Source organism: Antechinus flavipes, chromosome 2 (genome assembly GCF_016432865.1).
Source record: "Antechinus flavipes isolate AdamAnt ecotype Samford, QLD, Australia chromosome 2, AdamAnt_v2, whole genome shotgun sequence".
NCBI classification, from domain to species: Eukaryota; Metazoa; Chordata; class Mammalia; order Dasyuromorphia; family Dasyuridae; genus Antechinus; species Antechinus flavipes.
In genome coordinates, this window is record NC_067399.1 from 508,604,862 (window position 1) to 508,659,524 (window position 54,663).

At 36.6% G+C, this 54,663-nt stretch overlaps 3 protein-coding genes, 1 long non-coding RNA gene and 2 other non-coding genes across 11 annotated transcripts; 5 read left to right on the forward strand and 1 right to left on the reverse strand.

Annotated features, from left to right (window-relative positions):
* The first annotated feature begins 5,430 nt into the window (after positions 1-5,430).
* On the forward strand, positions 5,431-18,045 carry PPP1R26 (protein phosphatase 1 regulatory subunit 26). Of its 2 annotated transcripts, none has more exons than XM_051980306.1 (2): positions 5,431-5,711; positions 11,720-18,045. In XM_051980306.1, the coding sequence occupies exon 2, from the start codon at positions 11,786-11,788 to the stop codon at positions 15,578-15,580; it is 3,795 nt and encodes a 1,264-aa protein (XP_051836266.1). In that variant the 5' UTR covers positions 5,431-5,711; positions 11,720-11,785; the 3' UTR covers positions 15,581-18,045. The 2 variants fall into 2 exon arrangements, with proteins under 2 accessions (XP_051836266.1, XP_051836265.1); XM_051980305.1 differs by lacking the exon at positions 5,431-5,711 and adding an exon at positions 6,396-6,699.
* A 5,723-nt stretch (positions 18,046-23,768) lies between these two features.
* Positions 23,769-26,588, reverse strand: PIERCE1 (piercer of microtubule wall 1). Its single transcript, XM_051980309.1, has 3 exons — positions 26,347-26,588; positions 25,403-25,481; positions 23,769-24,131 (listed from the first exon to the last, which is right to left on the reverse strand). The coding sequence occupies exons 1-3, from the start codon at positions 26,490-26,492 to the stop codon at positions 23,943-23,945; spliced, it is 414 nt and encodes a 137-aa protein (XP_051836269.1). The 5' UTR covers positions 26,493-26,588; the 3' UTR covers positions 23,769-23,942.
* A 7,482-nt stretch (positions 26,589-34,070) lies between these two features.
* Positions 34,071-38,045, forward strand: MRPS2 (mitochondrial ribosomal protein S2). The gene is made up of 4 exons (XM_051980308.1): positions 34,071-34,186; positions 34,728-34,853; positions 36,055-36,184; positions 37,351-38,045. Exons 1-4 carry the CDS (start codon positions 34,147-34,149, stop codon positions 37,943-37,945), a joined length of 891 nt encoding a protein of 296 aa, XP_051836268.1. The 5' UTR covers positions 34,071-34,146; the 3' UTR covers positions 37,946-38,045.
* Positions 38,046-47,077: 9,032 nt separating this feature from the next.
* Positions 47,078-53,857, forward strand: LOC127550973 (uncharacterized). 5 transcript variants are annotated; one of them, XR_007950987.1, is made up of 6 exons: positions 47,078-47,140; positions 48,273-48,325; positions 49,147-49,240; positions 50,324-50,413; positions 52,440-52,521; positions 53,605-53,857. It is a non-coding gene; the product is annotated as an uncharacterized LOC127550973 (long non-coding RNA). The 5 variants fall into 5 exon arrangements; XR_007950983.1 differs by having other exon boundaries at positions 47,079-47,140; positions 50,319-50,413; XR_007950984.1 differs by having other exon boundaries at positions 47,086-47,140; positions 48,276-48,325; positions 50,319-50,413.
* LOC127552671 (small nucleolar RNA SNORA17) lies at positions 48,926-49,058 on the forward strand. The gene has a single exon (XR_007951526.1). It is a non-coding gene; the product is annotated as a small nucleolar RNA SNORA17 (small nucleolar RNA).
* Positions 49,414-49,567, forward strand: LOC127552669 (small nucleolar RNA SNORA43). Its single transcript, XR_007951524.1, has one exon. It is a non-coding gene; the product is annotated as a small nucleolar RNA SNORA43 (small nucleolar RNA).
* Positions 53,858-54,663: the final 806 nt, after the last annotated feature.

Sequence of the window (54,663 nt, forward strand, 5' to 3'; positions counted from 1 at the left end):
CTTCCTCCTCTGATTGAGCAGGCATAGGTGGAGCTGTTTGAAATCATCTTATCATCCTTCTGTTACTTCCCACCAGAATCTCAGAGCAAAGAGGCAGAATAAATCATCTAGAAATCAGAAGAGGTTCAACCCTGCTAGTGTACATCTTCCCATATAGCTGAAGGTAAGCAATCGAATTCTTCTACTTTCCCCGTCCCAGACTCTTCCAAAGTCAAATTCAAAGAGATTCATTAATTCTAAGATAGCATCTGCTATGATCGAAACACCCAGGTTCAAATCCCAATTCTGCCATTTAATGTCTGGTTCTCCTCAATGAAGAGGGTTGGATTTGGTAACCTAAGATTTTTTCCAGCTTTGAATTATTTTATCCTATGAATAGAAATATTCATCACTATTGCTTATGGCAATTTTTCTTGATACATTTTGCCAGCAGGGGGGAGTAGAGTAACAATAATTGTGAAGACTCAGAGCTCCTATTTGAAACAATGGCTTATCCATCAAGAGTGAATTGAGTAATGGAGTAATACAATAATAATAATATAATTACATATAGACATAAATGCCTATAACTAGAATTTTCAAAGATAACTCACTGTTATATGTTACCTCATTTGAGCTTCACGAAAACTTCAACTTTTAAAAAAAGAATTATAACGTTTATCCAATTTTATACATGAGGAATCAAGATAAGAGAAGGCAAGTATCACTTAACAGCTAACGTCAGAGGCAACATTTGACTTGGGTCTCTGTCGACTTCCAGTTATGTGCTCTTACCACTACATTACAATTAGAAATGAAGATAACATAGAGCAAACAGAACTTTGCCCTAGGGCACCAACATCCCAAGGGTGGGGACCTACTTCTCTATGGCCGTTGGCATTCCCACCTTATTTCCAGATCCTCTGCTAGCCCAAGCAGGTGGAACTACCATTGTGCTACCACACCCAGAGTTCCATCACCATGGTACTCTTCTAAGGTCTCACCTTTCCTCTTACCCTATACTGGGGCAAGAGTCAGACCAGTTCTTCTCCTGGCACCATTGTTGGTATGATTATATCCCCTACTCTACTACCAACTTTACCTTCACCCAAGGCTAAAAAATTCGTAGGTATGACTGAGTACACAGACTCCCTTTCCAAAAAATGAAAAAAAAAATTAGTCTATTACCTCAAGGAGATTGCAATCTAATGGAAATTAAGAAAGTATAGTCTTCATAAACACATTATTTTCTTTGCATCAAAATTATTTGAAGATATCTCTGCTCTATACATGTTGAATCCCACAATAGAATGTAAACTCGTTGAGGACAAAAATGTTTCTATCTTTTTTAGCCCTAGTACCTTATGCAAATTGCCTTGAATATAAGAGGCCCTCTACACATATTTATTGAGTTAAATTGGATTAGCTCCTTGTTTCATTTAAGATAAAATGCAAACTTCTCAGCCTGGCTTTCAACAATAAAAATCTGACTTTTCAACTTTGCTGTACATTGCCTCCCATCACGAACTCTTCATTCCTCCCAAACTGGGCTACCACCTATTTCTCAAACTCAATATTCCATGTCCTTCCTTTGTGCCTTCATATTAACTGACCTCCACATCTGGAACTCAGGAAAATTTTGTTATCTATTCATACAAGTATTTTATAATGTGGATACCTTGGAAGACTGATCAGAACAGGCATTATTTGGAGATCAGTCCTATGGCAGATCAACTCAAGAGTTTTGTTCCTGAGCTCTCTGGACTTGAACAGCTGCCTGATTTGATTGGAAACAGCTAACTAGCCTCTCTTAAGGTCAGTCATTAAGGTGTCACCAAGATTCTACTAGGGACTACCTACCATCTCAAGTTCTACCATATCAAGAAGATATTGGACTAAGAAAATAAAACTAGAAGCAATAGATAGGAATTGCAGAGAAAGAGATTTAAATTAGAATAGCATAGAAATTTTCTTTAGAATGAGAGTTGTACAAAAATGGCATAGCCCGCTTTTGAAAAACACCAAAGGAAATAGGAAGTCAAATCAGATTAGCGGGTTTCTGAAGGGGCTCACTTGAAACAGGTACACATAAATCCATGAATATGGGCCAGAAATTTGAAATAGATATACATGGTATACGTAAATCCATCAATATGGGAGGCATTATACATAATTTACATAAGCACATAGCAATATAACACAGGCTAGTAGTAATGTAACAAATAACATGAATCATCCTGAAAATTTACACATGTCTATAAGTCCTAGAAATAGTCCATAAGGAATCCATTGTCCATTAGTTCATGTGCCAGGAATCTAATAATTCCTGTAAGCTCTGAAGTACTGCAAAAAGTCTCATCAACAATTTTTCATCTCAGAGAATCCAATGATTCTTGCTGAATTGTTGGGGATTCTTGATTACATGGAAGTTCAGAAATAATGGCCTTTGAACCATTCCCCAATTGATAAATGATCAAAAAATGTGAAATATACCCAAAGGACTATAAAATCATGCATATCCTTTGACAGAACAATACCACTGCTAAGCATAAATCCCCAAAAAAGATTTTTTTAAAGGAAAAGGACCTATATGTACAAAAATACTTATATCAGCTCTTTGTTAAGCCAAAAATTGAAAACTGAGGAGATGCCCATCAATTGAGGAATAGATGGATAAATTGTGGCATGTGATTATGATAAAATGTTATTGTTCTTTGGGAAATGATAAGCAGGATGCTCTCAGAAAAACCTGGAAAGTCCACCATGAACTCAAGCAAGATGAAATGTACCGTATATAAAGTAATGTCAAAGTTTTAGGATGATCAGCTATGAATGACTGCTATTCTCAGCAATACAACTGATCCATGACTTCAAAATAAAAAGAAGAAACAGAAGAAGAAAAAGAAACAGAATGAGAAGAAGAAGGAGAAGAAACAGTAAAAGAAGAAGAAGAACAGAAGAAGAAAAAACAAAGAAACAAAGGCCTTTGAAGTATCTTCCATAAAGATTATGCAGGAGAGTAGTTCTACCTACACATGATTACAGATAGCCCACAACACTAAAGAAGGTCAAGGTAAGTGCAACATTCTCCAATTCCCTAGTTTAGAATAATTGAAAGAAGAATGAAGGGGATTGATCCAGATTCCCTTGATTGTCTTCCTTAACCTTTCCAGGTGACCAATTTTCTATGGATGTTTTTGATTTCAGCACTGTTTCTGTGGGTGCTGTGGCTAGGTCTCTCCAACCAGTGTTCTCAAATTCAACAAATATATTAAATAGCTACTATGTACAGCTCATGTGACCTATTGGTATTTGTTGTTTTTCCTTTTTTTGGAACAGGACCAATGATATCATAATGTTATGGTGTGGGTGATACCTTGACTTGCTCATGAACTGGATTTAAGTGAGATAGAGGTTAGCAAAATCATCACCCTCATTCTCTCTTCCAGAATCACTAAAGGCTAATGGCAAGACAAAAATTAAAATTACTGGCAATGACCTGGGAAGCATTGGATGACCTTGGCATCTTTGATGTCTGTCCAGACTCTAAGTGCCCCACAGTGCCTGCTTCCACTACCTTCATAGTCTTTGGAATAAATTGTTTTCATCCACCCATTCTGCTGGAGGAAGTCTTCATATGCTTCAAATAGATATCCCCATAATTCATTCACACATTTAAAAACTGTTAGCTAATCTCAAACTTTGTTTCAATATACATTTTGCTGTGTTCTAATATAGAAAATGTAGTCCATTGCTTCCCCCTCCATATGCTACACATTGACCTAATGTTTTTATGGTTTCATGATTTTGCTCACTTTGGGACCCTGTTGGGATGAGCTGACGATGGCGGTATGTAGACTGATAAGCGAGAAGGGATGAGGTGTATCGGGGTTTATCGCTTATAGAAGTTTAGCCCATCTACTGAGATAGTTCTATGGAGCATGCTACAGTTTCTTGGAGCTACAGGTGAGAGTCAGGTGACAGTGGACATCAAAGTTGGATGAGCAGCTCAGCACTCTTTCACACCAGAAGTGTCCTCCTCTCTGAATACCCCACATCTCCTCCCCCTCGTGGGTCTTTAGATGTCAAAAGAGATCCAAGATCTGCCCCCCACAATGGGTAGATCACTTTATCAAACTTATTGAAGGATACACACAAAACTTGCACTGGAAAGGCAAGCACAGATGGATTGCTGGAGAGATTATGCACACTGATGACTTCACACATACATTGCTGTATACTGAGTTCATAACATTCTATTAGTCATCAGAAGAAAGAGCTTTGGTGCTTCAGTTCAATTAGATACCTCACATCTGTGAGATATCTATAATGTGCAGGACCCTGTGCAGCACATTGAGAATAAAAAGATACATATGATATAGTCCCTGCTTATACCCTAAGGGGACAAGAACACACAATGGGAGACAGTGGCACCATGAAAAGAGCACTAATTGAAGTCACAGCATCTGGATTGGTCACCTGTTTCCTCTGTGACTTAACCTCTCTGGATTTGTTTTTCTTATCTATAAAGTAAGGGATCTCTAAGATCTCTCCCAATTCCTAATGAATGATTCTGTGAACCATGAGAAAAATGACTTGCTCAGATCACACAAGTAATAAGAAGTAAAACCAATTCCATGCCAAAGCACGCTGCCATTTTCCTTCCTCATTTCTATTCTGAAATCTATAGTTTCCTTCAAGATTCAACTCAAGCCATTTCCAATGATCTTGTGATGAAGAGAGCCATCTACACCCAGAGAGAGGACTGTGGAAACTGAGTGTGGACCACAACATAGTATTTTCACTCTTTTTGTTGTTGTTTGCTTGTATTTTGTTTTCTTTCTCATTTTTTTCCCCTTTTTGATCTAATTTTTCTCGTGCAGCAAGATAACTATATAATGTAATCATGTATTGAATTTAACATATATTTTAACATGTTTAACATTAAAAAAAGATTCCACTCAAGCATCACCTGCTGCCTCAAGCCTTTTCTGGTTTCCTTTGTTGGTCTTAGTTCTTTGACCTTCTAGGCCATCACAGGATGAAGGGAATCCCATGAAAGGAGAGGATTCACTTGGATCTGAGTCTTAGACAGGTAGATCGAGTTCCTTTGTGGAACTTAAGGTCCAGAATTTCAACCTGCAATACCCTTGGGGCTGTTCGAAAAAGTTCAAATCAAGAAGGAAAATCTGGGAGACCAGAGTGGGTCAAGGTCAGTGCTTTGCTACAAGACCAGAATCCAGGACCAGGACTTTACTGGAGGGCATGTGTGCCCTCCCCTTGATGCCAAGCTACTAGGCAGTTTCCAGAGGTTCTGACCACTGCAGCTGTTTCCCTGGCCTCCCTAAAAAAGGAGTAATAGATTCTAGCAATGGAGCCCCGCGGAGCAGAAGGAGGTGAGAAATAGTTGGGAGGTCTGGGAAACAATCCATTAATTTCTTGCAAGTTTCACCGTTTTTTGAGGTCAGGTTTGCAAGAGAGAGGCTGGACAGGCGCACTACACACACTCCTCCGCCCCAGTCACCCCAACCTCCAGCTGGCCCTAGCGCCCGGCTCCCTCATCTCTGGACGCGTTCACATCCCGAAAGCTACACCGCCGCCCCTTCTCCTTCACAAGCAACAAACCGGTGCTCCCCCCACCCCGCACCAGCGCATGCACGGATGGCATCTTTCCTGTCCTGCGCCCACGCCGGCGACTGAGCACACCAACCCATCCAACCCTCGGAAACACGGTAGGGTATAGAGGAACTAATAGTCTGAGCTCAGGAAGGGAGAGGAGGGGAGAGGAAAGTGGAGCCACGAAGTAAGCGAGCTCCGGGTCTTGTGGGAGAGGGAGGGAGGATTTAGAGCAGCACCAAAATCCATAGCGTTGTATGCCAGGAAGGGGGGTTGCAAATATACCTACCTAGTAGAAAAAATGTAAAAAACAAACAAAAAACCCCACCTCCAAACCACAGCGCGTGCACAAAGGATCTATTGGCAGCATATAGCGCGCACCCTAGCCTCGAAAGGAAGCCCGTTGCGCGTGCACAAGCCTCGATGTTCACAGGGCGTGCACCACTCTGGATGGAAGGAGCGCTGCGGGGAAGAGGGGGAGGCGGTCAGGGAGGTGTGGAGAAACGGGGGAAAGGGAACGTAGGATACCTGGACCCTGAATTATAAACTCATAAAATGTCAGGACTGGGAGAGCGCTTAGGTCATCGTCATTCCTGGACTAGGAGACTGGTTTCCACCAATTCCCTGTCTTCCAGTTGCTGCTAGAGCATAAGTCCAGCCGAATCGGGTGCAGGGGGCCGGGCCCTTCTTGCTTAACTCCTTCAGCGCGCGCCCGGATGGAACCGGGACCGGCGAGGCGGTGGGAGGGGTAGGGCGCGAGGAAGGGGCGCGCGCGCGCGGGGAGGTGGCTTGGGGTTCGGCCGGGGTGGGAGACTTTGGGAGGGGAGCACTCTGGCCCCGTGGCCCTCCCGCCTCCTCCCCCGAGGAAGGGGTAGGGGCTTCAGGGGCTGACCGGACTGTCCGCGGTGGCAGCAGAGGCTGCGGTAGCGGCAGCGACAGGCGGAGAGGAGGCGGCGCCCTGCGCCCTCCCGAGCGAGCCACGGCTCAGCTGGGAGGCCAAGCGGGCGGAGCCGCGGCCCTGGAGGCCCCGGGCCCCTGGAGGCTCAGTCCCTTGGGCCGGCTCCGCGCCGCCTCACACCCCGGCCGGACCCGGCCTCGGCTAAGGTGAGCCTCAGGCAACGCGTCAGGGACCGGGTAGACACCGGGGGACGGAGGTCAGAAAGTGGGCCCAGAAGCCGGCGTCCATCGCGGCCTGGGAAGGTAGCTGGGCCGGGCCTGCCGAAGGATGTGCTGTCCTCCAGTTCCAGGGTATGGAGAGAGGGCCTTTCCCCTGGGAAAAGTGCAGTTATCTCTAGCAGGCGGGAGTCTTGGAGAAGCTGTTTTGCCCCTTGGAGAGGTCTCCCAGAGGTGAAAGGGAAGGAACCTAATCCGTTTGAAATCTGGGTTTCTTGCCCCTGGTTGAGGAGATGGGAGGTTGGGGGCTAATTTCTGGGGCAACAGTTTTTATTGTCCCTCTGTAGGGATTAGCCAAGGAGAATATGGAGATGAAAGAGTGTAATTTTCGGAATCTAAGAGGGGGGGGGGGAGAAGTATAGAATCTCTCTATTCCTTAATTTCTTTCTCTGTAAAAAGTCTTAGATATTCCAGGCTTTGGAGAATTAAAAGCCACTCAAAGTGAAATTATCTGTTTGCACACTTTCTGTGGACAGAGTAAATCCTCAAAAGAAGTGGCACTTATGTTCCATTGGGGGCCATTGCTAGAGTTGGGAAAATAATTGCATTTGACCAATGTTGAACACCATATCTTTGCATATAGTAGGGTCCCTGATGAATGCCTGACAAAGATCAAGAATCAAGAAAATACCCCCCTTCTCCTCCAATCTAGATTTGAAGTTCAAGGAATCCAAAATAGAGTAACATCCTGCTCCTTTGTGATTCCCATCTAACTACAACAGTTACTGTAAATCTTACTGCAGCTTTGTTAGGAATAGGAAAACTTGTGATGTTGTTAATAGTGTTAGGATTACCCGTTCATAAATACACAGTACACACCTCACTCGTAGGGCATTCCCAACCCTTCTAACTGCAGGGAGAAAGGATCTCTCTGACTCGCCATGGTCCTGAATTAGAAAGGAGATTCTTAAAATATACTACACTTCCATTTGTCTTTTGATACTGAATTCAAAATTTCATTTTTTAAGATAGGAAAAAAAAACCAAAATTAATAAAATCCAGAACTAGACCAGGTGAGGTGTAAAGTCTAATGCCTCTCTAAGGACAAAGTCAGGTTTAGCAATTCAATAAATGTTTATTAAAGCAATGCTTATTATGTACAAAACATTGTACTAGGGTTTAGATTGATAGTAACCCTTGATAAAAATTGATTTTTTAAAATTCGATAAAAATTTAAAGCATTTTTTCATCTTTGTTTTTTCCTTTCTTAATTTTGTTGTTACTCCCTTAATCCATGATTTTTTTTTTGTATTATTTTTACCTCTTGGGCAGAAATGAGATTCAGGTGCTTTAATCCCCCCACACACACTTTTAAGAATTTCTTTGTTGAAGCCTGTATTTTGCTTTTAAATGCAGGTGTGCCATATTCACAATGACTGCACTCTGCTCCCAATTCAGTTGCATTCACAGTGGGTACTATATTTTGGCAAAGTCCACTTTTAGTTTTGCCTCAAAAAAACCTCATGAATTCCCAGTACAATTTTGAAGAATGATTCATCTAACTGTTTAAACTACAGTTGACAATATCAAAACAGTAAAATGTTGCCAAGAGAAATGTGTTTGGAGATTTCATCTTGGATGTTTTGGGTTGTCATTTTTGAAGCTGATTCTTGAACTAGATTGTTAAACAGTTTAGAAAAATCATGTATGTAATCCAAACATTTAAAAATACATTTCAAACCACATTGATTTCTTTATCAGAATAGTGATGGCACAGTTTACATAAGTAGAAATCAGTGGCCAGATAGAACTCATATTTATTTCCTCTCCCTTTTTAAAATTTTTCTTTTTTACTATAGACTTGAAAAACAACAACAAACAAGAACCTTTGCATCCACACAGGGAAACAAGTGTCATTTAAAACCACAAACCTCTGTTATATACAGAAGCTTATATCTTTTCCCAAAAAAAGTGTACCTCATATCAATTTTTATTAAAAGCTTAATATAACTGTGAACAAATATATTTGTTCCAGTATATATTCTTTTTTTAAAATTTTTATTTACAGTTCCAAATTCTCTCCTCACCTCCTCCTGTCTCTTTCCCACTGATTGAAAAGGCAAAAAATAAGATATTCATTATACATATGAAGTCATGCAAAACACAATTCCTCAAAATAAAATGAAAGAAAACTTGCTTAAATCTATACTCAGTTCTAAAGTTCTTTCTCTAGAGGAGAGTCTTTTGGAATTATCACAAATCATTGCACTACTCAGACAAGCTAAATTTTTCACAGTTGATTAACATTTCAATATTGCTGTTATTGTGTACAATGTATAGTACAATGTATTGTGTACAAAGTGAAAAATCACTTTGCAGTAGGTTCATATAAGTCTTCCCAGATTTTTCTGAAACCATCTCCTTTTTCACTTCTTACAATACAATGGTATTCATCACAATCATATACTATAATTTATTTAGCCATTTTCCAATTGATGAGCATCTTCTCAGTTTTCAATTTAAAAAGAGTTACTATGAACATTTTTGTAAATATGAATCCCTTTCTTTTTCTGTGATCTGTTTGAGGTACTGATCAAGTAACTATTGTGGGGTCAAAGAATATGCAGAGTTTTATAGCCCTTTGGATATAGTTCCAAATTGTTCTCTGTAAGGTTAGACCAGTTCAATGTGTGTTCTTACAAAACTTTCATTTTTGAATCAGTTTCATCAAGCATGTTTCATCCTACCAAATTTCAGTGACCACAGCTTATTTTTGTTTTTATCATTAACTAAATTTTTTATTACTATGGTTCTAAAACTTTAATATTCCAAACTATACTAACTCATCCAGTGCTTACAGTTTGTAGACTCTTTTCAGGATTCCAATTAGGACCATAGTTTCTTTTAGTGAAAGGGGAAGAGAAAAGGTAAAATTTCAGTCAAATCATATAATCTTAGATCTAGAGCTCAAGAACTATTTGAGAACCTTGTGATGTACTGGGTAGAGGATCAGCCTTGGAGCTCATGACATAGACTAGCTATATGGCTTTAGAAAAATCACTTCTCAGTACCTTCATACAACTTTCATACTTTACATTACAGAGGGTTTCCATAGTAAGGATTCCCTCCCCTCTCTAAAGAAATAAAACCACAAATTTAGATCCAGAAGTTTTTACTTAAAAATAACAAAATATTAAACTCTTATTTAATGTTCCCTTTTCACCCCATAATAAAGTTCATAAAGACATTTTCTTTGTTCTTATATCAGAGGAAAGGTAGATTTTTGTGATCTGTTTGTTGCAGGAGAGGTAGCAAGTAGGGAAACTATTACAGGTTGTTAAACTCTGATAATTTCTGTGTCATTTTAGCATACAATCATTTTATATTCTCTAATTTGAGAGAAAATATAATGCTGAACAGGTGCAGCTGTGATAAATTCTTAAAGATAATGGTAAGAAGAAGTTAAAGGGATATGTAGATAAAACAATTAAGAATCAGGTGTGAGGCATTTTAAAAATTAAATCAACTTTTCAGTGTCATAGAATTCACTCCTGAGGAGAGCCTCTTCAAGTAATTGCATTTAAATTATGACATTACGGTTTCACACTTGGAATACAAATCATTTCATTTGCTTCATAATTTTCTTTTTGCAGCTGCTAATTATTCATAGGATGATAGAATTATAGCTTTAGAAATGGAACGAACTTTAGAGGTCACCTAGTCTAATCCCTTCAATTTACAGAGAAGATCCTCACTCAGAAAGGTTAAATAACTTGACAAAAACCATATGGAGTAGTAATGAGTAGGATTTGAATCCAGATTCTCCAGCTCAAATCACTGCTCCAGAAATGATTTTGGTTTTCTTTTTAAAGAACATATTGCTCCTTTTTATGACTTTCTAGTCAATGTTTATCTGTGGATGTTTGAGATTTCAGTTCCTCTTTGGAAAGAGTCTATGACATAGAAATTGTAACTACCAGATCACTAGCTTAAATACAAGCTTAAAGGGAAATGTGGCATTTTAATGGAGAAAACTTTAACCTAAATTTTCAAAAACTTAGTAATAGTCACAAGCTATTTTGCATTCTATTCAACTCAGTTTCCCCCTTCATTTTGTGGATCACAATATTACATCATTCCCATTGGAGGTGGCAGCATGACTTATTAAGGAAACATTTCATCTAGTCCCTATCACTAACTTATTCTTCCTTCTCTAGGACTTTATTTCTTCATTTTAACAATGAAAAGTCATATTAGCTGAATTCTAATGTTCTTTTTCAATTCTTATATTTTATGATTCTAAGCCTTGTTGCAATGTAAAATGTCCATTTTCTCTTTCCATAGTAGTAAGATTATCAAATTATCCCACATCTGTGTAAACTATAACAGAGCCTTGCCATATATACATATATTATCCCAGTGATTGAAGAAATAAATGTATTAACATGATTTTTATACATTTAATTTTTATATGAACTATGCTATTTTTGTAAAATAATCTGATACTTCTAGATTCCATAGGCTTGCTAAATAGAATGATCTTTCAAACCTCTTTTATATTATAACTACTTTTAACTAAAATATGTGCAAATTGAATCAATGGAAGGCTTTTCCAAATTGTTAAAGATTACATAAAGAGCCCAGAACCTAAGTTGTAACAAAATAGCTATTTGGTTTGATACGTTACAATATTCTATGCTACCACAGGATTAAATGTTGTATGACTTTCTCCTGGGTTGAATTAGTAACATTAAATTTGATATATTAAATATGATAATAGGAGATAATGATAGTATTAGGCAAATATTAGTTTAAAAATTTCTGGGGTTTTTTTCTTGAAGTACTTTGAGGGAATTATTTATAAGAGAATTACAATGTACTTTTAGGAAATTTTGATATTCGTGGCAAAATTGAAATATCATAAGATATTACCAGTTCTGTTCTGCTGTTTGTTAACTCATGGATTTCTTGTATTTAGAATATAAATATCCCTTTCTTTGTTTCTTCCCAGGATGTGAAACGGATATAAATATTTTTAAAAATTGTCCCTTTGCACACTCCATCATTGTCTGCTAGAATGTTTCTAATGAATGCCCCTCCTGTGATTGCTCTACAGTCAAAATGGGAGTCATTTGGACAGTCAGGGAGTTTTAGATTTCCTGTGTGTTTCTCAGAGTCTGAAGAGGATATTGCTAGAGCATCTGTAAGTGCAAAAGTTCAAATGATCATAAACAACCTGCAAAGTGAAGAAGCTTCCTTGGGCATGAACAATGAGTACATTATGCAGAAAAATCAAAGGGGAGGTAAATACAAAGGAGCCAGAATTGCAGCTGCTAATACGATTGTGCTTAAAAAGCACTCTACATATGCCAAAAGTAAATTGTCTACTGAATTTGACCACATGGAAGATGACTCCTCTGATTTTGGACCTCTTGTATTGGAATCGGATAGTGATGACTCTGTGGACCGGGAGATAGAGCAAGCAATACAGGAATATCTAAAGGAGAAAAGCAACACTATTCAGTCATTACCCAGCAGCAGTGCAACTTGTTTTGGTACAACAAATGGGAATAACAAAATCAAACAAGATCTTCCTCAGAATAATGTGACCACTCACCTACCTCCTGTAAAATTTAAATCTGATGTGGTTTCAGAAGCTATCATTTGTAATTCCAAGGGAAGCCATGATAAAGCGAGAGCTAGTTCTCCTCTTAGTGTAAGTAGTGATGACTCTTTTGAACAAAGCATACAAGCTGAAATAGAACAGTTCCTAAATGAGAAGAAGCAACAAGAAATCCGTAAGTATGGTATCTCTTTGGATAAAAGAACAGAGCAAAAAGAAGTCTTGGTGAAAGCAGTCCCTAAATCCAATAAAGAATCCATTGTCAAATCAAATCGCCAAGATTTAAAGCAAGGATGTAAGGAACTTATCTTCAAACAGTATCCAGAATTAGGGAAGACTAATGTACAGCCCAAGTGCTTCAAGGCAAAAATCAGCACAGAATCTGAAAATTTTGGTAATATAAGATTGGCACCTCCTAAACTTGCAGGTATGTGCCATCCTTTAGAAACAGCACAAAATAAAGGTGTAGAAAAAAAGCATTCCTGGGCAAATAGAAGGGAACAAAGAATCAAAAGTGCAGCTCTTGTATATGAGATATCTGATTCAAGTAGTGATGATGGTATTGAAGAAGCCATTCAGATGTACCAATTGGAGAAAACAAGAAAGGAAGCCAGTTCTACAATGGATAGTAACCTATTGCAAAAAACACAGCCCAGAGATGACAAAGTATCAGACTTTGCCACAAATATTGCAGTTGGTCCTTCAAAAAGTGCCTTGCTTGAAAGCCAGAAAAAAACATTGAATAGCAAGAAGAAACAAACTGCTACAAAGGCTACAGAACTAAGTGATAGTAGCTGTGACTCCAACAAACTCTTTAAACCACTGAAAGAAACCAAAGTTTCTACACCTCCCATGAATACAATTGCCAAATGTGAGTTTACAGTACAACCCTCATTCCAGGCTGAAACATCTGCTGAATTAATGTGTGCAGAAGCTATACTTGACATTTATAAAACAATCATGCCTTCCCATGTGGAAAGCAATGACAGATCACTTTCTACAAACCCTCTCTTCTCTTCCCAAAATGTGCCTTCCCACCCTGACAGTGATAGCAGCTTGGTAGATAGTGATGATAGCATTGAACAAGAAATCAGAACCTTTTTGGCTCTGAAGGCACAATCAGAACATTTGCTGGCCAAACCTGAAAATCTTTCCAAGTCTGTGCAGGGACCACTATTGCCTGAACATAGTAATCAGGGCAGTAGCCCCAAAGTCCCTCTTTCTAAGACATTGAAGTTATCACTGTGTTGCAAAAGGAAACTTAAAGGGGAAAGGAAAGTGGTGAAACAACTAACACCGAAGAAAACTAAAGGGTTAGAAAGAGAATGCCCCCAGGAGACTGAATATGGTCAGGTGAAAATTCATATGTTACAAGAAGAAAAAGATTTGAGTAGTCAAGATAAAATCTATAAATCTGAAAGCAGAAAGGATGAAGTGACTTGTCAGATCCTTTCTTCCAATTTAGTTGGGCTTATTGATGAACACATTGCCTTAGACCTGAGAAGTAGTTTATCACAAGCCCATGGTAAAATAGCACAGGAGAGGAACGTGGAACAAGAGAGGCCTGGGTCTGGTGATAAAAGTAGTTCTTTGGACAGTGATGAAGATCTTGATACTGCTATTAAGGATCTATTAAGATCAAAGCGTAAATTAAAGAAAAGATGCAGGGATCCCAAACCTCACTGTAAAAAAAAGGTTAAGCTTAGTAGCACAGGAACTCAATTTTTAGATAAATTTAATAAGCTCCAAAAACACTGGAAAGATAAGAGTCCTCATTTACTGAAAAGCTGTCTCCCGGGATCTAAAAGAGACAATAGGGAAAACACAGTAAAGAAGCCTTTGAACAGTTGTAACAACAGAACAGAAAGAGGAAAACAGGAAAAAAAGCACGAGGGTCTGCAACTGGCATTTCAATTGGAGAAAAAAATTTTCTCAGAACCTATTTTAGTTTCCAGTGATATGGAAATCAATAAAAATCGGAACTCTGCAATCAGTACAATCTCACTCTCTGATGACAGTAGTTCAGTGGATAGTGATGATAGCATTGAACAAGAAATTAGAAAGTTTTTGGCAGAAAAAGCCAAATACTCCATGAGCAGTTCAGAAATTCAGGAGGGTAGTGTAACATCACCTCTTCAGATAGAAGGTGTTTCTAAGTCTGTGCTTGTTAGTGGAAAAGAGAAGCATCCGTCTGTGGGGTATCAGTCTGGCTTATCCAGCCAAAGTCAGAAGAATAAGATAGTTTCTCAGAAAGCTGAGGACCTAAAAATCTCTGATAAAACTGTAGTACAAAGTGCAATAAATATTTTAAATGATGGTAAGAAAATTACATCCTGTCCTGGGAATATCTACCTCCATTCTGCTTTGGCTGTGAAAACAAAACACGAGACAATGACACCTAAAAATTGTGGCAGTTTATCTGTAAAGGGAGCATCAATAAATAAGAAAGCTGTTTGTATCAAAGACCAAAGTCAAAAAAGTCTCGAACCTACAGACACAGAAAATGTTGTCAGTAGGTTGCAGAACTACTGTATTACTGATATTACCACTCAAGAAAAAAGTAACTCTTTTCAGGGAAAATGTTGCTGCAGAAGCATGTGTGATCAAAAATTGGTACCTGAAAGTGAGAGAAATTTGCTTTTAAATAACAAACGGTATCCTCTACAGAATGATTTTGTCCATGAAGGAGTGTTCCAGAATATTTGTGTGCTTAACCCAGAAGGTAGAGAATCAGTACAGAAAGGGAATCATAGGAAGGAAAGAGAAAAAAGATTAAAGGATCAAAAAAAGAGTTCTACAAATTGTACAATAGATCATCAGCAAAGTTTGCATCTGGCTGGATTTCATTCTTTGATTCCAACTGGAGTATTTAATTTTGGTAAAAGTACATCTAGCAAACAAACAAGTCTTTTAAGTTCGAACCAGGCAGTCCCTCTACAGGTGCCTCTCTTCACCTCATTAAAAGAGAACAAATTGAGCAAAGATTCAGGAATATTTGGAAGCTCATACTTACTTTTGAAGAAGGAAGGATCTAACTGGCAAAATAGAAAGACACAGGCAGAATTAAACATACATGAAGTAAAGAAATTCAGTTCAGAAAGGAAAATACTAGATTTAAGAAATAGAAGGATTGTTGATAAAGGTGCCCGAGATCAGAAAGTATTAGAGAAAGATTCAAGTGAATTTAATGCCACGTCCATAGAGGAAAGCAGAAGTTCAGTGGCAAAGGAAAAGATCTTAGATCTGTAAGTACATTTTCCTCTAGTTGTCATAAGTCTTTGTATAAAATAATTGAGTATAGATAGGGAACTAGAACTGCTAAATAGAGCTCAACAATAATTTAGAGAGCTTGGTATTTAGAGGGAAAGCAGTTGTCTGGAGTTGCTAATACACATACACTTGTACATATGTATACTAATGTGAAACAAATGTTTCTATTAACAGGTGTGTCCTAAGTAAATATAAATTTGTAGCATTTTATAAATTATTTAAAATGTGGTAATGAAATATTTTTTTTAAATCCAGTAGCTAATTTTCTAGAATATGTGTAACTACAATATTCTGTGGGAATATATGGGAAGGGAAAATATCCATGTGGAATTAGTAATTGTGAGGGACTGAAATACAATGAGCAAACCTAGGCTTCTCCAATAATTACTAACACTGCCAGCTTTAAATATATGTAGCATTTGATTTATTATTGATGAAAATTTTTAACTATCAAACTATGGAGACCTAAAAAAGTCATTGATGATACTCTTTAAATAACAAATTCTTTTGGTAGTTCAAGTAAAAAGTATCATGTCAGTAAAACTTATGGAACATTTTTCTATCCAGAGTGAAACAGACTTTGGGGACATAACTTCTTAAATATAAATCCTATTAGTCTCAATAAACTCTTAAGCATATTTTATGATATCTTCTTTCACAAACTCAAAAAAAAGTTCTCTAAAACTAAGTTTTAGAGCATGTGGTGATTTCTATATTGATGTTAGGGGACTTCTTCACTCATCCCTTATAGGATTTCCCTTTAATGATGAAACCATAGATTATAAAGGGGGAGCAGGAGAAAACTTTTGAACAGTAAATGTTTCTAAGCACAAATATAGTTGAACTGTTTGAGCTCTCCACTTTTAAGCTGAGAAATCCCAAATAAAATTATTTCAGTGGCAGTATTATATCTACCATACAATTCATATTTCTAAAGTATACCTGGTTAAAGTGATCTGAAGTTTTCTACTATATAATCTAGTTCCATAACAAGACAATTATAAAATCTAAATTACCTACTTTTTGTATTGGAGCTACGTTTTTAATTTTTTAATAGTGGTTGTAAAATATGAAACTTATGTATTTTAAATTTCATCCCCTTTTCTTAATATGTGCAATAAAATAAGCACTATTTATAGTTGCTTTAGGAAAATCAATCACCAAACATTTATTGAGCACCAGCAGTGTGCAAAATGCAATATTAGATATCTTGGAGGGATTAATAAGAAGTGAAAACTCAGCTCTTATCTTTAAATGAACTTAAATCTAGTTGGATATAGAAAACCTAAAACACTTGAAACACATATAACATTTTGAATAATTTCATGGGGCATTAAAAGCTACTATCAAATGTTGTTCATGCCCCAAGTCAATCATATGTGTGTGTGTATCTGCATACATACATAGGCTATTTGTATATATTGTCTTGAGATACATGTTATATATCCATTTAGCAATCATTTAATAAGCACCTTCAATTTGTAAAGCACTGTGCTAGGTGCTGAGAGACACAGAGATAACTAAGGCAAAATCTTTGCCCTCATGGAACTTGCAACCAGATATGTAAGTATGTCTTCCTTATATTAGAAATTTATTTTCAAATCTTATTCAGTTGTCATAGCAATTGCCTTTCAAAGCTCATTATATACTGACTCAACTATTTAATGAGGACAATGGGCTTCCATAATAAAAGAAATGGAGTCAAATTTCTTTGTTTCATCGTATATTCTGATGGGGTGGTGTTCTCTGGATGGATTATAGACTGTTAAAATGAGATAGAATGGTATTAGTCATATGGTATTATAGTGAAAGACATAGCAACTTTTCTACTTCCATTGTGGGCTTAGAGCTAGAGGGCATCGACATGTTAGGACATTTAAATTATGGGCATTTATTCATTCATCAAACTTATACTGGTTAATACTAGATTTTTGTTATCTGCCCAGAATTTTACAGAAAAATTTTTCATTTTTAAAAATCTTTTTACCTAACTTAGCTATGGTGTGCCTAGAACAGTGTTTTGTCCTAAGTTTAGAATTGGAGTTAGTTGATGTTTTAAAATTCAAATGAGTTTTTCTTTATGTTATTTTTTCACATTTAAGCAGTAATTCATATTAATACCTGAATATGGAACAAGATACCATTTGTGTTGAATGTGTCCTTTTTGGAAAATTTTGGTAAAACAATTTTAGGACTGAAATTTCTATTTGATGCTCCAATTGGTGTCTGTGTGTTTATATCTTTTTTTGGTAGAATGTTGGTTCACTTAAGTGCTTCCAAGTAAAATACAAACCCATGTAACCTGTGCTTTAAATGTCATTTCATTTTTAAAGAGCACTTTTTAAATTAAAGGTAAAAATCAAATTGTTTTGTACATAAGAAATGGTATAAATTCATAAGTTTTAAAAACTAATAAACTGAGGACTGTTCATGAACTATGAAAACCAGTTTTTATGTGCTTTATGTTATCTCAAAAAATAATTTTTTAAGTTTTACTTTAAAAGCCTGTCCACTTCTCAATAAAATCCTAGTTGATTAAGGTATGACATAAGAATAGGAATCTTTATACTTAGGATCTTACTTACTTGACCAATCTCAAAGGAAACAGAATTTTAAAAATAATGCTTTATATTTAGTATCTCTCAATATTAAAATTTTAAGAGAAAACAAAAACTGTCTTAGTACAGTGAATGAAGAAACAAAATAAAACCTATTTCCTATCTCATATTAACCTCTTTAATTCTGCACACTTCTTCACTCAACCAGAATTTTAAAAAATTTATTCATGCACAATATCATATTGGACATAATGAAGAATATAAAATATTCTTCTCTTCCCCCCCCCACCCAGGAATTTGTCTTGTAAAATATAACTTATAGTAACTAATAACTAAATGTTTTAAAATGTCAAAACAAACTCATCACATCCTTAATCATACAAAGTCACCTAAGAAAAGCAAACTATAAAGAGTATATGATACTTTCTATACCATCAAAATGGCCTGTTTCCCATGCCCCATATATTACATTCTATCTAGTTCCTTGCCTTTTCAGAGATATTGTCTTTATGGTTATCCTGAATATACTTAAACATGTATTTGTTATCTTCCCCTATTAGAATGTAAATACTTTGAGAAGAGTAAGTTTTATTCTTTGTATTTATATCTGCAGACTTCCAGTACATTACCTGGCATATACTAGACACTTTTTAAATATTTGATTTGATAGGCATTTAATGAGTCTTTTTCAAAACTGAATTGAATCTTTAAAATAAGGGACCTGAACTAGATGATCTCCAAGCTACTTTTTTGTTCTATGTCTTGTTCTTTGACATAAATCAATGCTGTAACAGAGATCCAACCACTATTATAGAAGATCTTAATGGTAAGAAAATTAATTAGGTAAAGATTTGGAGTTGAGGAGGGGACCAAAGGGGATTAATGCGAAATATGAGGTGAAACTTTAGTCAGGTCTTACAGGAAATGTAAAGTTTGGATGGGTAAAGAGTTCAACAAATTTATTGAGCATCTTGTTTTGGGGGGAATGCAATAAGAAGCATCCTATGCTCAGAAGTTCACCTAATAAATTTTTTAAGTTATTAGGATAACATATGAGTTGGGTATGGCAAGAGTAATAAAATATATAATATTCTTGGTGTTAAGTAGAGATCACGTAAGGTACTGAGAGGATCTAAGAATAATGGAGGAGGTAGTACTTAATTAAGCTCTTGAACAGAATGGATATTCAGACAGTGAATTTTAGATGGAATGAACAAAGACAGGAAGATGTAGTGTTCAGCAAATAGTTTAATAGAATGTATGCTGTGGAGGAGATAATACTGAGAAAATATGGTGGAAAATATGGTATCTTTCCCATAAGATAGCACTCAATGAAATTACTTCTACCTACAGTGTTGGAATAATTTCAAATTTCCACCTCATTTTCTTTCTGATTTTGATTATCTCTGGTGGAAAAAGTTAATTTATTGATATATTCTTACATTTGACAAATTTGTTATTATTTGGGTAACAACTTAGGGCATCTAGGTGGTAATGACTAAGAGTGCTAGATCCAAAGTCAAGACAGCCATAATTAAAATCTTGCTTCAGATTTTTCCTAGCAGTGTGACCCAATTCAAGTTATTCCTCAATCTCAACCTCCATTTTCTCATCCATAAAATGGAAATGGCATCTATCCCCAAGGATTATAAGGTTCAAATGAGTTAACATATAATAATTTACACTAACAAAAGCTAACATCTATATAGTGTTAACTATGTGCTTATGCCAGGTACTTTGCTAAGTACTTTTTATCAGTCAACTTACTTGGCCTTCACAAAAATCTTATGAAGCAAGTGCTATTAGTATCTTCATTTTATTTTTTATTGGAGCTTTTTATTTTCAAAACATCTGCAAGGATAATTTTTCAACACTGACCCTTGAAAAATCTTGTGTTCCAATTTCCCCTTTCCTTTCCCCCACCGCTACCCCTAGATGGCAATATATGTTAAACATGGTAAAAATATATGTAATATCCTCATTTTATAGTTGAGGAAACTGAAGCAGACAGATAAAGATTATACAACTAGTGTCTGAGGTTGGATTTTAATTCAGGTCTTGTTGATCCTTATCCTAGAATTTTATCCATTGTACACTTACATGCCTAAAGTTTTGTGAATCTTAGAGCAATATGTGACTATCATCAACATCATTAAGCACTACTGGTACACCACTGGAAGGACTGTATTGAACTGTATACCAAACAGAAGACTTCCCCTCCTCCTATCCCCAATTATAGTTAACATTTTGTCAAATATTAAAGTTTAAGGATATAACCTTAAACAGAATCTGTTTTTAGAAAAGAAAGTGCCAGGATCTTCCCTGTCCCACAAGTTACCTCATGTAACTGATGTTTACTGTTTCTTGTACATATGGAGAGCTAGCAAAATATTTACCTTATACTTATCAGTGACTGGTATTTTCTTTTATGTTTTGAAGCTCCTCTCATTTCACTTCTTTTGATCCTGGGTTTAGAGTCTTATGTCATACTGCACAGAGCTGCTATGCAAGAAGTTTAACCTCTAGCCACTCAGAAAGTTTGACAGATTTACTTCACCAAATGAAGCTCTTTGAAGCCCATCATTAGAAAAACCATGCAGGAAGTCATACAAACATACAAAATCAAGTTTGGTTTTGGTTGGTTGGTTTGTTTTTTAATCTCCATGTCTTCAAAATAGTTATGGTTAGTTATACTGCCAGGGATATGACATTTTTATTGATTACTGGTCATATTTTTATACTACCTCTTTTAATGCAGATTCTCTTTGAGATTAGAAAAGGAAAAAATAATTGTTCTATTTGGAATGCTTGTCTGATAATGTGTGCTGGGCCAACCTACAATCAAGCACTCCTCTCCAGCAGGTTTTTCTTTACTATTTTGAGGAAAAAAATGTTCAGTCACTTTTAATCCTGTTCAACTCATCATGATCCCATTTAGAATTTTCTTTGCAGATAACTGGAGTGGTTTGTCATTTCCTTTTCCAACTCACTTGACAGATGAGGAAACGAGGCATATAAGGTTAAGTGACTTGTCCATCACACACCTAGTGATCTGAGACCAGATTTGAACTCAGTAAAACTTGTCTTCCTCTCTCTAGGTCTGGTGCTGTATCCACTATACCACCAGCTGCCCATTTAGAGAGAATGCTATTCCAGTAATGCATAGAATCTAGTGCCACCTATATTGCTAAAATGTATTATTAGGACAGAAAATCTTGTTATTCTATGCCTATTGAAAAGTCACTGTGCTAAATATTGGAGGACCCAAGAAATATAAGACAGTTCCTGACCTACAGTTTATAGACTAGTACTAATGAGAAACAAGTACACAAATACTACATAAAGTAGAATGTGATAAGTTAGACTCTATCTTTGTAGAAAGAAGCATAAAGTGGAATTGCTTGGAAGAAACCTAATGTTCAGGACACAGAATGTTTTTGTTACAACATATCTATTTTTCTGACAACTATATTCTTTTTTCTTTAGAAATCATGACTACAAAGTGACCAGAGTATTTCTTCCTTCATTATTTTAAGTACACCCAGTTAAGATAAACATTTGCTTCTTGGCACTTAAAGATATGCTTAATGCAGATATTTTAAGAAAATAACATTCTCAAAACATTAATTAAAACAATTAAAACATAATTAACAATTAAGTCTATGGAAATTTTGGTATAGCAAATTTATTGCTATACATTGGTAAATTTCCTTGTATTGCCCTTTTAGAATCATTTAGCATTACTGTCATATACATTTTATCAGATAAATAAAATCTCTATAAGAGGAAAACAGAAATGTGTGGTCTTACTGAGATTTTATGTGTTTTTTTCTATAACTTTTTGAGACTATTGCCTTTATGACAAATGCAAGCATTATTGTTATAAGAAATCTAGGATAACTTAACATTAACTCATTAGGTGTGGATTCTATTAACCAGAAATAGAACATCACTAGTATGCTTGAGGTCATTAGATAATTTTAATATGACCAATTATGACATAAATCATTCTATGAAAGCAACCAGAAATATGAACAGTTGGATTTAAATGTTTTGATTAGGAATAAAAATTGAACTATTGTTTAAAAAAAAACTCAAATCAGGTCTACATAACAAGGCTTACTTCCAGAAAAAAATGGAAATTTTACATGAATTACTTAGATAACTCCCAATTTTTATTAATTTTTGCTTTTATCTAAAAGCTGCTTCAATACTGTGCCTCAACATGGTGCAATAGAGTAATTAATTAATCAATTTACATTATTGATTTCATTTTTTTTAAGGTGATAACAGTTCCCAGAACTAGTGTTACTGTTTGGATTTTTAATGTTAAGGAAACATTTTGGAAACTCTGACAGTAACTTAACTTTTTATATTTGGTCTTTATCATTTCAAAAGAGACTAAAAAATAGAAGTGTTGAAATTTTATTTGATAATACAAATAGACTTTTAAAAATAATTTCAGTTTGATGCTTGGTGTTTAAACTTTTTCCAATAAAAAGAAATTGTACACATTTTATATTATAACACATATGTGTGTGTGGCAGATATGTCTATGCACGTATATAATCTGATTTCAGATTCTGTTTTTATGTGTCACCTATTTGAATTGATTGTAATTATATGACCCACACTCATAGTTTTTGTTGACTCTCTGAACCTTATAGAAATTTAAACAGTTTCTATATCATATTAGACTTTTTAAAGTTTCCAAAAATCTGCTTTTCCATGTATTAATAAAAGATTAGCAAAAAGTAGACAGCCACAGTGTTCCATTTCTTGTTTTTTTCAGTGAGAAGACTTTTGAAGGAAATACTTTCTTTAAACAACAAATTCATAATAATAAAATATAATGGAAAATATTTATCAAAGGCCATTAATAGAAAGTATTACTCAAGGATTCCTTTTGAGAAATTTTAACTGTTTCATTTGCCTATTACTTAAGAACATAAAACAAGCTTTAAAAATAGTAACAATATCAGTTTCCTTCCATTCCCCATTCTCTACCCTAACACTTCCACCCCTTACAATTATCCTCTGAATTGGAGAGACAGTGACCACAATAACATTTCCCTGACAAATGAAATCTGCCTCCATGCTGTATCCATGGTGTTTTTTTGTACTTTAAGGATCTGTTATTTCATCATCTCAAGGTATTCAGATTGTAGTTCCTCCGCAATTTGCCAATTCTGAAAGACCATCTACTATAACAGAAAAGTCCATTCCCTGGCAGTTAACCTGATGATAAGCCTTTCCAAACCTGGCTGGCTGGTCTTCCAATAAGACATAGCAGAAGCTATCACCATCCCATGATGCAGCACTTGAGTAGAACGTGAGTGGCAGGAATCATCCAAAATCCTTCCATTATGTTTTATCTTCAGTGGCAGTTCCATATGGGCATGAAAATGTTTCCAAGTAACACTATAGAGAAGTTATTTTATATCCATTTATCAACTAAATAACCAAGCACTGTGAAAAACCTGGACCTTGATCATCCATTTCAGCCAACTCATAGAATTCAGTGTATTTCTATCTTTATATTAGTTGAAATGTTTAATAAAAGGTTAATTTTTTTACACCTAAAATAAGAATGAATTTAAAACAAGACATCATGGTGCTTTGTACATTTTACTGCCTCAGAAATATGCAGAAGTTTTTAGGAAAGTTCAGTATAATCATACTTTAAAAAAAAAACAATTATTTTAACAGGAACTAATTACACTGATTATTCAGAATACAGCAATCTAGAAACAGGATTACCATTGCGAGGGGGGAGGTGCTCATTAATCACAGATTGATGGTTTATTAACATTGTAACTGGGATGGAAGTTCAATCGATCATAATACGTGATGAAATTATCAGGGCCTGTCACAATGCTCTTGTCAGTGTAGACATTAAAACCATTGTTTCTGTACATTCCACATTTTTCATAATGTTTAGAAAAGGTATGCGATTTAGTATGAAAGCTTTTCTGAAATTAAAAACAATAAAGAAAACTTTAATTAGTTTATTTATAATACTTTGCAAAGCATTTCTTTCCACCACCCCCAAGCATATAGTATATACATTGACATTTACAGATAAGGATACTAGACTATTGAAAAGTTAAATAACTTTCCTTTCATCATTTAAAAGTTACCCAAAGTCACATAGGTAGTAAGTGGCCAAGCCAGGATTAGAACCCAATTTTTCTGGCTCCGTATGGTGTACTTTTGGCTCTATGAAACTCTTTCAATAGCTATATTGCTAGTCACTGGGATACTGCTGTAGATGCTATCAATGGTCAAATATTTTCAGAAATAAAATTAGTTTTAAATCTTCATGATATAATTCTATGTAATTTAAGGTTGTTTAGGCTTACTAGGTGGCATGGTGGATAGTGTGCCAGGAAGATCATCTTCCTGAGCTCAAAACTGGCCTCAGAAACTAGTTCTGGTTTGTGATCCTGGGTAAGTCATTTAATCTGTCTCAGTTTCCTCATCTGTCAAAGAGCTGGAGAAGGACATAACAAACCATTCCTCCAACTTTGCTAGGAAACCCCAAAGAGGGTCATGAAAAGTCAGACATGACTGGAAAATGACCAATTTTTACTAGGCCTAGTAAAGTAAGTGACACAGACTTCTGTCAGATGTTTTCCCCAGATAATATATTCAATAGACTATTTAAGAACAATTGTACCCATTACTGAGGAAGATGCAAAGAACATAGCATCTCCCCTCACAGTAAATCATCAAAGAGGACTTATTAAGTGTTTACTATGTGCCAGAGACTGTGCTACAAAGAGGGAAAAAAATGTATAATGGTTCCCTTTTTCAAGAAGCTCACACTCTAGTGAAAGAAATAACATGTAAATAAGTACATACAAGATAAATACAGAGTGGATGGAAAATTGTTTCAGAAGGAAAAGTACAAGTGTGAGGAGGGGAAGGGCAGAGGGAGAATCAGGAAGGCTTCCAGTAGAAGGTGACATTTAAGCCAGATTTTGAGGGAACCCAAAATACTAAGGAGAGTCAAGCATTCCAGATACCGGAGGAAACTAATTGAATAACACTAAAATGAAAGACAGAATGTAACAGTTCTGTGCCTTTACCCACTATACTACTCTTTTCAGGTTGCCACTTTTTGTGGTTTCCACCTCCATCTTCTCTCCTCCCCTCGCCCCCCAATTTGTCTCTCTTTAAACCAGTAAGTAAATTTTTCAGTCTTCTTCCATTGAAATCTTGTGTCTTATCTCATACTTACAGGCATTTCATGTACAGTAGGTGCTCTGCTACCATAGGTTTGGTTAGATGTCCTATATACTGGATGAGTTTCCTTAATCCTGTTAGATTAAACACACACACACATACACACACACAAACACACATTTTACTATGCATTCCATTATTTTATCTAGTCATATTCCAGATCACTTTAGTGACAATTTTTTTTTTTTGTCTAGAATAACACTAGAAGAATCTAGAGGAATCCTTTCTAGAGAAGGGGAGGGTATGTGATAGTGAAGTTGAAAACTATCATTGTGCAGTATTGACTTCCCAGAAGAAAATAAAAGGAGGCAGCTGGAGGGGACTGTTATTTTCTCCCTGTCTCTGATTATGCCCAATTTGGTTTCTGATGGCCCTTGCCCACCCACACCTACCCCACCTCCAACTGCCTAAACAAATCAGATGGGAGAGTCCCTATTATTTCCCCTTAGACCAGTCCTCCCTCCAAATCCCTTAAATTTATAGAGATTAGCTCAGGTACATAAGTATTGCATGTAAAATGCAATGTCTTCTGGGAGGACTCTGAAAACACTCACTCCATAGATATATCTTACCTTGAAGAGGCAGAATTCTGGATTAGTGGGTCAGAACCCACGGTCACAGCTTCTAGACAGACTTCCATGTTGATCTACTGGAGCCCCTTCAACTTTAGTCTTTTCAGGGGCTACTTCAAGGAGAGGAACCTATATAATGTGACTTAAATGCAGCCACTATGGAAACAGGTTGAGGCCCCTAACAATTTATTGCCCTAATTTAATTGATCAGGTTATTTTTGTGTCTTTTAATTAGGCAGCCTAGGCATGTTAGGTGAGAAGTCTAGACATTTTGCTTTTGAAGACCTTATTGCTAGTTCCTCTTCTGTAAACCTTCCCTGCCTCCCATTTCTTTACCATATTATCCCTGTAAGGTTCCCTTTCTTACCTGTAACCCCGAAACCACCCAGGGTTATTGAACCTGGCCGGCAAATTTTGGCTCACTCGGTAATAATCACTGGTTTTCTCCAAATAACCTTCTTCTGCCTTTTGTTCATCATGTTCAGAAGATTGTTGAGGGGCTTCCTGGGGCATTTCCCCTCCCTAGTAACAGAGAAACAATTTGGGAGGAAACACAAGAAAGAGAAGAGGCAAACTTAAACTGATTTTTTCAGGGCAGCAAACATTCTGTTGCTAAGCAACCTAGAACTTGACTCGAAAGTAGCTTGTTCTTAAAGGTACAATACAGTTCCATGCCATTTTCAGAACTCTGTTTATGTAACAGAATTCAATTTTATTTTAGATTGACAAGCCATGTTCTTTAATATGGTGTAATAATAAACTTTTTTGTTCCTTGGAGAAAATGCATATGGAATATCAAACATTTATGGAATCAAGGAACTATACGTCCATTTAAAAATTAATATTGCTCATTCAGTATTAAAACTATGATTCTGTGAGTCCAAATAAGTAAGTATAAATAAAATGTCACTGGTTTATTCCACTGGAGTAAAGCTGCTCTAATGGGAGTTATCCATGGTAAATATATACATATATTAAATTCACTAATCTGTACATGATGCAAAAGCAGTCTTAATAAGGGTGGGTTTAAAACTTACTGACAAAAAACAACTTATTGACAAGTCTAAAAGTATGTACAGAAGTTTGTGCTTTTTACCATGAATAAATGAAAATTAAACAATTTGAGCCTCTGCTGAAGTGAATTTTATATTTAAAAATTAGCCAATTATCAGCTTTCTATATAAGATCAGTATTAATTTAGCTTTTTAAGTGTCAATATGAAAGAATTTAGGAAACCTTTGGTCTCTGATAAAAGACTCTAAAACTGTTCATCACCTAAAAGAAAAAATACTGCCTCACCCCTAAAAAAAAAGAGGATAATTTAAAGATGCTTTTTAGAATCACAATATATACACAATGGTGTCTTTTATTCATGGTGAGAAGTGAAAATTTTCACCTGAGAGAATTAATTAGCCAAGTTTTTGTCTTATTGTGATAGTACACCTTTTACTTTGCCTTGCAAAAATATTTGACCCTATGTCAAAAGAATAGTTGTAAAATAAATCTGTATAAACTTACTTGTTGATTATAGCTTCCTTTTCAGCATTCAGAAAGGAAGGAGAAAGGCAAATGTAATTCTTCAATGACTAATACAGTTTTACTCTAAATCACAGATCATTCCTGTTAATCACTATTTGTTAGTGGCAAGAAATTTACTACATCTTAAACAGGATGATAGTAGATAAAATAACTCAGTTTTGTTTCAGAGATCTCTTGCTTGCTGTCTGATTTAAGATAAATTAGCTGTTGCATGTCTCTGAAGTAAAGAAATTTTGTTGTCTGTTTATTTACATTTATCAACCTCTATAGGTTGAGAAAGATTGGCAGAGGTTAAAAATGGGTGATCTTTCTTACTGTAAGTGAGAAACTATTCCTTCCCTAAAGTTATATAGATCAACTATTTAAATGAGATGACTAACTTAATGTATCTTAAATTTTTGAATGTTTTATATAAAAGAAGGCACCTAAAACACAATGAACTAGGTTTCAGACATGTCTACCAAGGTGGGTACTATTTTTATGCTAATGTATTTTCACACTTAATAAAGATATTTATGGTGAAGAAGGAAAAAAAAAAGCAATACAATAACAATATAAATGCTAGGTCACCAAAATCACTAGCTTTACATGACTATTTCACTATCATCACCATTTTAGCACCTGTGGCACTCTCTTCTCACACACAGTGTCCTCAGAATAGCTACCCCAAGTTAAATATGCTCTCCATGTTTACATCCATAAAAATAATAATAGATCACAATCCTCATGTCTTTTTTCCCTCTAATCTGCTAGAGGACACAGTTAAAAAGAAAGTAATTTCATGAAATAGCATTATGAGGGAAAAAAGATTTTTATTTTCCCTATAAAATATAGATGGTCACTTTTCCTGCAAACAAAAAATATACTATTAGTGGGGGAAAGAGTGAACATGTATAAGCATAAAGCATCAGAGACCTGCACAGAAAAATATACATAGATTTGCAGCCTTAATTCATATATCCCAGGTTGCTACAGAAGTATCCATTCATGGGACAAGGTATGTCTGCTCAACCTGGCTCCATCATGCCAAAATAATTTCTTCTGGGCCTACAGGCTACACCTCTCCTCTGGTATTGCTGGGCTTCTACTTTGTTTGGTGTCCCTCTAGAGCTTATGTTTCTCCCTTTCTGGTGCATGTGGCATTTCTGCTTTTTGGTCTTCATTCTGCTGAAGCAGGGAGTCTATTTTGTGTGTCATCAAGTCTTTTGATGGCCTGATAAAACATGAGTACTTATCCCTCCTCAGGATATTTGCCAACATTCATAACTGAAAAAAAAACCACTACATTTCAGTTAGAGATTAATGAAAATATGTATTTTAACTATCCCAAGTTTATAGACCCTCTATAGATTTTTTAAATCTATGAGTTCATGGACCCCCTAAGTTAAAAACTTGTGTAGGGTATAGTGTCTAGAACCTTCCATTCCTTCCCCCAGAGTTTTCTTTGTGGTGACAGTTATCATAAGGAGTTAATAAAATCCAGGCAGAGTGCCCCCTGGGCCAGAGTTCAAAGCATTCTGTTAAAGATAACCCAACAGGGTTAGCCTCTCTTACAGATCCCTCAAATTCTCTTTGGCTTAACTGCAAATAAATTTAAACCAGGACAGAAGGTAACCTAAGAAGATAAGGTCTGTATCATCTACCCCTCTAGCCCACATTCTAGTTGTTATCATGCATATCTGTGCTTTGGCACAAAAAAAAAAAAACCTGTCTCTCTACACTGCTTCTATTATTATTGTGTTTGTATGTGTTTTACAAGTCTATATCGTGAAATGGCTGGTACATTATTTCATTAAAACTAAGGTACAAAAAAATAAAACTAAGTGTGTACTAATGAACCCATTTATGCTAGTCACCTGTGAGAAAATGAATATCTAAGGCCCCTTCCAACTCTGAATTTTCATAATTCTTTAATTCCAAACCCAGGTATCCAAAGCTCACTTTTTAAGACGCAGCCAAATCTTTTAAAACCGAGCTCAATCTTATGCTTCCTGAACGTTCTTCAGCCTTTGACAATGTCACTCAGCCTCTCCTCCTGGAGACTCTCTCCTCTCCCAGTGATACTGCTTTCTCCCTTTTCTCCTCCTACCTGTCTGACTGTTCCTTCTCAATTTCCTTTTCTGATCCTTCATCCAGATTATGCTCACTTAGCTGTGGTATCCCCCATGATTCTAAGCTAAAACAATTTTTCTTTTCCTTCTAACTTCTATAATCTCATCATCTCCCATAGGTTCAACTATCAGCTTTATTCTAATGATTACTTTCCTAGCTCTCTATACTAAGCCCTAATTTTGCCAGGTCCACATTACCAATTATCTCTTTGAAGCCTCAAATTGTATTGCATCTTAAACTAAACATCTCCAAATTGGGATTCATTATATTGTTGCTGTTCAGCCATTTTCGGTGTCTAACTTTTTCTTGGCAAAGACTGTGGAGCAAAATTATCATATCAGTTCCTCTGGCTAATGAGGCAAACTGAGACAAAAAGGGTTAAGTGTCTTGCCTAATGTCACACAACTGTCTGAAGTCAGATTTGAATTTTTTAAGCACAAACAACAAAAAGTTTTTATTATAATCTATCAACAAATGCAAAAGAACTCATTTTAATTTAAATATTGCATTTCTAAGTATTTAAAGGCAATAATAAATCCACAAATGTAAAATGAAGTTTAAAACAAAACTTTTTAAAAAAAAGAAAACATTTCAATGACAAACATTAAACACTTAATAATCTTGCTTATCTTATTAAGTATACAAGAGAATGAAATGCAATGAAAAAGTAGATGAGTCTTTTTTTTTTTTTTTTTTTTACTTCAGGCTCAGAATCTGTGCCTGGAGTGCACTCCTTGCTACTCCAATCCCCCACCAAATCCTACCCTCATCCCAGCTTCCTTGTTACTGTTCAAGACAACATCATCCTTCAAGTCACCTAGGCTCATAAGCTAGATAATATTAGACATCTTAAACTCAACCTGTCCAGAATTGAACTTATTCTCTTTCTCCCTAAACCCTCCCCTCTCTAATTTCCCTATTACTGTCAAGGATAACCAGGCTTGCAATCTAGGTGTCATCCTCAACTTGTCACTATCTCTCATCCTACATATTCAATGTATTGCCAAGGCCAATCAATTTTACCTTTACAACATCTTTTCTATTTAATTTCTTCCCTTCTCTGAAGCTGCCACTACCCTTATACAGGTTCTTTGAACTTCAGAGATAGACAATTGGTTGGTCTTCCTGTCACAAGTCTCTCTACTCCCCTCCATTCTCTATTTAGCAAATCTCCATTTGTGCAAACAAATCTTCCTAAAGTGCTGAGAGCTGATAATATCTCCCCTTTCCTTACACACACACACACACACACACACACACACACTCAATAAATGCCAGGGATTACCTTTCACTTCTATAATCGAATATAAAATATTTTATTTCGCATTTAAGGTTCTTTACAACCTGTACTCCAACACTATTCCTGCCATTTTATACTTACTCCCCCCAGCATCTACTCTAAAATATAATGACACTGGACTTCATGTACACTATGATGCAAATACCATGATCTCTTGCTATTCCTCATATAGAGTACTCTGTCTCAATGCCATGCATTTGCATGTCCGATACATAGTAAGAGCATATAAAATGCTCTTTGCCCATTCCTGTCCATATATGTCCCTCCACTCTCTATCTTTTCATAGGTTTCAATTATTAATATTTTAACAAAGCTATCATCTGGTTCATATTCTTTAGTTGTTTAATGAGCTAATTTTGTGTTCCCTAACCATGTCATTATATATACCTGAGGACAGAAACTTTGATTTAGACATCCTTTGATGTTTCTCAAATCACCCACATAGTATCTAGAAAGGCAAAAGGATTGTTAATTAACCAATGAGCACTTATTAAGAAACTTTTATATACTAGGAATTAGAGATATAAAGGAAACTGTCCTGAACTCAAAGAGTTTTGTCTAAAGAAACAACATGATATCAAACTGTGCATGCCCTTTGATCCAGCAGTGTTCCTACTGGGATTATATCTCAGATCTTAAAGGAAGAAAAGGGACCTGTATGTACAAAAATGTTGCCTTTTTTGTAGGGGCAAGGAATTGGAAAGTGAGTGGATGTTCATCAATTGAAGAAGAGGTGAATAAGTTATGGTATATAAATGTTATGGAATATTATTGTTCTGTAAGAAACAATAAGCAGAATAATTTCAGAAAGGCTTGGAGAAACTTACATGAACTATTGCTAAGTGAAATGAGCAGAACCAGGACATCATTGTATATGGCAACAATAAGATTATACAATGATCAATTCTGATGTAAATGACTCTTCTCAACCATGAGATGATTCAGACCAGTTCCAATGATCTTGTGATCAAAAGAGCCATCTATACCTCTTTTGAGAGGATTGTGGGAACTGAGTGTGTTTCACAACATAGCATTCTCACTCTTTTTGTTGTTTGCTTGTATTTTATTTTCTTCATTTTCTTTTGTAATTTGATTTGATTTTTCTTGTGTAGCAGGATAATTGTATAAATATGATTACATATATTGGATTTAGCATATGTTTCTACCATGTTTAACATATATTGGACTACTTGCCATCTAGAGGAAAGGGATTGGGGGGGGGGGGGACTGGAACACAAGGTTTTGCAAGGATTAAGGTTTTAGAATTATCTATGGATATGTTTTGAAAAAATAAAAACCTTTAAGAAAAAAAAATAACATGAATTCATAAAGGCAAATACAAAATATCTAATAACTATAAGGTAACATGGGAATAGGGGAGATTATCAGAAAAGGTTTCATGTAACAAATGTGGCACTTGAGCCAAGCTTTCAAAGAATAAATAACTTAGGCCAACCCTTTCTTTATGTTGATGATTGTACAGAGACTTTTATATAGAGTATTGTTATTATTGTCTTAAATTTAACATAAACTTTTTTAAAAAGCTGTTCATCAAAATTGATTTTTATATACAATCTTCATTTTCTGTCCTGTGCAGTTGTTAATGCTTGTTAATACAAGTCAAGTTCATATTAAAAAAAGACAATTATTAAATTTTTTTCTAAGTATTGCCTTCTGAATTGGTAAGAAATAGAATAATTTCCAAATGGTTTGCCTCTTCATTATAGTCCATCTTTCAGCTGACAAAGTGACCTTCCTAAAGCACAGGCCTAGCCATGTTACCAGTGCTCACAAGGGGGCCTCTTCTTCACCCTACTCAATAAATTCCAGTGGCTTCTTATTACCTCCAAAATCAAATACAAAATCCTTTGATTTTTAAAGCCCTTCTTAACTGGGTGTTTTTCTATCTTTCCAGTCTCACACCTCATTATCCTCCCCATACTCTGTGATGCTATCTTCCTGGCTGTTTGTCCCACAAAACCTTCTTAGCTCTCTACTCCTGACTTTTTTACTGGCTGAAATGCACTGCCTCCTGACTTCCCCAGCATCTTTCACATCTCAGGTAAAATCCCAACTTCTGTAAGAAGCCTTTGGCACAGTGCCTGGCACTGTAGGAACTTATGGTTCCTCCCTATCAGTTCCCTTCAGTGTTAGTGCCTTCCCTTTAAGGTTATCATATATACCTTGTTTGTACATAGTGGTTTGCATACTTTGCCTCTGATTAGAATGTGAAGTCCTTGAGTCCAGGGTCTTGTTTTTACCTTTTTCTTTTTTTAGTATCCCTAGTACTTAAGACTACAAGACTGGCGCACAGTGCTTAATAAAGGCCCGTTAATGGCGGTGTAACTCTTGGATGAACTTAACATGAGCCTCTCCAGTTCATTCTAGGACTTTTATTTAAATTTTTAATAAAGGGAGAAATTTGCTGCTGACATTCTCTAATTAGCCAGTACTGTTTATTTAGGAAGGAGTGGATGATAAGAAGCATCACTAATCCCTTGCCTCTCAGCCTGTGCCCTTCTTCTATTTGGTTCTCCAGGTAAGCCTGATACCTGCTGACAGCGTCTCCCCTCTGGATTTAAGCAGGTGGCTAACAGAAGTGAGAGTGTGGTTTCAATCCTTCTGCAGTCGGTTCGTACGGCCAATCACTAAATCTTTAGTAAGAGCATTTTGTGCAAAGAAGGCTGCAGGGATGGAGGGTGGAGTGGGAGGAGGAATGGAAGAGGAAGGGAGGAAGGGACAAGAGGGAAAGGAAAAGAGGCGAGTGAGAAAGGGGAAGGAGCGGGGGAGTGGAAATCCCAAATCCCTGCTCTCAAAGAGATAAAACTTTATTTTCCACGGGTAGAGGTCTCTCAGAGTTGAGGTGGAACATGAGTGGCTGGGGGGATGGGCACTGATTTTACAGCAAGGTGTTAAGAAAAAGTTTTTAATTTTCATATCACATATGAATGTATATTGTATATAATTACATTGTCACATAATCTGTAACATTGTATCACGTAATGTTGCGTTTTATATTCTGTATGAGTTACATTATTCTATACAAATTTATACGTTAAGATTTAGGGACACTCCCCTCCTGGGGCGGGAGCCTGTGCCGGTTCCGCTTGGGCGACAGATGGCGCTGTCGGGAACGCAGACGAGGGAAGGGCCCTCTCTTCCGGCCCGCTAACGCGAAGCTCTTCCTCCACGGTGACGCAGGGCTCGTCCCGCAACATGGCCCTGGCGCAGGCTCCACTGCCGCTACTCCGGGCGGGTGAGCGAATGTGCAGAGCGGCGTGTCTTGTTCGGCGCTGCCCCGGCCCGTGCTCCTCCTCGCCTCCCTCACTGTGCGCCGGCCCGGCGGAGCAGGGGGAGGAGGGAGAGCGCAGAGCCAGGGGAAGGAGCGGAGAGGAGAAGGGGAGGGAAGGGGAGCGGGGAAGAAGAGGAGGGCAGACGGGGAGAGGAAAGGAGAGGAGAGAAGTAGTGAATGAGGGGGGAAGGAGAAAGGGACGCAGTAGGAGAGCGGAGAGGCGAGGCATGGGGAGAAGGGGGAAGGGTCTTAAAGTAGGATTCTAGGTGGGGATAGAGGACGCAGGACCCCGACGCAGTCATGGAGCCGGGAGTCCTGGACCGGTTTTTTGTTGGTCTTTGTAACTGTACTTCAGCGTGACTGGCTTTCTAGTTGTGTGTGCCTTATTTTATGTATGTAAAAGCCGTCCTGATAAGGGTCTGCTTCCGGGACTAAAGGATTCCGTTTCTGGCCCTGTCCAGGACCCGTAAATGCCTCTAAGACTGTTCCTCCGCTCCTTCCCCAGGCACCGCGTCCAGGTTCCCCTGGTTGGATCTTCTTGGCAAGGCCTCCCCATGGGCTTCGCAGTCTGGCCTTCGGATGTACGGTGCCGTTCCTGCTGCCGGGATTGTCCAGCAAGGGGACGACAGTGGTAATGTCCCATTTGATTCCTTACAGAGGACGACACAGTGGCTTCACCAATTACTGCACGAATGCCCTGGGACGAAGTACTTCATCTTTCTGCAAAATGAGGGTCTTAGTTGTGTTACCTAGATGCCTTATCTCGGATTTCCGCATTTCTCGCAGCTCTCCAGTTCCAGTTCTGTACTTCTAAGTGGAGTGATTTAATCTTCATGCCAGTAGGCACCTTCTAGCACTTGACACAGTGCCTAGCACACAGATGTTAGGCGGATGTCAAAGCGATGGAACTTAGACCCGAAGTCAGGAAGTCAAATCTGGCCCCAGACTAGTTGTATGACCCTGAACAAATTGATTATAGTCTCTGCCTGTTTCCTCATGTGCAAATACAAAAACGGGGTTTTTGTAAAGCCCAAATGATACAATATTTGTAAATCATTAGCATAATGCTGGACCCCATTAGAAACACTATATGAATGCTTTTATCCTTCTTTTTTCTTTTATGGATGAGGAAATTAAAGCCCAGAATCATAGCCAGTAATATACAGAGCTCAAATTTGAATCCTCTGGCTCTAGTTTTCTTCCCATTTATACCACATATACTTCTAAATTACCTAAAGTTGCACAGCTAGTAAGTAGCAAGGCCAGATTTTTGAATGCAGGTTTTCTGTATTACCCTTTCCACTATGCCATCATAAAAGTTAGAAGAGATCATGTAGTCCTGCTCTCTCATTTTGCTGATGAGGAAACTGAATCCCAGAAAGGGGATAGACCCCTTCCCCTTAAATCAGACAGCTCATTTGTGATAATTCCAAATCCAGCCCTTAGTTTTCCTGAAATAAGTTCTTCACATATGCTTTTTAGGTTCATTGAGGTATTTGGGGGGGTGTCGGGAAGAATCCTCTTTCAGAAAACCTGGGATCCTAGGAATTAGAACTGGAAAATGCTTCAGAAATCCTCTAGTCCAGCTCCCATAGTTATAGATGCGGAATCTGAGACCCAGGGAAATCAGGACAAAGTCATTCAGGCATTCTGTGTTAGATAAGATACAAACACAGGGCTTCCAATCAAGCCCCAAAATCAAATATCTACCATGGCTTCTTCCCCAAGTGTGGTTCTGTCAGGTCCATTTTCAAAATAGATGTTAGTATAATAAGCAAATCTATTTTTATAGTGTCTTAAAGTTCACCGGTGTTTGTTTTTTCTTCCTCTAGATCTTCATGACAAGATTTTGACTGAACCCCTCAAACATGCTGATTTCTTTAATGTAAAGGAACTGTTTTCCCTAAAAACTCTTTTTGATGCCAGAGTACATTTAGGACATAAAAAAGGTTGTCGTCACAGGTATGTTCAACCTTCTTTGCTGTATGTTTCCAGTAGAAGAGAGTTCTAGCAAATGTCTAGGTGGGATTTCAAGGAGTACTTTAGAGCTTCAGATCTAATCATTTGTAGTAATTTTCTAAGTTTTTCAAGATTAATTCAGGAGATGTTTTATTAAGGATGCTTTCAATTATGGATATCCTTTTTTGCTTGATGATACAATGTATAAAATGCTGGGCCTGGAATTAGGAAGACTCCAGTTCAAATCTAGCCTCAGACACTAATAAATCTATGATCCTGGACAAGTCACTTGACTTTTGTTTGCCTGTTTTCTCATATATAAAATGGTAATAGTAGCACCTATTTCCCAGAGTTGTTATGAGGATCAAATGAGGTAATGATTATCAAGTGGTTAGCACAGTAACTAGCACTAAGTAAACACTGTATAAATATTCGCTGTTTTTTTTTTTTTAATATTCCCTGTTGTTATTTTATTCCCATGTCTCATTTTCCCAATTGCCTTCCACTATAAACTTCTAAAAGTCAAGTATTGTTGCTTTTATTTCTACATTTGTTATATTGTCTGGAAATGTTTCTGGAAATTGATTCCTTTTCCCTGGCCTGACCCTTGTGAAAGGAAAGGGGTAGAGGAAGTAAATAGGGTAGATTCTAGCCCTCATAATCCCCAATGATAAGAGAAGAACTGTTTTTGGTCTCTCCAGGGGACTGTGTTGGCATATAGTTTCTTATTCACCTTGAGATGCAGTCTTATTTTTTTATTTTGTAAAACTGTTGAACGTATCCCTAGCTGCTATGGAGAAATCATAAAGGATTGTGTGTGAAGCCATATACTAGAGAGCAAAACTAGCTCCATTCTCAGAAAGTCTAGCTTAGGAATTATGGGTTTATCCCCAATAGACTTGGCCATAGGCTGAGGTCCACATGTCCCTGTTTCTAAGCACTCACATCTCATATTTAATGTCCTTCAGTAAACTGCCTGGAAACTGATAAAAATGCATTTTAAAAGTAGAAGGGAGGGAAGAAACTGAGGCAAATAGCCATTAAGTATGTGAAGTCAGATTTGAAGTTGGGTCTTCTTTATTCCAAGCCCAGAACTCATAAGTGTTAATTGCTGCTGGTGATTGAGTTGACACTATATACTTTGTGTTCAAATGGCATGCCCTTTGCAGGTTTATGGAACCATACATCTTTGGGACCCGCCTAGAGCAGGATATTATTGACTTGGACCAAACGGTTAAGCATCTCCAACTGGCTCTGAATTTTACTGCCCACATGGCCTATCGGAAAGGAATTATTTTATTTGTGAGCAGGAATCGGCAGTTCACCCACCTGATAGAAAAAATGGCTCTGAACTGTGAAGAGTATGCCCACACCAGATATTTTAAAGGCGGTTTGTTGACCAATGCCCCTGTCCAATTTGGCCCTGCAGTCCGTCTTCCTGATCTGATGGTCTTCTTCCATACCCTGAACAATGTCTTTGAGCCACATGTGGCTGTGAGGGATGCTGCCAAGATGAATATTCCAACTGTGGGCATTGTGGACACAAACTGCAACCCATGCCTCATTTCATACCCCATCCCTGGAAATGATGATTCCCCTGACTCCATCAAGCTCTTCTGCCACCTCTTTGAAACAACCATCAAACGGGCTAAGGCAAAGAGGAAACAAATGGAATTCCTATATAGCCAGCAGAGCAAACAGATGGCTCACAACTCAGAAGACACATACCAGCAGCCCCCAAGCCCTGCTCAGTTAGAAACATAAACTGTGATGGACTAAAAAAAGCTTGAGTTTTATAAAGTATCACTTGACTTGTACCAAAATAAAAACTAGACCTGAAACCTCCTAGTTCTTCAAACCAAAATTCTCTCCTATCCTTGTATAGTTGGGGCCGGTGGGTGGGAAGAGGGGGAGAGGGTAAGGGGGAAGGAAAATCTTTTTACTATCTAGTGATAATCTTATTTTATCCTTAGATGCCAATTTTATACTTGTCATAATATTTTCACACTCATTATCCTACTTGATCTTCCTAATAATCCTTTGAGTTAGCTTGAAAAATTGGCATTAACTTTATTTTACACAGAAGGAGACTGGAGTCCAGATGAAAGAATGATTATGGTTCAAAGTCAGATAATAGATGGTTAATGATAGCCAGAATTTGAACCCAGATTTCCAATTCTTTATCTAGTGTCCTTTGCACTATAATGACACTGTCTTATAGTTATGTTGGATCTACTGTTGAGAAAATAAGATGCATAAGTTATGACAAAGTTAGAGAATAACTGAATAAATCCAACCAGGTGGAAGGGGGGAAAGAATATTTAAACATGTGCTTTGAGGACCTCGCTAATACACATTAGTATTCTATGTGAGAAAATCAAGGAATCAGAAGGGAGAAGCCAGATGGAATGTATTTGCATGGAAATCAATGTAGCAAGAATAGGTTGATTTTTATCATCAGAGTTATCTGCCTACGGAAACAGATAAGTTTGGGAAACATCACAAGGCTGGCAGAGACATCTGCAAAAGGACTTCAGCCTTCTATCAAAAGCAAAGCAGTTAATTGCTTTATTTGCCTTAATGATATCATCCATGAAAAGATGTTCTCTCTAATAGGGAAATTAAAATGATGGGAATTCTGAGAAGAAATAACCACTCCCTGCTAGAGTTTGTGACAGGAGAAGGGATATAGATGTACTCTAACATGTGCCCTAATTTTTTGGGAAAACAGATTTCGAAGGGTTTGAAGAAAAAAATGTAAGATCCTACTGGCTCAAATTTCTTAGGAAAAATCAACCCTAAGCAGGTAGGTGACATTCAAAACTTCAGAAGGCAAAAGGAAAAAATTACAATGAGGTGGGGAAATGGGAATTACCTTAAAAGGCCATGGATGCGTAGGGACTTGAACAGCTAACTGAGATTTAAAAAGAAAGATGATTAAAGCAGTGGCAGATAAGATGAACGTAAGCATGCATGGTCCTGTAAAAAAAATGTGGAAAATTGAACTACTGGGATAAGAATTAATGGGAAAACCAGAAATCAAGTTTATTTTGACATACCATATACTAGAATATGATCAAAAATAGATATGTCTTGATTGTTATATTGCTTTTAAAATTAAAAAAAGATACTTTTGTATAGATCAGATTTACCTTTCACAGCCTGACTAGAATTCTTAAACAAATTATAGTGATCACAAAAGATAAAATAGACTTTTCTACTAAAATTAGTGATCAGATAGATTGGGAAAAAAATCTTTGCATCAAATAGTTCTGATATCTAATTCATAGGAAATTAATACAAATATGTATATATCAAAAACCCAATTAAAAGATATGAGCAAAGAATTTGAAAATAATAGCAATCACATGAAGAAGTGCTATAAATCACTAAGAGAAATGTAAAATAAAAGTTCTGAGAATTCACCTCAAAACTAGCAAATTGGCAAAGACAAAAGATGGGAATGGTTCATGTTGATAGTATTGTACAAAGTCGGGCATGCTTCCACACTGCTGGTGAAACTGCAAATGGGTCTGGCCATTTTGAAAATAGTTTAGAATTACACTTAGAAAGTGATCAAAATGAATGTGTCTTTTGTCCAAAAGTTACTCCCACCAGGCATAAACTATACTTCCAGGTCAGAGATAGATCTTTATATCGATGTTTATAATGGTACTTGTAGTGGCAAAGAAATGGAAATGATGTGATACTTGTCGACTAGAGAACAATAAGTCATAGTACATTAATATAATGGAATATTATTGCACCATAAACAATAGATAGCATGAATGCAGAACAGCATAGGAAGAAAAACATATGTAAAGTGGAAGAAAAATATGACTACAAGAATGTAAATGAAAAGAATAAACTATCTCAAACAGTATTATAGAAACACAATGGCAAATCTTTTTTTTTTAATTATTTATTTGCAAAGCATATGCACGGGTAATTTTTCCAACATTGATCCTTGCAAAACTTTTTGTTCCAAATTTTCCCTTCCTTTCCTCTACTCCCTCCCCTAGCTGGCAGGTAGTCCTGTTAAATATGCTGAAATTAAATCCAACATATGTGTACATATTTATACAGTTATCTTGCTGCACAAGAAAAATCAGATCAAGAAGGAAGAAAAAGAAAAACTGAGAAAGAAAACAAAATGCAAGTAAATAACAACAGAGAGAGTGAGAATGCTGTGTTGTGGTCCACACTGTTCCCGTGGTTCTCTCTCTGGGTGTAGATGGCTCTCTTCATCTTTGAACAAGTGGAACTGGTTTGAATACGATGGCAAATCTTGATCCCCAAAAGAGAAAAGATAGGAGAATACTTCCTTTGCAGAGGTGAAAGACTAGAGTGTGAAGTACTACATGTAATGTTGGACTTGGTGGTATTTATTACTTTTGCTGAATTTTTTTCCAACTTTTTATTCTTTATTGTGATTGCTCTGGGAGAAGAGAGGATGAATATATTAGGATATGAAGGTAGTATAAAAAAGATATAAATACATTAAAATTTATTTAAAGTGTCATAAATGCTAGTACTCAGAGTGAGTTGAAGCTGGTAAAGAAAGCTGAGGACAACAAAAGGGTGGGATTGTTTTGTTTTAACTATATTAATATTAAAGGAAGAGGAGAAACATAAAAAGGATCTGGCCTATGCTTGGGAGGGATGGGATGATAATAATTGGAACTGGAGAGAAGGCAGAGCTGCCCAATTCCTATTTATTTCTATTTTTTCTGCCAACAAGAATGACTACTGGAAATAAAAGAACAAATAGGGCAAACAAAAACTTGGTACATAAGATAATTAAAGAGATAGTAAGAATGTGGATAGCTAGGTGACCTAGTGGATGGAAAGCTGAGTCTGAAGTCAGGAAGACTATTTTCCTAAGTTTCTTCATCTGTAAAATAATATGGAGAAGGAGATGGCAAACCACTCCAGTAGACAAACATAATTAAATAAGAATAGAGCTCTTTATTTTTGTTGAATTCAAGTCATCTGACCCAAATGAACTACCTCCTTGGTTACTGAAACAAATGGAAGATACCATTACTAACCAACTGTTAGTAATATTTGAAAAATGATGGGGAATGGAAGAGATCCTACAAAACTGAAGGACAAATGTTTTGATTTTCTTTTTAAAAGACAAAAGCATTGGTAAGTACCTGTTATGTCCCATGCACTTTGTTCATTACTGGGAAAAAGCTCCCAAAACTCTCTGCTCTCAAGTAGGTTCACAGCCTAATGGGGAAAACAATAGGTTTGTACAAACAAGATATAAATAGGATAAATTGAAAATAATTTTAAGAGGTCATACATCAGCATTAAGGGTGATCAAGAAGAAAGCATAATGTAAATTATAGGCCAATGACCTTGACTTTGATTTGAGAAAATTCTACAATGGATTATTAAATCATTTTTAGTGACCCTCTTGAAAGGGAAGCTGTGATTTCAAAGAGCTCCACACAGCTTCATCACAAATACATTATGCTAAGGGAGGCAATGGGGGGAAGGAAGGGATAAACTAAATTTGGAACACATGGTTTTACAAAGGTGAATGTTGAAAATTACGCATGTTTGGGGGGAAAAAACAAAACATGTCAGAACAACTTTGTTTCCCTTTTTTGACAAGGTTATTAAACTGATAGATGAGGGGAATACTAAATATAGACTTTAGGAAAACTTTTAATAAAATATCTCCTGTCAATCTTGTGGGGAATATGAAGAGATAGATACACTTTCTTTCAGGTGTATTCAAAACTGGTTGACAAAACTCAGAATAATCAATCATTGGTGACATGGTAGGGGGGTTACAATGGAGTGCCCTCAAAGATTTGTGCAGGGCCTTGAGATGTTTAATACTTTTTTTTCATTGATTCAAATAAGTGCATAGATAATATGTTTATCAAATGTGCAATTGACACAAGTTTAAGATAAGAGAGTTTGAGATACAATCACAAGCTGTGTGATCTTGGACAAGTCACTTAAACCTGTTTGTCTCAGTTTTTCATTTGTCAAATGAGCTAGAGAAGGAAATGGCAAACTATTCCAGTATCTGCCAAAACCCTCTATAGGATCAACAACAGCTAGATGTGACTGAGATGACCTAACAAAAACGAAACATCTAATTCCAAATCCAATACTTAGTCCATAATGCAATGGGTGATGTACCAATATCCATGAGAGATTAGTGCTAGCTAGATTTTTATGGGCATCATCTAAGTAGAGATAATAATTGATGTTTCTGATGAAAGTGGAGGAAAATAAAACTCCAGGACCTTGATCCTGCTAAGTCCTTGACTGCAGGGAGTGGCACTGTTGAGGTTCAAAAGAAACCCCAAAAGGTAGGGTGGCAGACTAGTGCTGAGTAGTGTCTCAAAAGAATTTGCAGGCTTGAATCCATCTCCAAGTCAAGGGGCAAAGTTTATTATAATTGTAATGCAATTTGAAGCAGGCTAAGTTCCAAAAGAATTTAGCAAAGCATCAGGAGCAAGAAGATAAATGTAAGAAAAAGTTAGAGACCAGGAGCTTCATCAACCCTATCAAGAGAAAGCCTGAATTTTACAGGTGGAAGTATATATCTGGGAAAAAGTTGGGAGAATAACCTTTCTTGGGATTCTTATAGCTCAGTTTCCTGGGTTTCTCACTATGAAAAACATGAGGTGAAATTGTTACTGTATGATTGTTGACTTTTATCTTAAGTCATACTAAGGTTACTTCTTCCTGCCATAATTGTGCCCTTGCTTTACTTCTTCAGCAAATTTCTATAATCAGAACAAGTAATCAGTAGAAGAGATGAGCACAATGCAAGTATGTAAGATCTTGCTGTTTTTAATCTGAAAATGTGTAGTCATATTTTAATAACTAAGTAAATGAGTATCTGATCTAGTCATCTGTCTGTTACTAGATATATCAGTGTGGTTTGAAGAATTTTAAGTACTTAAGTATAATTGGAGTAAAGTCAACTTTTTACCCATATTTCCATGCCAATTAGCTTTTCATCTTCTCCATTCAATGTCTTAACCCCTTAAACATTTTGGCACATTTATCTTTGGACACCTGAGCATCCCTTTACTATTTATAATGGAACCATCCCTACTTGCCCTTATCATTAGGTTTTTTTTTTTTTTTTTCTCTAGGTACCAGCTGATTCACTTTCAAATGATGGATAGCACTGGCCTGAGACTTAGAATCCATTGGATGTTGCATAGAACAGCTGCCTTCAAGTCCCATCAAGTGGGATATATAAGACAGGAACAACTCTGTCATGGTCTTGAAACTTTTGAGTTGATGCACTGAGATCAGGACAGCCAAGCACTTAAGGCTAACTACCGGTTGGACAATACTCTATGGGCATATGCTTGGAAAATGGCCTTTCCCACTATCTTGTGCTGGCTCGATGATTGGTGTATACAGAGAATTGTAGGAGGGACTAGGGGGTGGAGTAAGACTAGCTAGAGTCACTTTGGGGGTAGATGAAGAGAAGGCAGGTTGGGGAGATTATGCTTCCATCCAATTCAATCCTATCTCTAAAGCCCAAGAATAAAGACTAAGGACTTTTGCTTATCCTGACTCTGGCTGATTCTAAGGTATCCAAGGTGCTAATGCAGTCATCACACAACTCTATGCCCAATTTCAGCAGAGAGCAGTTTCAGAAGAAACTGTCCCACACACCAAAAGATATGGGGTTCCATTTGTTTGGGGGAATAAAATATGAGGGTGGAGAAAAAGAACCCCAGATCCTAGATCAGAACAGGTATCAGATAGCAAGGAGTGGCAACTATCCCAAGGGAAAGCCTGAATTTTAGTGTCCAAACTATCTCTAGATAAGCAAGGAAGAGCTCTAAATAGATTATCTCTTTAAGAAAAACTTTTGTTCTTAAGTAGGCCTTTTGTTCCCCATTGAAAACTCAAATAGACAAAACTAGCATAATCCCACCTTACTGTATCCAATCAGAAAGCCAAGTTATGATTCAATCAACTCCTCCTCCCCCATTGTATTTCCTCTATAAAAGGCTAACTCCTTTTGGGGGTTAGTCTGTGCAAAGCAACAAGTTCAATTAATTGTACAGTGTTAATTCCTTTTTAGAGTTAGTCAATGATTCCCCACTAAAACTCCTTTAGGAATATAGTCTCCCTTATCTGTTGAGGGTTCATTGGGAACTTGTAGACACCTTTATAGCATTTTCCTCTTTAATAGTGTCTTCTCTTTTCATCCTCCACACTCCCAGATTAATTATGAGTTCTGCTAGGAAACTTAGCCTTAATTGTTAAAACTCCTTTTCTTTCCAAAATTCCCCATATAGTTTTAGCCTGCTGTTAGCAGCATAATAAAATTTTTCCCTCTTGATTTGGAGATGGTCTAGGTCTTCATAATATTTTGAGATACCTCATGACACCAGCCTTTAACCAAAATACTTTTGGGGCCCAACACCCTCTCTCCCCAATATTTGGTGGTGAAACTCCATCGTTTTGGTATGGGAAAGGTCTGACTGCACTCCCAAATTTCATCATTACTGAATGCTGAAAGAGAAGAAAAAGTCCAGGATCAAACCTGGGAAGACATCTGTGAGTTAGTGGTTGTAATAGGGTAATAAAAGCAAAGGAGACTGAGCAGTCAGACAAGTTTGAGAAGAACCCAAATTCAGCAAAGTCAGAAAAAACCAAAGAGAAGAGAGTATGCAGAAAGACAAAATGGTTGTTTTATTTGGCAACAAAAAGATCATTGGTAACTTTGGAGAGAGCAGTTTTAACTGAGAAATGAGATTGGAAGCCAAATTGCAAGGATAAATAAAAGATCGTGGGATCTGGGGAGGGGTTTTGTTTTGTGTTTTTTTTTAAGGATGGGAGATGGAGTAGCATCTATTTAAAACCATCAGCAAGGCTCATAGGTAATGGGGATTTTAGCAAAGTTGCAGGATACAAAATAAATCCACATAAATCTTCAACATTTTCATATATTGCCAACAAAATCCAACAGCAAGAAATATAAAGAGAAATTTCATTTAAAATAACTGACGATAATATAAAATATTTGGGATTCTAATTGGAAAAATATCAAGTGCTTATAGATAGGCTGAGTTAAATAAAAATGACATCCACATAAATTAATCTTTTATTCAATACCATATCAATCAAACTCCCAAGAAATTATTTTACAGATCTAGAAAAAAATAACAAAATTCATTTGGAAGAACAACAGGTCAAGAATTTCAAGGGAATTAATGAAAAAAATACAAATGAAGGCGGCTTAGCTATGCCAGATCTAAATCTATATTACAAAGTAGCAGTCATCAAAACCATTTGGTACTGGCTAAGAAATAAAGCAGTTGATCAGTGGAATAGGTTAAGTTCACAGGACAGAAAAAGTCAATGATTATAGTAATCTAGTGTTTGACAAATCCCCAAACCCCAGCTTTTGGGATAAAAACTCAATATTTGACTATAACTGCTGGGAAAATTGGAAACTAGTATGGCAGAAACTAGACACTGACCAACACCTAACTAACACCCTTTACCAAGATAAGGTTGAAATGGGTTCATGATTTAGACATAAAGAGTGATATTATAAACAAATTAGAAAAATAAAATATAGTTTATCCCTCAGATCTGTGGAGAAGGAATGAATTTGCGGGCAAAGAAGAACTGGAAATCATTATTTAACAAAAAATAGATAATTTTGACTATATTGTTAAAAAGTTTCTATATCAACAAAACTAATGCAGATAAGATAAAATAAAAAATAAAAGAGAGAGAGAGAGAGAGAGAAATGATCAGCAGGATGATTTCAGAGGTCTGGAGAAACTTACATGAATGGATGGCTAAGTGGAATGAGCCCATCGAGGATTTGAAGATTTGATTTTTCCTGTGCAGCAAGATAATTGTATAAATATATATGCATATATTGGACTTGACTTATTCTTACCATGTTAACATATATTGGATTACTTGCTATCTAGGAGAGAGGCTGAGGAGAAGGGGGTAGAAATTGGAACACAGGGATTACAAGGGTTATTGTTGCAAAATTATCCGTGCTAGCTTTTGAAAATTAAAAAGCTTTAATAATAATTTTTTAAAAATCGGAGACGGGCTGACTTTTAGGTTGCAAGAAACAAACTAGTGGAAAAGAAATATTAAAACACAACAGTATTTAGAGGTAAAGGAAACCTTAAGAACCAACAGGTTCTTACCTTAGAATTAGTAGAAAAGTTTTTAAGGGAGGAAAAGGTTGTCCCCGAACTCAGAGGGAGAAAAATTACATTTCTATTTTGCTAATCTTTAACTGAAATGTATCTTCTATTATTTAAAAAAAAATACTGAGAAGAGAGCAAAAAAAAAAAAAAAAAAAAACCTATGGATACTGTATTACTATAAAAAGGTTAAGAACCTCCGATCTAGTCCAGTCCCTGCATTTTAGAAATGCTGAGGCGGAGGGCAAATTACTTGCCCAAGATCACATTCAGTCAGATTCTCAGCAGAATCTGAACCAAAATCTCTGCTGCTCAGTAAAGCGCAGCTGGCGGCTGCAAAAGCTGATTTCCACAGCTCGCCATTAATTAAAAACCCTAGGTAACCCTAAGTGTCCATAAATGTTTTGTTTATGTAAAGCCCAGGCCCTGACTGGTCCCCACGGACAGCACATTGACTAACGCAGGTTTGCTAGAGCCTCCTTCAGAGAAAGGCAAGGAGGAACCTGAGGTGCGGATCCCTTGTTTCTCGAGCCTTTAATCGTGGTGGGATCCCGGGGGAAACTACGGAGAGCGCGCAATTCCGGCAGCGCAGGCGCCCTAGAGGAACAGGGTGGCGAGGGGCGGAGCAGAGACCAGAACGCTTCCCTCCCGAAGGAAATGCGCGTGCGTTTGCTTCCATGTCCCACGCAGGGCGCCGTAGAGATTATAAAAGGCAGCGTCAGGGAAGGTCACACTCTCTTTGAACGACTAAACTCTCTCTGTTATGCTGATGTCGGTAAGCTTAACGGGCACTATCTTTAAAAGCAGCCTTGGTTCCCCAAGTCTCGGACCAAACTTGTAATCTTCGACTGGTTTTCTAAAATTTATCCTGATGGATAATACCCCCCATCTCTTGGAAGTGTTCTTCCTAACCGGCGGCTTCCGCCACGTGTTCGACCTCCAGTTTCCTCCCTGGGCTGGAGTTGGAGCACCGGAGTCTACCCAAGTTTTGGCCGCGGAGGGGGAGGGGGAGCGGCATTTCAACTTTAACGATAGAAAGTATGTAAAAGAGAAATTAAGTGTATCCTCTCCGCTTTTATTCCATATTTGGCCATGGTTCTTAAATTTGACCAGGAATACTCAAGATTAGGATTTCTTCTTAGCTTTGGAATGTATGAATCTGTTTTTACAATGTTTTGGAAACTTTAATTTATCCTTGATAATGCTGCGGATTTGTGCTATTTAAAAACATTTTTAGAAAGCGTTACAAGACAAACTCGGAGCCTAAAGAACTCCCACGGTTGAACAAATCTTTTAAGTCTTCTATTTACTTTTTTCATGTTGCTCTATTTCTGTCACCCTGTTCTAGTTTCTTAAAGTTTTATTTTATTTGCTGGCCACACTTGACACACTGAAGGAATTGTGGTTTCGTTTAGTTTGAAAGTGCTAATTTTTCATCTAACTCTAGATGGCAGCAACTTGTTTACTTTAATAATTGAATGCTATATTTTTATATGATTTTATTACTGCTTTTTCTTCCATTCCCATACCCACGTAGGTAGGGATATTTAACAAATAAAAAGAATCCTGCTCAGCAAAAGGAAAACCCTATTGTCACAATTATTTATATAATCAGATTTCGTGATGAAATTTAAAATTTTCCCTTACAAAAGCTCGGAGTTAAGTATAGAGATCTTTAATTTGCAAAAACTTTAAATAGCTTGTAGGGGAGGAGTTTGATCTGGTCAAATCTATGGGGCAGATCACTTTTTTGTAGTGAGTGGAAAAGGGGTTGCAACTAGGGGAGCAACAGACAGTGGCAGCCCCATTCCAAGCTTGCTCCCCAAACGAGCTGAGTCCCACAAGGTCTGTTGGTAACAGTAGTGAGACTGACTTAAGGATTTACTTGATTTTCCTCCTTTCTCTAGCAGAATGGAAAAACCATGGATCCAGGGAATGTTCCCTCAGGGAAGTGAAGCAAGTAAGTTCAGGAATTCTATAAACCATCTGTCATTAACAGGTTTCAAAAAATTGATGTCTGGAGACTACTAATTATTTACACTCTTGTGATAAAATATTTGCTATTTTATTCATTAGGCCAATATTAGGGTTTATAACAGTAAATTAGATTGGTTAATCTGCTTTATCCTCTTTGAATTGGTATTCCTTAGAGGGGTTCCCTTAGCCTTGGTCAAGAAATAATTTGATTTGATTTCTCAGTGTTTTGTTTTTAAAACTAAACTGAAATTTCAAGTATGCTTTTACCTGCTTCAGGCACAAAAAAATTCATGTTGATGGAGAACAGATTAGAACGTTAAGTGTTTACAAATTGGTGCTAAAACAAATGGATTAATTACAGTTTTTCTTTTAATTCTTCTAATCACTAGGAAAAAATATACAACTTATTTGCATTGAGTAAACCCCCTCACAAGACTCAACTCCCAAGGGTTCAAAATTTTTACTTCAGAATTTGCTTGTTTTTGTAACCAGGTCTACATTCCATTTAAGATATATCTGTGTTTAGGACAGTTGTCAAAATTGTGCTTATTAAGAGAAAATTCCTGTTTAGTGAGAACCATAAATTGCCCCTAGAGGCGTTACAATTGAGGCTGTTGTGCCTCATTTGTGTCATTAGGTGGCAAAGAGAAAGAGACTATGTCTACGCTCGGTGTTCTGATCCAGTGAGCACTCAGAATGATTAATAGCCTGACATTTAATCAATAGTTTGGCTTTTCTTATGTTTTGTTGGGTTTTGGTTGACAACTTGAACCCTCATGAAACTTGGCTTTTCAACTTTTTCAGGTTATCATTGTACTAGAATATTAATAAACTGTTTTCAAGGCTTTTTTGAAAAGAGGAGATGAAACAGGCCAGACTGAGCAGATGGGCTTAAATGGTGAGTGGAAATGCATGAAGATTCCAAAGATTTATAAGTCAATTTATGTTATCTTAGAATTCAAAGAAGTGTATATAAACTAGAGCAATGTTATTGTATTTGATATCACTATTGAAAAAATACTGAAGTCGAATTTCCAATTAACAAATCTTGTTTTATTAATAATGAATAATGCTGCCTTAAACCTATTACCAATACAGATACAGCTGCTGCTGCTGCAGTGCTGGGCTGTACCTGTGTCTTTAGGTAGCAAAGAGGAAGTGGCTTTTTCTACGCTCAGTGTTCAGAAATCTGTGAGCACTAAGAATGGTTGATTGCCTAACATGTTTCTGAATTTCCCAGTTATAGTTGTTTTTTAAATATATATGTGTGTATACATATATATATGTGTAGATCCTTGATCATGTAGATTTTTGGGTATGTTACAAGGGGAGGGGAAAACAAATCTAATCTGTTGGATGAGTTATTAATTTTTCATTAGTAAGCAAACCGGCATCATGTTGGAAGCATGGTTCACTTAATAGTGCTACTTAAAAAGTGGTCTGTCCTGAAGTATTATTAAATAAGTACCTGCTGTGTGAAGCACTGGTTAAATGCTCCCTATCCTCATATTCTTCAGTACTCATTTAAATTATTTGGGCATTGACTGTTTTAAACTTCTGTTTAAATTTTGTTCCTTCACTCCCCAGTAGACTAACTCAACAGCTTGAAATATAGTAAGAGAGAACTCAAAAGTCATTGAGATTACTGTCAGATTAAATACCCCCTGAGTAGAGATATGGGTTGTCAAATAAGATATCTTGACAACAAGGAGGACTTTCAAGTGCATATTTTATTGATTTGATGATGGTTATCCTTTAATATAACTACAGAAAGTTCGGATGTGGACCAAAACGTTTCTTCATGAAGTTGTAGTCATGATGATACAAAAGGTCTTCACATGCTTGAACTAATTTAAGCTTTGACTTTCCAAATGAGTCTACAGGATCTTCGAAAAATATATTTTATCTTTTCCTTTTGTGGGATGTATGTGTTTAATGTGCAAATCTGGCTTTTTTTTTTTTTTTTTTTTTGACAGTGAAGAAGTGAGGCCCATGTGGCTTTTGTTTAGGTTGAATTCCCTGCAGGTTGTCCACCATCTATGAAATCCATGTTTAATGGCCTCAATTATGGGTGAGTGCAACATGAAGTATTTGGATTGTATATTGGGATGTGATTTTCATTATAATTAGATTCTATAAGCAGGATAACTCTTAGGATAAAGATGATTCTGGTTATCTGAATTTTCCCAGCATTTTATAACCAAAAAAAAAAAAAAAATTTTTGTCTAAAAGGCAACTTAAGAATGGAGGTCTTTGATCCTTCTGCCCTGAATAGCTTGTGTTTTAACCCAAGAACCTAAACCACTGGAGTGTTGAATTGAACTTTGCTTCTCAGAAATGATTTTAAATCAATTATATGGCTTTTGTTATCAAGCAAGATTTCAAGAAGCCAGTAAAGAGCATTAGATCTAATCTGATCGTTTAGGGTGTTTCCCAGAACTTGGAACTTAAATAAGCTGAGAACAAAGTAAACCGTTTAGAAAGACATTTTAAGTCATTCACCCAGAAAAAAGGTAATGGAAACAATTTGCCAGCAAAGGAGATAGTTTCCAAGTAAGACAGGTTGGTTTCTTGAGATGAATAATGGGAAAAGATCCCTCACATTCCTTGCATCAGTCTTCAGATCTGATTGGGGTTCTTATCAACATAATCTGGCCTTAAGTTAAGCATTAAATAAATTTGGTCTCTAAGCAACAGGTATGGTTTTTCAGCCATGCAGGACTAGTTCAAACAGTAGTTTTTTCTACAGTGCATTTTAGGTTTGAGTTAGTCTTCCCTTTATGCATCAGGGTATATAATGCCTAACTTGAGTAATTTAATATAAAATGGTTTTAACACAAACACTTACTCCATGTCTCAATCTTACGTTAGCTTCTGCATCTGAGCTTTTTGTTTAGGAGAAAGGTAATTAAGCTGGAATATCATAACTCTGGGATGTTTAATTTTAAGTTTAAGATCTTTAAACTATGCTCCCAACTTTTGGAACATCCTGTAATTAGTGTGGGATACCTCAGCTGTGCAGTAACCAAAGGAGGCTTCTGTTATTTCGTTGAGTGACAGGAAATTGTGACCAGAGACATCATTGGCCAAGTAGATAGGTGGCTGTTTGGCTGGGGAAAAGGCATTTAATTGGCCAGAGTGATTACTTAATATTAACTTCCTTAGAGAACACTAATAAAATTGTTCTTGCTAAGAAGCCAGCACAGTAACATTAGGGGTTGGGAGGAGGGTGTATGGCCTTATCCAGATATTTATATAATCAAAATATATCTTTGAATGCTAATTTGCAAGACTCCAGGTATGGAATTTTCATTTAGTGGTTTTTGTTGTTGGGTGTTTTTTTTGTTTGTTTTGTTGAGGCAATTGGGGTTAAGTGACTTGGCCAGGGTCACACAGCTAGGACTTCTGGGGCTGATGTCTATCTACTGTGCCACCTAGCTGCCCCTTCATTTAGTCTTAAATAGTTCTGTGAGGTAGATAAGAGAAATTGCCCTATTTTAGTTAAGATTCATCTATTTTTACCATGTTTAACATATATTGGATTACTTGCTATCTAGGAAAGGGGATGGAGGGAAGAAATTGGAAGCTTTAATACGAAGAAAAATTAAGATTTTCCCCCTTGATTTTACACAATTGTTTTTATACTACACTATAGTTTTCCAGTTAGATTTTTGAAAGATTAGAGTTCTTTTTTTTCCCTTAACTCAATACTATTTAATAAAAGGGTGCCTGATATAACTTTAATGAAGAATTCACAAAGTATGTATTCCTGCATAATTTTTACATTATGATTAGAATATCTCATGATGTGGTTGTGTACATATACAAACATTTCTAAGAATGATACTCAATAAAATGGGAATCTTTAGGTACTTGTCCAAACATTTTCTCACCTTCACCTAAACTTAGTTCCCTAGAAATTCTATGAGCCATAGTGAGGATTTTCAGTCCCTTATATTCCCAATAATTTTAAACTATCAACAAGCAAACATTCAAGTAAGCGTCAAAATAAAACTAAATTTGACTTTGTGATTTTAGTTTGTCTTCACTACAATAAAATAATAACCCAAGTATCTTAACTCTCTTTGCTCATTTAGACTATTAAATTCCAGACTTGAGGTTAGTGGGGATTGAAGAAATTTGGAACTGGAACAATCTGTACCACTGAGTAACTCAAAGGTGAGCAGTAATGGCCAGTCAGTGGGCTTGTTCTGTCTAAGTCAGGTAGGTAAATGAGTCAGCAATATCTCTGAAATCCAGTGAAGAGAATACTGTGTCCAGGACAAATAAAAAAGGAGTGACCTAAATGATGTAGTCTAGAGTTTCCCGTGTCAAGAAATGACAAGTCTGGATAGTCATAAAATTGCCCTATAGATTCAGATAGTAGCTTATACCATACATAACTTGTGATGATGGGCTCCTGTATACTTTTTATCCTTCCAGGAGAATTGAGTATTTGGGTGTATTGCAGTTATCCTGCAGAATTCTTTGTGCATACTCACTTAATTTTTGGTTAATTAATAGATTGTTTTTACACACCAAAGTCATTTACAAGATAATATTCAATCATTCTGACTTACCCACTTTTTGAGAAAAGGACTGTAAGTTTGACAATAAGGGAGAAAAAAGGTGTTTGCTTATTTGCAGAAACAGGTAAGAATAGGAATATTTACTGCAAGACTATGATGACTTATCCAAAATACATGATATCGAGTCTCAGAAAGTTACAAAATGCTGCCCAGTGTTAACATGGTGCCTCGCACATAGTAGGCAATAAATGTTTGATTTGCTGTACATTAGCCACACCTCAATTAGAACAGCTAGAATGGTATTTTGTAGGAATGAGTTAACTTTCAGAGGAGGCCTCTATCACTGGCTCATGGCCTTAGTATGAAGGCCAAAGAATTTCATAAGCGAGTGCTTTTTATTACATTGCTTGCATACTTCAAAACTTCACTATGGCTTCAGGAAAGGTCAGGTGAACAGAAAAGATGTGGCCTTGAACAAAAAAGTATTGTAGGGTTGAGATTTTTAACTTGATTTTTAGACATTTAGTTGCTAAACAGGCCCTTGTTGGCAAAATTATCCCCTCAGGTGTGAATTGTGCTACTCTTTAAAACAAAATGCAGATTGACTGCTTAAGTGCTTCAGGATCACATAAGATGACAGGAAAATCTATTTAAAGGACTGTGCTACCTGTATAAGATGGTGTAATTTCTGGGTGAACAAACTTATGATTTTCTTATGATTTTGTTCTTGCAGTGAAAGAACCTTTTAGAAGGATGGGCCTATAAGAAATGTTTCTGAAAAGACTGAAGAGAAAGAATCCAGACCACAACCACTGATTTCCCAGTAAATTTTGAAATGTCAAAAGCATGTTTTCTTCTACTTTTCTTCATTTCCTTTTTCCAATTTAAAATGTCTATAACAAAGCTGCTACTGATTGGAGGAGCTGGTCACCCATTTTGGCCCTCCCCTCTGCTGGAGGGCCTAATAAACTTTTCTCTAAAACGACTGTTTTGAGTCTATTCTCAGATGAAATCATGGTGTTCTTCCTATCACATCCCTAGATAATGTGATCTGTGTGACCACCTACTCTTCTGTTCTGGTAAATTGCAATTTTCAGAAATCTGGGGTGAGCCAGATGAATTCATTGAAATTGAAATAACTAGGGATATACATAAGAGGAGTTGGAAAGACCTCTTGAGTGCAGATACTAGCTTTGTCACCCGTTTGCTTCAGCTTCATCTGTACTTGAGAGCTAAAGAAATAAGTGGCAAGAACAACATGACTGAAATAAGTGCTAAATTCTACTCCTATCATTGGGAAGGGCTTTGTGTGACCTGGTACAGGATAAGTCAGGGTACCCCAAAGAATTCCTGGTCACCTGAGAGAACTAAATTGGGGGAGCCCAGGCTAAGTTTATTGAAGTTCTTTTAAGTCTTCATCCTGGCTTCAGAAGTGTTACTGAACATGATTCTGAAGAAATTGGAATAAAAAAAAACAAGGTGAGCCTGAACCCTAGAGACTATGAGGCCATTTCATGAAATACTGCAAGTTGTGTCTTATATATCAAGTTGGGAGGAAAAAAATGCTGTAACTGCAGAAGCCCTTTGAAGGAAGAAGTAGATGGATAACAATCTTAGAGGTATAAAGTGTTCACCCCAAATCCTAAGAAAACATTAACAGTCCCTTTTACAAAGCTTTACCAATTCCAGTCATCCAGATTACAGGGAAACAAATATGAAAACTGGTGCTATTAGGTCTATTGTATATGACTTGACTTTTCATTAATGGATTTGGGGGGGGGGCAACTTGTTC

Bases quoted from the DNA above. Each gene is read 5' to 3' on its own strand.
- PPP1R26 (XM_051980306.1), top strand. From the start codon at position 11,786: ATGTTTCTAATGAATGCCCCTCCTGTGATTGCTCTACAGTCAAAATGG.
- PIERCE1 (XM_051980309.1), bottom strand. From the start codon at position 26,492: ATGCCCCAGGAAGCCCCTCAACAATCTTCTGAACATGATGAACAAAAG. The intron at 25,482-26,346 runs GTAAGAAAGGGA...TTAATCTAACAG, and splicing joins GGGTGGTTTCGGGGTTACAG to GATTAAGGAAACTCATCCAG. The intron at 24,132-25,402 runs GTAAGTATGAGA...TTTTAATTTCAG, and splicing joins CTACTGTACATGAAATGCCT to AAAAGCTTTCATACTAAATC.
- MRPS2 (XM_051980308.1), top strand. From the start codon at position 34,147: ATGGCCCTGGCGCAGGCTCCACTGCCGCTACTCCGGGCGG. The intron at 34,854-36,054 runs GTAATGTCCCAT...TTCTTCCTCTAG, and splicing joins CCAGCAAGGGGACGACAGTG to ATCTTCATGACAAGATTTTG. The intron at 36,185-37,350 runs GTATGTTCAACC...TGCCCTTTGCAG, and splicing joins AAAAAAGGTTGTCGTCACAG to GTTTATGGAACCATACATCT.